The 72,089-nt window shown below is 33.5% G+C and overlaps 3 protein-coding genes and 1 pseudogene across 4 annotated transcripts; all 4 read right to left on the reverse strand.

The window, feature by feature from the left end:
• Positions 1–32,728: 32,728 nt before the first annotated feature.
• LOC120210950 lies at positions 32,729–38,021 on the reverse strand (annotated as a pseudogene).
• A 5,655-nt stretch (positions 38,022–43,676) lies between these two features.
• LOC120210954 (serine/threonine-protein kinase CTR1-like) lies at positions 43,677–44,182 on the reverse strand. The gene is made up of 3 exons (XM_039209593.1): positions 44,068–44,182; positions 43,896–43,980; positions 43,677–43,809 (listed from the first exon to the last, which is right to left on the reverse strand). The coding sequence occupies exons 1-3, from the start codon at positions 44,178–44,180 to the stop codon at positions 43,705–43,707; spliced, it is 303 nt and encodes a 100-aa protein (XP_039065524.1). The 5' UTR covers positions 44,181–44,182; the 3' UTR covers positions 43,677–43,704.
• Positions 44,183–44,510: 328 nt separating this feature from the next.
• LOC120210952 (serine/threonine-protein kinase EDR1-like) lies at positions 44,511–45,391 on the reverse strand. Its single transcript, XM_039209591.1, has 3 exons — positions 44,938–45,391; positions 44,766–44,806; positions 44,511–44,606 (listed from the first exon to the last, which is right to left on the reverse strand). Exons 1-3 carry the CDS (start codon positions 45,377–45,379, stop codon positions 44,526–44,528), a joined length of 564 nt encoding a protein of 187 aa, XP_039065522.1. The 5' UTR covers positions 45,380–45,391; the 3' UTR covers positions 44,511–44,525.
• A 120-nt stretch (positions 45,392–45,511) lies between these two features.
• On the reverse strand, positions 45,512–53,398 carry LOC120210953 (serine/threonine-protein kinase CTR1-like). 2 transcript variants are annotated; one of them, XR_005524545.1, is made up of 6 exons: positions 53,207–53,398; positions 52,780–53,078; positions 52,535–52,679; positions 46,404–46,501; positions 45,845–45,958; positions 45,512–45,638 (listed from the first exon to the last, which is right to left on the reverse strand). XR_005524545.1 is itself a non-coding variant. In XM_039209592.1 (3 exons), the coding sequence occupies exons 2-3, from the start codon at positions 53,016–53,018 to the stop codon at positions 52,520–52,522; spliced, it is 399 nt and encodes a 132-aa protein (XP_039065523.1). In that variant the 5' UTR covers positions 53,019–53,078; positions 53,207–53,395; the 3' UTR covers positions 52,414–52,519. The 2 variants fall into 2 exon arrangements, 1 of the variants encoding a protein (XP_039065523.1); XM_039209592.1 differs by lacking the exons at positions 45,512–45,638; positions 45,845–45,958; positions 46,404–46,501 and having other exon boundaries at positions 52,414–52,679; positions 53,207–53,395.
• Between the last annotated feature and the right edge of the window lie 18,691 nt (positions 53,399–72,089).

The following is a 72,089-nucleotide window of genomic DNA, read 5'->3' on the forward strand; positions in this document are numbered from 1 at the left end:
CATAGAAATAGGTTCGGTACCCAGGTAAACCTCAATATTGAATTCTACTTCACGGTCTGGAGGTAAACCCGGTAATTCTTTCAAAAAAACCTATGGAAACTCCTTAACTGTTTGAATATCATTTAATCTCGTTTCTGGTACTCAAGTGTCTATCATGTTAGCTAGGAAATCTATACACCCTTTTGACATCATTTTCCTTACAATCATGGCTGATATCACATTGGACGGTGATTACACTTTTTCGAAAATCACTACTAGTTTGGAGCATTCCACATCCTCCAAAAATAATCGTTTCTTGCGACAATCAACCCATCCATGATGTGGTGACAACCAATCCATTACCAAAATGATTTCAAACTCATCGAAAGGCAACTCAATTATGTTTTCCGGAAAAACAATCCTTTAAATATGTATCGAGCATTTCATACATACCCTAGTTACTCTCACACTGTGGCCCAAAGGGTTTACCGCTATCATCTCACTAACAATTGGTTCTAAAGGAATTCCTCTAGCTCTAACCAACTTTGTACTAATGTATGAGTGTGTAGAACCAGGGTCAACTAAAACAAATATAGGTTCATCAAAAAAATGAAATGTACCTGTTAAGATCTCTGGCTCATCCCGATCCTCATTGGTCTTAATATTGTAAATTCTGGTGACTCTTTGAGTCTCTTGTCGCAGCATTGATTGAGATTGTCCTCTGGATCTACCTTTTCCTCTGCTTCTATTAGAAGCTGCCATAGCTCTCTCAGATTGCTATGAATTGTCCCCAGATTTTTTAGGACAATTTCGGGCAAAGTGATCAGTCTCACCACACTGGAAACAAGCTCCACTGAGAAATCTGCATACTCCACGGTACAATTTACCACATGTATGACATGGAGTTCTCTCTCCAAAAGTTATACCCGAGCTAGCAGCAAAAGACTGGCATTGTTTAGTTTTCTATGAAGCTACAGCAGAACCATCTCTATTAGTATATCTGGAACTCGAGCCCTTGTCTCTCTTAGTATGATGGGGAATTGAAGGTGTTCCAACTCTTTTCCCCGTCTGAATACTCTGTTCAGCTACTAGAGTATGCTCTTGAGCTTTTTTAATAGCCTTGGCTCAGTTTATGACTTCTTGCAAGCTAGGCAAATTCAAAGCCAACATCATCTCTTTCAACTTTGGCCTCAAACCTTTAATGAACCAATCACGTCGAGCCTTGTCATTGGGAACTACCTCAGTAGCAAAACAGTTTAGCTTATTTTACTTACCTCATACTCATGTACTGCTCGATAACCTTGTTTCAAATTAAGAAACTTTAGCAGCATCGCTTATCTAAACTGCTCACCCACATACTTGTTCTTGCATTCCTCCTGGAAGAACTGCCAGGTCACTTTTTCTGGTGGTGCATACATCGTAGTATTTGACCACCACACTCGAGCTAATCCCCGAAGTAAAGATACAACCCCACCCAGCTTTTCATATTTCGATCAGTGAAGACTTTCAAGAATTACTATAACATCATTTAGCCATTAGTCAGCCTCTATATGACCTTCATCCTCTTCTCCCTGGAACTCAAGAGCTCCTAAGCTTTTCATATTATCTATTGTGCAATATTTCAAGGAGTATAATTACTTTTGTAACACCAAAAACCCGTATAATTATACCAATACAGATTATAGATGTCACATGAATTTCTCAAAACATTTCCCAATTCCAAAAGTGATTTACAAATTTAATTTATTAACATGGTAATTGATAATATAAAAATATTATCTCAAGTACAAATGCCAAAATCAAAACGACATGGTATAAATAAAATCATTTTTATCAATAACTATTGCCCACAATTCTCAATCCATGAGAAACACAATATAGGAGTCAAATATTACACAATAGTGCTGAGGTCGGGCTTTTCCCACCTGACATATACTATGTGTCTTTATTTGACACTCTAGTACTACTTAAACCTATAGCTGCTAGACTCTATGGCATGCCATTAATACCACTGAACCTCAATAACATACTTGGGAATCTAGTCATGAATTAAATGATCCATGGAAACGTATAACCATATAATAAACATTAGGGTAATTCATACCCAAGATAACATCCATGTCAAAATCTCATGTTGATAAAACCACGTAGACTTATCACTGGTCTTCCTGATGATGTATAAAATATATGTGTACATGATGTATAAAGCATCTATGTACAATGTTATGTATGTAATACACTCACCTTGACACTTAATATCTATCAAAAGATATGCTTCACTATTCCACACTAGATCCTTTTATATTTGATTTGCTTCAATCACAAAGCTCAATCACAATATGTACAAAATCACAAATTGATATCAATACATTTGTTAGTATTGTACTAACATAAACACATTTCCAAAACAAAATCCATAATATACTTGAAACTTATTTTCTACCAAAATACTTAACACTTAATAATTCTTTTAATATTGGCACCAACTTTTCCAATTTACACAAAATGATCCTTCACCATTTTTAATACTTAACACTTAATTTTTAATACCAAATTTCCATAACTGAAGTTATTAACATCCAAGTGCTTTTACAAAGACAAAAATACCTTTAATACCCCAACTATACAAATATCGCACTTAAATCACCGAACTTTTCAAACTTCCAAAATGGTCATATTTCACATCTTAACACTCATTTCAATCCAAAACAATAAATTACAGTATAGTACATCAACTATTAAATAATTACACAACCATTCATAACTTTTCCAAATTTATCGAATTGGTCCCCCAACTTTTCAAAAATTATATAATGGTCCCCAAATTTTTCTAACACTTGTAACATACTTCCTACATCATTTCCTACCCTTATATAATTTTTCCATAATTTTTATCACTCAAATACATCATGGTCAAATGCTTTAACCTTTAAAACTAGGTTTTCATGATTTTTCTCGATTTTGATTCGATTCAAGCATGAAATCAACTTCCAATCAGGCTTACAACATCTATGCAATCAAAACCCTAATCAACTCTCATTAAAACACAAAGTTCTATAATTTCTTCTTTTGGCCAAAAATCATAGAATAATTTATAGGAAGTTTGAACATGTTTTAATCATCAATCAAGCTTGAAAATAAATCTACAACCTCTAAAACATCAAGATTCATCATCTAATTCAAGAACCCTAGTGTGAACACAAACCCTAAGATTTGGGATATTTTGAAATCAAGCAAGTTGAGCAAGCATAATTGGTACCAAAAGATACCATTTTTCAAATAGATCACTTTTCTATTTCACGGCATAACTTGAAATCCAAAGAAATTTGCTCAAAAATGGAAAATAATTTTTTCTCTTACATTGGATAGCTCACGGCAAACTTGGAGAAGATGATAACAAATTAGCATGGATTTTAGATAACTTCATGCTAATTTACCTTTAATTTAAATTTTAATGAATATTAAATTCATTAAATTGGGAAAAGACCAATTTACCCTTAATGAAACTTCATATTTACTATCCAACCAAGACACCTCAACCTTATCATATCCTTAAAGTCAAAGATGAACAAACAAAATCTTACTTTACCGATTTGCCCTTGCCTTTTTCTAAAAATTACAATCTTTCCACTTTAATTCAACAGTCCATATTAAACAAGGAATTAAATCCTAAAATTGAAATATTTATATTATTTTCCAACATTTTAAAATGTGGAAATAATATTTTTAGGTCTAAATTATCATCTTTCATATTTTCCTAAATTTTCTATTCGATCTGATTTACCGAATCTTTTCTCAAACTTCATCACTTTATAACTTTTAATACAAAATCCATATAAAAATTTTGATTCCCACATAAACATTATTCTTGATATAAACTATTTATTTATGAGGCCAAAATGAAACTTTTTAAAATTACCATTTTTGGTCCCTAAACTTTTCCAATATTTATACTTTGGTCCCTAAACTTTCAAATTTTGTATTTTGGTTACTATCTAAAATTTGGGGTATTACAACTTTAATTATATCTTTTAATTAAATTCAGTATTAATGTGTATTTAACATTCCTTGCATATATATATATATATATATTAACTACACATTTTATTTATGTACAATCAAATTGTACATATGTAACACATTTATGAATTGCTCTTTTCAACCTTTGGGTGTGACCCTATAGGTTCATGTAATATTAGTAGTAATAATTAGAACCAGGGTGTGACCCTATAGGTTCCTATAATATTAGTAGTAATAATTAGAACCATTGTAATATTACAAACAAAGAGTGACATCTAGTAATATATTATTGTTACCAAAGTTACAAGAAATCATGATTCGACATGGCATATTCATGAATAACTCTTTTAATGTATTATATTATTTTGTCCTTTATATCTAGAATAGGCATAAATCTTTGAATAATCACACTTGTATAGCCCATCTATTATTTTTTTTGATATTTAGAGTAGACTATAATAAACGAATAATCTGTGATATCTCATATCAGTTTATTCGAGCATGACCATGCATTTCCAGTCTCACTCAATCAAGTTTCCTGTGATATATTTCCTATTATGTAGGAAGGACAAATCCTATCTTGATCATTCACAATCAACTACATATATCATGATATGTTCAATGTCAATCTTTATAATGGAACCAGTTACGGACCATGCTTAACTCTATCAAAACATACAACAATATAAGTTGAGATAGTAATGATCTTAAGTTTAAGAATCATACAATTAGTTGTCACCATGAGCAATACCGTGACCATTACATAATAATCCAAGGCATATGCTAATGGTGGGTCAATCTAATACATCGTTCTCTAACAATATATTCATGTATCAATTCTGACATCTTTATGTCAATGACAACTCATTGTCATCAATTAATAAAATGTTAGTCTTAAGCGTATTATTATTTTCCATGCCCATAATAATACTTGACTAAGGGTCTTTTAATAAAAATCATATTTTTATATGGACACTATTACCTTTTAGTTTATTTAATGCATAAAAAATATAAAAAAAGAAAATAATGGTAATGCCTTTATTCAATAAATGCGGTAATTAATCTATGACAATATAATCAACATATGATTGGTCTTTGGGCATACTCTAACAAGAATATCTTCCAACCTAACTTCAGAGGTTTGGGTGTCGATCAAATTTGCTAGAAAAGCTTAGCAGCCTTTTCCCATCAATTTTGTTGTGGAGGAGGAGGCGGAAAAAGGGGGAGGTGTTGTTACTGGCTGATATTGAGCTAAAATAGCCTCAAGATCTTATAGAAATGTCCTTTGATCTGGAGCTGGCACTCCCTCATGTGCTGGTGCTCCCTGCTACTCAAACTATCCATGAGGCACATGCTCATCCTCATTACTGCCTCTATTGGTTCCCTCAGGAACCTCCAGTTCGATAGCTCGCCTAGAGCCTTCTGAATCCAACATCTAAACAACACACATTATGTTAGTAAGGAGCAGCGTCATAAATAAAATCATCAAACTATAACATATCAGCAGTTTTGACATTCTAGTGGCATGTACATATTTCCAACATAACATTAGCTCGGTTTAGGCTGAGAATTGGCTAAACTCCGAAACCAATAAATGTAACACTCATAACTCATATATTCAAAATACGACTTAAAGATGTTACATCAACTTTTAAATTATTTCATTGATCGTGTAAAATCATAAAATAATATTTAATCTTTGTAAACAAATATGATTTTAGGTAAAAATTAGGCAATTTAGTCATGTTTCATAAATTATATAAAAATGCCTAATCACTGCTTCATTTTTAAAGCCATTTAAAATATAATTATATATATATATAAATATATATATTATTTATTCATAAATACAGATATGACTAGTCTAGTCAAAATAAAATGGTCCTGGTTTACTAATACATACCATTTAATTCAAATCCGAATAAGCAACTAGTAACATAAATATACATGTCACTACTAGTCAAAAGTAACATCAAAGATGCCTTACTGATACTGATGATATAGATGATCTCCAAAAAGATGCTCGGGAGGCTCCTCATTGCACGTCCTTATCTCGATTAGAACATACGCATGAAAATCATCACGCGCTAATTATAACATAGTGAGGCAGTAATAAGCTAAGGTGAGATAAAACAAAAAAAATATTATAATTATGTTAAAACATTAAACTTTCAAACTAACTTATTCAAGCCCATTACTTCATCGTAACCTGAAAATCAATTTATTTCATGACCTTATAAAAATCATGAAAAATAATATCAGTTGATCATATCATATTTCCTGCAAACTTGACATATTCATAACTTTTATTTTTCGTTTTCATATCTCAATGTATATCTAAGAGAATATAAGGTACATGAGTAGAACATATGGTGCTTACTAGGTACTGGATGGTGCCAATCATAAATCATTGTTAGATGCGCTCCAAGTGCAATTCATAACATATGGACCAACGGTGCTAATCATAATATACACGAATTTACCATAACTGAACTTGAATGTACTCAACTTAATGGCATGCCAAATGAACCTACGACTCTCAATGCAACATAGAATGGGCTTTTAAATCATAATATAATTATTTAATAATAAACATTTTAAAATCATAAACATTTAAAATTCATCATCATTAAAAATTCGTACTTAGTAGTTCATACCCTAAATTATTCATAAAACTTGACAAAAATATTATGGAAATAACTCACAATTAAAATTATAAATCATACTATAAAATAATATGAGGTTTACTTATTACAAGTCGTCCTCGATCAGAATAATTAAATGAATAAATTGCACTCACCTTTGCCTAACTATTGAACCTTTATATAATACTCTTCACTCGTGTACTTTCTCTATTCCTTTCGGGTCATTCGGATCACTAGATTTATCATAGTCTGAAAACATTATAATAATAACAAAAATATTCAACTATATATTAGTATCGTACTAACATAATCTAAACTTAATATATAAAATATATATTAAAAAATAAAATCGATACTCAATTGATATAAAAGTAAATCGTACTTCCATCATAACTTCAAACTTCTCACAAAACTCATTCAATTCCATAAATATTTATTTTCATCATCAACCCTTCAACTTTTGCCAATTGCACAATCAAGCCATTAATTATGAATTCTTTCTGGAATTCACCTTAACTTTTACATTAAATTCATAACGATTCTTCATCATTATGACCATTGCACATTAATTACTAAAGTTTCCATCACCTTAATAAAATACTCAAATCAATACTTTAACATTCAAAAACTTGCAATTTCATCCTAAACTTTCTTAGACTTTTTGAATTCAACCACCCACCTTTATAAACTTGCAATTTGATCCCAAATCAATATTTAAACTAAAAAATCAGCATACTAATAAAAAAATTTCAGCATTATAATTTCTTGTTCAAAATAATACCAACACATTTTCAAACTCACAAACAAGTCTCTAAATTTTAGGACTTTTCGAATTCCACCAATAAAATTTACCAAACTTATAATTTGGTTCCAACCCACTTTCTAACTTGAAAATTCCAGATTTTAAATATGAAAATTCAACATTGAACACCCCAAATATCACATTCATGCTATAATATCCCACAATTCACAAAAATTGTAAATTAGCCTTTTTTCTATTTCAAGTTTCCAAATTGATCCAAATCAATCTTCAAATCACATAGAACACATCTAATAACAATTATAGATCATAGGAAAAATATTCAATATTTTTCCCATTATGTTCGAACCTATCCAAGTACATAGGGCTTGATTTCCATTCAATTTCAAGTATGAATTCAACTTTCTTACATTAAATTCAATCTATTCTAACCATCACAACTTCAAATTAAATCAAAATTCATCAATTCTCTATAAACCCTAAGTTGGCCGAACCTAATATAAGCATCTACACATGATTTCAATCATCACACATGCTTTAGAATTAATCTCCAAAATTAAAAACATAATAATCTTTCATCAATCCTTAAAAATACATACAATCTCATGAAATAGCATGTTCGCTATGTAATATTTATATCAAATGATAGAGAATTCCATGTAGATCAATTCTCTATTTCACAACTTAATCCAAAAATAAATCATGTGGCTTTAAAAATAAAACAAAATTTCTTACCTTGTAACAATGGTGCTTTCGACCTAAGCTTGTTGAAGAGCTAAAAATATGTTTATTTTCTTGATTATTTTAGTATTTATCATCCTTAAACATGGCATAATAATATAGTTGAATTTAAAATTTAATTAATAAGAAATCTCAAAATTGCCATTAATGAAACTTCATATTTAATATCTCATTCCAATATCTTCCATTAAAATGTTCCTTAGTTAAAGATGAACCAATTTTTCTTTGACTTTCTACTTGGCCATGAAATTTTTAAAAATTGCATTTTAGTCATAAAATTTCTACTATTCAGCCAAATCTGAAAAATTACACTAATCTATGCTCAATTTCTCTAATCTAAAATATGAAAAATAATATTTCCAACTCTTATCTATCATCATTCAAATTTTTGTAAAATTATGGTTTGATCCGATTATCTGATTTTTATACCGAACTTTATCGCTTTATAGCTTTTAACACAAATGTCGTATCGAAAATATGATTCCCACAAAAATTCTTGTTTTACGCCAAACTATTCATTTACAGGCTAAAATATATAAATTTTCAAAATTATATTAATTTTCAAAATTATATTTTTGTTCCTTAAACTTTTACAAAGTTTATACTTTAGTCATCAAATATTCAAAGCTTACATTTTAGTCACTTGTTAGAATTTGGGGTATTACAATGATAGTTTACTTGGGTTAAAAAGAAGGTTTGTTGATGGTTTAGTTTAGTCAGAGTAGGAAATCTGAAGGCCTTTGGGGCCTTGCATGTCGTTTTAGAACTCATTTAGGTTTAGATCTAAAAATATTAAGAAAAACATAAGGGTTTTGTCTTAGTTTAGAGCTCGTTTGGGTTTGTTCGATCGTCAGAGCTTGAGAAAGTGAAAGGTCAAAGAACGTTTATGGAATGTTTTGGCTATGTTTGGGTTGTTAAGCTCTGATTTAGGTGTATATAGGAAGATTTGAAAGTTTTAACTATATTAGGGATTGGTTGAGGTCGTCAGGCCACCGTAGGCGATAATCGGAGCTTGGTTGTTGGGGTTCTCAACCTTGAGTGAAAAGGAGGGCATTTGGGAGAGTTTGAGAAAAAGTAAAGAAGCCTATTTTTAGATTAAGGTTGCAAATGACCCAAAATAAAAAAAAAAATTGATCTTTATAGCTCACCCCGACCTGTTTTGGAACCGTGTAGGGTTCGTATGTTTTCACTTAGGGTTTATTCGTGCTTAGGTCCTTGTACCTTTAGCGCTTATTTGTGTTTGATCACTAAATTCATACTACACTTTAATCTATTCAAAGGCGAAGAACCAATTTCATAATTTGACAATTTTATGTTATTATTTAATTTATTTGAAAAATGAAAAAATTACTTAAGAACCCTTCGACTTACGTGTGTTATTGCATTCTCTTCCTTAAGTGTATTGTTTTCTTAGTTTTTATTTCAGCATTATCTTTTACCTAGTTTCATTTTAGCTCTTTCAGTTTGTTCGATTAAATGACTATTTTGATTCAAATTAATGTTATTTTATTTTATTTTATTTTATTTAGTTTAGGCTTGTTAGTACCGTTGGTTATATAATTCCCTTTTAGTATCGAGTAATACTCAAATTTAGGGTTTAGATTTTAGTTGTATATTTTAGTAAAATCCTTATTTTTAAATCTAGTATTTAGATGTAGCTTTTTCACATTCTAATCCTCTAATTTAGGGAAATTCAATTTGGTCCTCGCATTAAATGCTCAAGGGTTCTTATCTATTATTCAATTCAAAAGTTGGTTAAAATCGATTAGGGTTAATATTAGAGCATCCATTTTCATGTTTGGCCCTTTAAGTTATCTAAATTTCATAATTGACACTTTAAGATAGAGAATTCCTTAATTAATTCACTTAGGATAATTAGGTTTAATAATAAATTGTTTGATTACATTTGATTTTAAAATAAAGTCAATGTTAATTTATTAAGTGATTGAGGTTGTATCCTCATTGCTTAGGGTGACCATTATTAGTCCCTGAAGTAAATTAACATCCTTTTCAAAACCCTGCATCTCATTTTTAAACGATGAAGGCAATGTTCATTTATTGGAATCGATAATGGCTTTTGCTTGTGCATGGGGGTAGTTGTTATTGATCTTGGTAAATCAACATCTTTTTTAAATTTCGCATACATAGTGGATTTTAAATTAAATAAAATTTTGAACTCAAAAAATTCCAATTTTAAAATATAGGTTAACCGACTATGTACCAATTTTGGGCGTTTTGGGGTCAATTGACTATGTATCAGTATTAGTGGCATGTTTATTATTTGTTTTATTGACTCTGATATGTCAAATATATATATATATATATATATATATATATATATATATATATATATATATATATATATATATATATAATCTGGTTTGTAGTATATAATTATACTGACTTAGTATGAATATCACTAGGTATATTTAGTATTTTGAATGAATAGTATTGTATTAAATTATGTTTATATATTAGTTGTCTGAATTTTCAATTAGGTAGTTTTTGGGCAGTTTTGTTTATGACATGAAATAGTATTGCACTGCCTAGTTGTTTCTTGAAATCGGACTTAAATTAGATGTCAAAATATTATTTTTTTATTTTTAACTAGTTTTGTTATAAATTTTAAATTTTAAAATTTTAAAAGAAACAAAATTTTATCGATTTTCAAATATGAAGTGTTTTTAAATGGTTAATGTGACATCACTAACTCGTATTCGGATACGTATATATGATAGGGGTGTTACAATATCTAAAAGAGAACAAATAGCTATAGTCATAAGATTAGTTGATGGAGAAAGAATTGTATGAGAATAATTTTTATAGTTAGTACATGTCAAAGATACAACGTCAAAGACTCTGAAAGAATCTATTTCTACAGTTTTATCCAACCATGAATTGAGTATTGGAAATATTAGAGGCCAAGGATATGATGGAGCGAGCAATATTAGAGGTGAATTAAATTGTTTACAAGCTCTATTCAAGAAAGATTGTCATATGCCTATTATGTGCATTGTCAAGTACATCAATTTCAGTTGGATCTCATTACTGTTGTAAGACAAGTATATAAAGTTTATGAATTTTAAAAGAATTGATTTTTATTGTGAATGTTGTTAGTTCTTCTTTTAAGTGCCATGAAGAACTACAAGATAGCCAAATTGTTGAATTGAAACATTAAATTAAAATTTAAGAGATCGAGACTGGAACAGAGCTAAACCAAATTGGTACTTTACAACGTCCCGGAGATACTAGATGGAGTTCTCATTACAAGTTAATTTGTAGTGTCTTAAGGATGTTCAATACAACCCTTTTGATCCTTGAGAAATAACTATCGATCGTCAAGTCTTATATTCTCAGCGTGGAGATGCTAATTTTGCTCTTAAAAAGTTGTTGGTTTTTGATTTTGTATTCATTTTACATATGATGCGAGAACTTATGGGATACGCATATGCACTTTGTCAAGCTTTGCAATATAAGTCGCAAGATATTTTAAATGTGATGGATTTAGTTGCTGCCACGAAATCTTTAATTCAGAAAGTTAGATATTATGGTTGGGAAGGTCTTTTATAGAAAATGGTTGTCCCTTGTTCCCATATGTAATGGGGTAATGGGAAGGTAAGATAGTAGGCTGCCCCCAGCACCAGGTTGAGAACAACTTACGTAGAAGACTTCCGAATTATGAAATGCCCTCTGTGGGACTCGATCCCACGACCTAAGGTTAAGAACCTTGTGCTCTACCAACTGAGTTGGATAGTCATCTCTAAATGGCTGTCCCTTGTTCCCATATGTAATGGGGTAAGGGGGAGGTAAGATAGTAGGCTGCCCCCAACACCAGGTTGAGAGCAGCTTCCGTAGAAGAAAGGTCTTTTATAGAAAGTACTCTAATTTTGCAATAATCATGATACTTTGGTCCCTAATATGAATGGTATTTATTTTTATGTAATTCGATCTCCATGCAATAAAGATATCATTTCAGTGGAGCATCATTATAAATTGGATGCGTTTACAACTACTATGTATCGGCAATTGCAAGAACTAAACAATCGGTTTAGTCAGCAAACAACAGAGTTACTTATTTTAAGTGCTTCTTTGAATCTTACAAGTGGATATAAGAATTTTAATGTAGAAAACATTTGACGTCTTGCATAGAAGTATTATCCCGAGGAGTTTTTTGAACATGATAAAAATCATTTGGTGTATGAATTTGAACTATTTTTTCATGATGTTTCTAATCATTCAGAGATGAAGAATTTGAGCACCATAACTCAATTATGTCAGAGTTTGTCAAAAAAGGGGAAATCTTTCTATGATCCCTTATTGATTGATTAATTCGATTTATTTTGACTCTTCCTATCAACACAACAACTACTGAAAGAGCCTTTTCAACAATGAAAATTGTTAAAAGACTAGTCTACGGAATAAGATGAAATATGATTTTCTTTCAGGTTACTTATTTGTATACATTGAAAAAGAAATTGCTGAAAATTTTAGTATTGCCTCAATCATAGATAATTTTAGTTCTATGAAAAGAATTAGAGTTCATCTTAAATGATGAAGATATTATATTTTTGGACGATGTGTTTTTACATATATTTAAAGTTTTTTTAAACATGCAATTATATTAATTTTAAATGCTATTATATTTTTAAATTCAAAATTTATATATATAAATCATCTTAGATAAATTTTTTATTTTTATCTATATTAACCCAGTCAATAATGTTTTTCTGAATTCATCACTACAGAACATAAAACACAAAGGTTTGTCACAAGCCTCTATTTTATCTTCATTTGAAGCAAATATCATGAATACACTCATTGGTATAAATATTATCATTTTCACATATATCACATATACATATTTACACTAGTATAAATATAAAAATTCTCACATATTTCACATACACATACTTACATCAATATAAATATAAATATAAATATTTTCGCAAATTTTACATAATTACACCAATATAAATATAATTTTTTACATATTTCACATAACTCATATTTATATCGAAAATGTTATGAAAAAATTCACAAATTTGAACAAAAATCCATGAATCATATCATATAAAATTAAATATTAACTTACCACAATTCAATATTTTATAACTTATTACGGATAATCTTGAGAACATTTATTATAAATAAACATTCTAAAATTTTTATGATAATCATGATACATTTATTTATTTAACTATAACTCTTATCTCGCTTCTCCTCAAAATTTTAGTCTCCAAATTATCTCATTTCTCCTACTTTCAAGATGATTAAATAGGTGAACTGTAACCACCAAGCTCTTGTGGTCACTTTTTCTTTTTATATTCTTTCTTGAATCTTCACTCAATACCCTTAACTTTCTCTCTTTCTTTCTTTTCTTCCTTTCATGGGAAAGATGAACATTTTTCTTCTCCTCTTTCCTTTTTTTCACTGTATTAAAGAAGAAATTTAAAATATTTTTCACTTTTTCTACCCTCTTCTAACCAATAAAAATCTAAAACAAATGATAATATAATTTTTATTTCACACTTTACAAGTATATGACCTTACTTTACCTTTTTATTTTATTTTAAAAATAATTTTATCTTTTGATTCCTTTACTTTTTCATGTCACCATTTTTTATCCATTACTAATGAAAATTTTAACCATTAGTTACATTTAAATTAAATTTTAAATACAAAATTTTAACTTTTGAACATTTCTTAATTTAGTCCTTAAACTTTTTAAAATTTAAAATTCGACCCCTGTGAATCTAAAACTTATGAAATCATAACTAACAATCATATATGGACTAAAATCTTCAAAAATCTATTGTTTTTTTTTTACAACTTTTAAGAAAGAAGATAATGCAATAAATAAAATATTAAACCAAATTTCCTCCTCATTAAGTTAAAGGTTATAAACACGTGGTTTTAATTGTGTTACTGTATAATGTTTCTACAACTTAAGGAAGACAAATATTATACCTTCTGAAAGAGTTATGTTCTCTCAAACGATCTAATAACTAATAATCTAAATAGTTCGATAAACCTAATTGTGAAATCGGTAAATTAGCATGCTTATGCTAAGAGCAATTTAATCCCCCCCCCCCAAACCCAACGAACATGACCACAAGTATTATGACTTTCAGTTCATATAAAAAAAATAACCACAAATCCTACACCATGTTTTGCAATATTAATAGTAGTAAACAACCACTCTACCTAGAGGTGGGTATACGGGCTACCCGCCCGTTTAGCCCGCGGGTTTTGACGGTGCGGGCTTAAACGGAGCGGGTTAAAAAGCCCGTATTCATAAACGGTTTTGAATTTTAAGGCCCGCGGCCCGTCCATTTAACCCGCGGGCTAAACAGGTTTACCCGCGGCCCGTTTAATCAAAATAATTTTAAATGTTTTAAATGCAATAAAAAATAATGTTTTAACTTACTACACCTTTAAAAATGATCGAGCAACTTGGAAAGGAAGGTAGCACCATCAAAATAATAAATAATATTTAATTTTTATTTTAAATATCCGGAAATGATTATAAAATAATATTTTTTTTTAAATTTTTTAATCATTAATACATATATATATATATATAATGATATAATTACTTAAACTCAAATTAAAAAAACAATATTCACTTATATCACCAAATTGAAATACAAATAAAACAATAACCACATTACACTTTTATAAAACACGATTATTCAAGGCTATAATATGAAGACACAGAAGTGTCTGAATTCTGAAAGCAGAAATTCAAACATAAAAAATTCAACAAAGTCAAACATTATACAAATCTAACAAGAAAGTTGTCAAGTGGTCCTAATAATTGTATTTTATGGATACTTTAGAGAAAGACTAAAACATAATATGAAAATATATAAAGTACTTACTGTAGACACTAAATTTTTACCCGAGCAGCCCCCTCCATCCAGCAGCCCCTCCACACATCATTTCCAGCAGCTTCCAGCGAGCAGCCCCTCCACGCATCAGTTGCAGTAGCTTCCAGCACTGCCAGGTGATCCAACGCCCTGCTGCCACGCTGAAGCCTCCAGAAGCCAGCTGCCTTGTCCACGTTGCTACCCTATGGTGAGTCACCACCATAGTTCGGTGACTCACCGAGGGCCATTCCTTTAATTGGTCCGAAGAAGACACCGACGAGGCCTATAAATGGCCATCTCTTGCAGAGAAGAAAAGGGGAGGGAAAAAAAGAGGAGACACAGAGCAAGAACGAGAGAAGACAGCAAAAAAAAAAGATAGAAAAGCATCTAAACCAATGATCCCAGACAACATCAAAACGAATAACAAAAGGAGAAGAAGTCGAGAGCCTTACCACCAGCTTTAGAATCTTCAAAAGCCGTCGGAGATCCAGATTTAACCGAAGGTAATCACTTCGGTTTATTTAGATCTAGGGTAAAATAGAGGTTTTTAGAAAAAAAAAAGAATGCTAGATTCGGGTTAAAGGTTTAAAAGCGAATCGTTTGGGTTAATTTGTAATTTCCGGCCACCGGAGACGGTGGCCGGCGATGGCGGCCGGTCGGAGACTGGTTTCCACCCGATGAAGGAATTTAGAGATGGAACAGAGAAAATTCTCATCTCTCTCAAATAGAGAGAGAATGAGAAATGAACAAGAATGGCCTTAAGGCCGATTGGAATAGGGTTTAAATACCCTCACCAAAACGACGTAGTTTTGGTGAGGGCTTCTAGGTAATTTCATGTATGGTTAAATATGCCTCGTAATGTCTGTAATTTTGTAAATTTACATTTTAGTCACTTAAATCAAACTTTGAACCTTTTAATTCAGACTCTTAATTTTATTTTATTATATTATAGTCCCTACTATATTAATTAAATATTTAGGATAATACCAGATTTAGTCCTTTTAATTTTAAATATTTATATTTTAATTACCAGTTAATAATTAAAGCTAAATTATACTATATGTACCTATATTATATAATATTTCAAGTTATGTCTATTAACTTTAATATTTTTATTATTTAATCATTAAAAGCATATTTCTGTTTATTTTAGTTTGACATCTATATTTTATTTTATTTTATTTCCTTTTAGTCATTTATATATATATTTTAGAGTAAAAAATGATAAAGATGGTATATATTTTTTTCTTCTGACAAGTAATGATCATATTAACCTAATTGTAGCATGATTTTGTTATATAATTTATCAATATGATTAATTTTATGTTTAGGTGGTGTTAATAATTTGTTTGATAAATTTATATAATATGTATGTAGGGTATATAATTAAATTAATACTATTTGCACGTGATATTTATATTAAATCACCATGATCCCATTTTCTTTAATTTAACAAAATCTTCAAGAAAGATACCTATGTCTAGGTGTATCAATAAATTGATTTTTTTTAGAATTTAGTATTTAAATTTTATTATATTAGTACAAGTATACTATATTTTTAATTTCTCTTATTTTAATCATTATTTATTTACAATATTATTTTATCATTACTTTTATATTTTAATTATTGATTTAATTATTATTTTATTATTATTTTTATCTTATTCATATAAGTATCTATATATATATTTGTTTAAATAATAATATTTATTTATTTTTAATATCAAAGAAAATGGCAGTCTTAAAGCAATTAGATATCCTATTCTATTATTTTAAATAAATAAATAACTTACTTATAAAAATCAGAAAACACATATTGTTGTGAAAGATTTGAAAAAATTATTATTTTTAATATTTAAATATTAAGAAAGGACAGTCTTAAAGCAACTGGATGTCCATTTTCTGATATTTTAAATAATATATTACTTTTATAAATTATATTTATTTTAATAAATGCTTTAATATTTATCTATTTTTTTTAATATTAAGAAAAGAGCTGTCTTAAAGCACCTAGAAGCACTTTTCTGATATTTCTAAATAAATAAATATCTTATTTATAATTTAAATTAATATATTTTCATAAAATTATAAATTTGAAATAATAATCTTATAAATATATCTTTGGATTTTTAAATTTCCAATAATAGAGACAAATTATAATTAATGGGTACCAATTTTGGGCGTTATAGGGGTGCTAATCCTTCCCTAAACGTAACCGACCACGAATCCATTTTATTAAAAAATTTTGGTTATACGCATATCAGTTTATCTTTTAAATTATGTTTTATTAAAAACTATTTTAAAAGATTGTTTTTAGGTATTTGATCTACCTAATCCAAAAAGGTCAATGGCGACTCCCAAAATATTTTTTAAATCAAAATCATTTATCTTTTCTTTTTATTGTTCCCGCCAAGAAAAATTTCGTACCCGGGAAAAAGCCGGTTACGACAGCTTGGCGACTCCGCTAGGGACTGGTCAAGCTTTTAAAATCAATTATAAGTTGTCTCTATTAATTAGAAATTTAAAATTCATATATTTTATTAAAAAAATTATATATTTATTATTTTCATAATATTTATATTATTTTATTAATGTTTCATTTTATTTTTCAAGTATTTTATTTCATTATTTACCTGTCAGAGGTTTGAACATTTATCCTCGCACACAACATATGCATTGCATAAACATAATCTCTATAACTGAGATTTGTCCCTTTTAAGTGGGAGTGAAAGCGACGTCTTCGTGAGAATTTATTCTCCGTGTCAGACCTAGAAAGTAGCTTTCGGGGTTCATATGCTCTATGTCTTCGTGAGAATTTATTCTCCGTGTCAGGCATAAAGAAATGTGTCCCCTCGAATTGAACTCGATCTGCTTAAGTCTGTAGTGGACTAGGATTGAGGGTTGGCAGCCCAAGGGGGCATCAACAAGGACAATTCGAGTACCTTTACTCCTTGAACTGAAACTTTGCATATAATAAACCCTAGAAATTCACCTGATCTAAGACAGTACTGAACCTCTGTTCATAGGTGTACACAAAGGAGAAATAAGTTCTAACTTTTTGTCTTTTGATTTATTTAATTTTTTCCTTTTTTTGAATAAATGCTTGCGAACTAGAAATCATGCGGTTAGGTTAATTTTTCCAAACAAAGCATGAAACTAGAAAGCATGAGGTTAGGATTTATACCTTGATAGATATAAATTTTTTCTTTCCATTAGTTGGTACTAACTATTCTATTTTTTCTTATTTTTTTTTCATGCATATTACATTACTCTAAACTTGTTTATATTGATTTCTTTTGTTTGCATTGCACGATCATGGCATAATCAAAAGGTGTTGACTTGAAAGACTGTTCATCATATTGGAAAGAAATTGTAAATGGAAAAAAAGTTTTATGATTAAACAAAATACGATGCGGCCAAGAAAAGGCATCCTGAGGGAACTCCGAGGATAGATGAGAGCTATGCACCCAAAGATCGTATGCCCATTGAAGAGCAAAAGGAGATACGACAAATAAGAGAGCAGATGTCCAAAATGATGGAAAGAATATCTGTTTTGACCAAAGGAAAAGAGATTCATGCACTAAAAGATATAGAGATCAATGAACATAATCTTGCAATTTCATATATGCAAGGGACTTCTGATCCTAATCAATTGGAGAAGTTACAGACAATCATCATTCGTATTCACAAGTCATCTGGAGATACCAAAGAAATGATGACAACTGTAAAAGCTCCCAGAGAAGAGAAGAAATCATGTAACCTGAAATCATCGAAGTTTAGTCTGCTCCCGGCATCTAAAACTCAGGTTCAATCCAAGACAAAAGGCGGTTCTCATGTTGATGCTATACCTATATCATATAAAGAGTTGTATGAAAAGTTACTTGAAGCACGAGAAGTGGCTCCATATTACATAAAATCATTCCAACCTCCGTATCCAAATTGGTATGACATTAACGTTCATTGTGAATATCATGCCGGAGCTCAAGGACATACCATCGAGAATTGTCTTGCCTTCAAACGTTGAGTCCAAAGTCTTTTGGATCATGGAACCTTACAATTTATGGTAAATGATCGACCTAGTTTAGTAACCAAAGGTCCTGCTAGATTAATACCAAAAGTCTTCAAAGGTAAGAGTATCAATAGGGGCGCCCAGAAAGAAGAAGATTTACTGAGGTTCGAGGGTCAAATACGTCATTTAAAGATGGAAAACAATAAATTGAGCACCAAAATGGAAACCATGCAGGAAGATTTCCAGAAGATCAATCAAGCTTTTCGAAATGCTGGCATAGGAAACACCCCATAAGAGTGGATAACAGGGGTCACCAAACTGAAAAAGAGTTGCAACATACATGAAGATCTTGTCCAAAAACTTTTTGAACACAAATGTTCTCTCACAAGGGAAAATGAGCAACTCCGAGAATTGACATAGGAGATGAAAGAACACCAGAATGTCATGGAAGAAGCTGCAGTCTAGACAAGCAATATGGCCCATAAGCTTATAAACTAACTTGGTTTTAGAGAAGAAAATGGGAAAGTTATTCCCTATATGTAAAGTTTTGTTGAAGTTAGGACTGAAAGTTGTCCCCTACATGTAAAAGTTTTGTTTAATCCACAGAAACTTTAGTGTTCAATGAAATCTGTTCTAAGATGATCACTCTTGAGTAACACCTTTTCATACATGCATTTGCATTTTTGTATTTTTTACGTTTGTATTTACATTTACATCATGCATTAAAACATATTTAAATGTTTATTTATTTTCAATATCAAAGAAAAGGGCAGTCTTAATATAACTGGATGTTCTATTATGGTATTTTAAATAATTTACATTTTTGCATTTACATTTTTTATTTGTTAAAGTATTGGTATATACATTAATTATAAAAACATAAATAATTCATGAAGGGTTCTGTAACAGTAAAATCGAGACTATTCATTCATACTGTATCATCATCATGAAAACAATAGAGCAATCTTATGAGGGACTACAAGATCAGGGGCCAGAATAATTGACAGGGTTACCTTAGGATATAAGGAAAGAAGTATCAGATTCAGTACCAGATGGATCAAATCAAATTATTCAGGGAATGGAATCTGATAAAGAAGAGATAAATGCTAAAGAGAAATCGTGCTATCGGATTGAAGAGTCGAGAAAAATAATATACCCTAGGTCATCCCACTCAAACCCAAAGAATAGCCTCATTAATTATTCATAATATGAGGAGAGAGTTAAGAGGGCGGAGAAAGCAATCAGAAACATGAAAGATGTTAGTGCCCACCACAAAGAATTAGAAGCACGAGAGCTCAGCTTGGTTCCAGATTTGGTTATTCCCCATGATTTCAAAATGCCTGATTTTGAGAAATATTATGGCATCAGTTGTCCCTTAATCCATTTGAGAATATTTTGCAGAAAAATGGAAGGATATTTAAGTTCTGATGATCTGTTAATTCACTCTTTCCATGATAGCCTTGTTGGCCCAGCAGTACTCTGGTACAATCAGTTGACACAAGAACAGATCAAGAGATGGGTTGATTTAGCTGAGGCATTTTTGGAAAAATATCGGTATGTTAAAGGCCTAGCTCCAACACGTATGAATCTTCGAAGAATAAAGAAGAAAGCCAATGAAAGATTTCAAGAATATGCCTTAAGATGGACAGGAGTGGCAGCACAAGTTCAACCTCCTATGTTAGAAGAAGAGATATCACGTATGTTTCGTGATTCCCTTCCAGCGCCTTTGTTCGAGTTAATACAGGCAAATCCTACGAAAGAATTCGAGAATCTTGTGACAAGTGGAGATTTAATTGAGAATGTAATCAGTGAAGAGAACTCAAAAGTCACATCCAAGAGCCCGACGGATCAAAAAGCGAAAGCTGATGATGTAAATGAGTGTTGTATCCAGAGTTCCCGTAATTGCAAAAGAAAAAGAGCAAGTAATTATTCAGATTGACCAAAGAAAGTCACACGATCAAGAAAAACTTTGGAAGTGTTTCAAACTTCCATTTTAGACTTATACCCTAATTTGGTTCAAGGTCAGTACATCACACCAAAACCAATGAAAATGTCACCAAACCCTTCTGCTCATAGCTATGATCAAAGTACTGTTTGTGATTTCCACTTGGGAGTATTTGGACATTCCACGGGTAATTGTAGGTAACTGTTAAAAGAAATAGAGATGCTTGTTGACAAAAGAGTCTTGACAAAAGAAATGATCGAGAAATGGGGGGCAAATAAGGATGAAAACCTTGATCCGATTACACAACCAACATTATAGAAGTAATGTGGCATGATAAATAAACAAGTGGAAGTTGTTATCTACCATTGTAGTACTTTCTATTTTCAGCATCTTGTTTGAACTTGTTTTTTGTTCCTTTCTCCGCTTTTTGTGCAATAAATAAATTTGTTTTGCTTTTATGGTTATGAGCAAGGAATCAAGTTTTAATCTTGAGATTATTGAATATCAAGTAGATTAAATATTCTTTTAAATTTTCAAGAGTTATAGATCTTTGGCAAGTGGTAAAATTATATCTTCCATATCTCATTCAACGCCAATTACTCGACCCTTACCAAAACCAAATCCTGACACTACATTTATCTGAGACTCTGAAGTAATGTCTCCACCTATTTTTGAGACACCAACTCTAGATGTTTACTTTTTCGGGTAGAGTTGATCGATTCATTATACTACCTTCCACCATATACTTGACTTTAAAAGTCACACATTTGTCCTTCCAAACACAAAACCATCATAAACCAAAAGACCTCAAAAGAACCAAACTTTCAATTATCCGTGAATCTTACTACAAGAAGAGACGAGATGAGGCATCATGGACCAACTCATTGAAGATAATTTCGAGTGATTAGGGCATACTCAAGAAGAAGGAAAAAGTAATTAATTGAAATAAATATATCATGCATTAATTATATTTTTTTATTGTAAGTAAAGTTAATCTTGAATATTCATCCCCCTGGAGATACCTCTTTTTACAAGGACTTCTATGTATGAGATGACTAAACTTTGCGCACAGATCAACCACGCCAACTCAGTGTCATATCACCCAAATATGAATGGGGCATTTGCAGGAGCAAATAAGAACCTTAAGAGGATCATTACAAAGACCACTAAAGCTTACAAAGATTGGTACGAGAAGCTAACTTTTGCCTTATATGCATATTGAATTACTGTGCGAACATTTACTGGGGCAACACCTTATTGTTTAGTCTATGAGATGGAAGCAGTATTACCAATTAAAGTTGAGATCCCATCATTTTGTATCCTAAAGGAGGACAAATTGGAGAAGACTGAATGTATCCAAGCTCGATTTGATCAATTAAATCTTATTGATGAGAATCAATTGAAAGCTATTTACCATGAGCAAATGCATTAGAAACGGATGATGAAAGATCACATCCTAGAGAGTTCCAAGAGGGTGATCTAGATGTGATCTAGTGTTTAAAAAGATCTTGTCTATACATAAAGATTTTCGTGAGAAATGGATGTCTAATTGGGACGGGTCAAATATTGTAAAAAATAGGCCTTTTCTGGAGAAGCATTGATTTTGGCAGAAATGAATGGGAAAGTTCTAAGAAACCAAATAAACTCAGATTCTATCAAGAAATATTATACTTGAAAAAAACAAAAGGAAAAAAGAAGAAAAAAAGGAAAAAAGGAAAAAATTGAACCAAGATGGGTGACTCATGGAGCCTCAAGTTACAAAGTTGATCAAGTACAATTAGTTCAAAGATTCATATTCGGCAAGAAGAACAAAAAAATGTTGAAGATATGAGAAAATGGGAATGGACCCAAAAAATAAAATTGGTAGTCTAGAGGGATCCAGATGATAGAAAAATCCCCAGCAAAGCAGATCCAAGTCAAGCAAAACAAGATTGAAGGCATCCAATTAAGAGAGAATATCTTCAGAATTCATTCTGCCTCTCAAGATTGATTTTTATTTGCAAAAATTAGTTTTTAAAAATCCTTAATGCATGATATGAAAAATGATAAAAGGGGGGTTCAAGATGTAAATTTTTAAATAACATCTTAGAACCAAAGGAGGATTCGAGTTGAAAACCTGAAAAGGCGGCTCGAATATTGAATGGTGCAACAACGACATAATAGACGATCTTAAGCTCTTAATGAAGCACCACACATCCCAAAGACGTTCCTGATATTCTGGAATCAAGAAGTATCTCTACGAGATGAGCATAACAACCATTTCTTCAAGTTAATGGAAGCCCAAAGAGACATATATGTTGAATTAACCTGAGAGACCTTACTTTACCAGAACTAACCTACACCTCAAATCAGTCAATAATTTTGACACTTGCCATAGGACTATGATTTTTGAATGATTTAAAAGTGTAGTTGATTTATTTGATATTCATTAAACTTATTGTTTATGATTTGATTATATTGTGAACCTGAAAGGGGCAATACTTTACAAAATTCTTTCATTCTTCAATAAAGAAAGGAGAAAAAACATTTTCAAACAGGACAGTCTCAAATGAGGAAGGTCCTTGAAGCAATTGTTGCTTATTCTACCTCTGTTGTAGAAAAAGAATGAACGAGGCCAGAATAATGAAGCACTTCACATTTTTGAAGGCAAGTGGTCCAAGAAGCTAGAAAGTCTGGAGAATTGAACTTGTGACACTCTCATATGACATTATTAGCAGCTCATCAAGAAATATTATCGTTTATCTCATGCTGAGGTCGATAAGCATCACCAGATAAATTATTTTCCCCAGCCATCAATTCATGTTTTCTAGAAGATTACATCATAGAGCCATGAACAAGTCACTACCTGTACTCTGGTTATACCGTGATACTGGCTCAAGTCTTGATACATCATTGCTACTTCTTCTAGGTCGATCATTTTCTTTGTCAATATGATATCCATTATGTCCTTCATAAGATTGTTGAATTTGAATTTTAGAACTTATGGCACAAAATAAGACATTGGAAAAGAATCTACCCTTATAGGCCTTTTATATAGGGTAACATTGGTTACAGGATTCCAAAAGTTAAAGATAATCAGTTTTACCGTCAATTAAACTTTTCCATGGTTCAGTAAGAGTATGATATATCTTGGAGTAGCAAAAGAGACAGTCGTTGTAGCAGTCATTGCAAGTAAATGCACCAACAAAAATCTTCTAGTTCATCCTGATGATGTTTATTTCTTCCAGTAAGGTTGTTATGATGGATGCCACTGACAATAAGGTCGAATTCGACAAATCTACTCATCAATTGCTTCAACCGATCATCATTCAGTTCTTGCACATCTCTTTTCAAAGATATGCTAAGACAGTATAAGGCGACCTCTGCATCACTGATCCCAGAAGAAAAAAAAGACAGGACATTGATATCACCGGAGAACATGTCTCTAGCAACTCCTCATGTATGGTTTTTAGGGAAACCTAGAAGCATTTCCACCTCATCAGGTTCAAGTGGAACAATTTTATTCCTTCCAACCCATACCAGATTCCATTTTCAGCACTTATCAAGAACATACTTCTGGACACTCGAAGGTGGCTCATCGTCATAAGCTTCAAGAGCCTTACAGATCCTTTATGTCAATTTGGCACTTCCTGTACATGTTTGTAAACAGTTCAACTTTGTTCTTAGATCCCAGGAAGGCACCATTTCTTTGTCAATGGAAAAATATCATGTATGGTGCGTGGAGTAAGCAAAATAAGAAGAATTTGTTCTCTAGTGGCAGGTTATGAATATAGCCCCGTTTCCGGGTAGCAGTACAAAAATGCTTCAAATCTACAAATTCTGGCTCTACATCGAATAAGTATTGTGATATTCCAGTCCAAACACCAACTGGAGCAAGTGCCACGTTCTCATAGTAGAAATAAGGAGACCCAATAGCATCTTCTGGAAGTGTTCTTTGAGTTATCTGATCTGGTTTGATATAAACCCCAAAACTAATCATTGGATTTGGAATATGAACGACATGATCTTCTTCATTAAGAAGCTTCTTTTCAAGCTTCCTCTATTTCTTCCTTTTCCAAAAAAAATCATAGCCCAAGTTTCGTCTTTTCTTGTAATTGGTGTCACTGCATAATGGCTTCCTATCTTCTATCGGAAGAAGTGCGTCAGCAGCTTTAGCCATTTGAGCAGCACATATAAAATCTATCAACTCTGCAATTGATGAATCCGGACCTCATCTCTCCATGACTATTGAGGCCTCAGCCTCTGAGTACCCCATTTTTGTCAAGTATAACAGTTTATTCCCCTCATCAGAATTAGAATTCAGGATTTCCTCGGTATCAGAAGAACTATCAATATCTGTGAAATCATCCTGAAAGATCGCCTCATAATCAGATGAGTAGTTATCAGAATCAACATGTTGCATGGATGCGGACTTTTCAAGAGGCTTCACTGAAAACAAGGTTCACTATGTCGGTCTGGAATGAATTACTAAGCAATTTATACCACTTTGTCTGACTAGGTTCCTTCAGTTCCAAAAAAATGGGCAATTCATTCATAAGAGGCACATATCTCAGACATTTTCGTCAGAATGATTGATTACTTCTTAAACAACATGAAAAGAATTCCTCAGGTTATATGACAAATATTGTTTAGTGACACCAGAATGAAAAAACAGATTTGGGGCATGAATAAAGCCACAAGTACCCACCATAATACATTGTCAAAATTGGACCTCGTGAGGATCATGATATTAAAATCAAACAAACATTAAAAGTAAGCCTTACAGTTTTGAAGGCCCAATTCAGACAGATCCATGCAGGATATCTTGATAGCCCATTTCAACCAGAAAGAGAATGGTGGGGCATTTTGAAAGCTCATAGTAATACAAATATTTATTCATCAAGAAGTAATGTTGAGCACACTTTTAACATCTGTATTAACAAATGTTGGGGAATTTTAAAGGTTACTTTAGACAGATTCATATGGAGCATTTTAAAGGCTCAGATTAACAAGCAACAAATGTTGGGGCATGCTGAAAGCCCCTTTAAATCAAAATCAGAAATGTTGATGTATTTTGAATGTTTGTATTAGCCAATGTTAGGGCATACTTAAAACCCATATCATCTTGCAGAAAGATCATTGACTTGAGCAAGTATTTCCAATGAAACATAAAGATATTAAGAATGAAAATAGTGAAACATTGACAGCAGAGCTGACTATACATAATTGCTTCATTCATAAGGCAGTTGCATTAGGGTCCTGTTGTTAAACAAATATCTACTCAGCAAGTGTGGTTTCAAATACCCAATCTTCTTAAACCATGTGTCACATGACAGTGTGTTCTTTATTAAACTACATCACGGTTGTATAGATAAAGATGGTCCCCAGGCATACCATTCGATCTAGGGTTCAGTTCCTCAAAATCTCGACTTTGAATTTTGTATTCCGTGTGTCGGTGATGATTGGAAATATTTCTTTGAGATTCTTGGAAATTAGTTTCAACCATACTGTTAAGGTTACGAAGCTGTTTTACACATCAGTTCTTGTTTGAATTTTATCTTTATTCCCGTTGTTACTGGGGTTATCATTGCCAGCTAGGCTGAACTGAGTTTTCATCCATTTGGTTTTATCATGTGCGTTTCATCCCCAATGACAAGAATTCCATGGATATCGTTCTATACATGGCTCCTATAGCTTATGTGTTTCTACTTCCTACAATGCTCGCTATGGAAGAAAATGTGATCAATATCACCTTTTCCCAAGACAATATCAAGATCAGTTGGTATCTCTTATTCAATACGACACTAGCATATTTTGTGAATTTGACTAACTTTTTGGTCATAACAGCATCTCGCTTATATTCCCACTGAGTTTTGTTCTCAAGTGGTCTTGTGATATCATATAAAAGCTTTGAACACTGTGCAAAGAGCTTCCTTGACCATAAATTTGTGCAGAAGCCACAGGAAAAGATGAATGTGTTATATTAAATGTTTTATGAACATCTGGGCAGAAACCGCATGAGAATGATGAACGTGTTGTCAAATGTTTTACGAGCCTCTAAGCATAAGCCACAGGAAATGATGAATGCATTGTCAAGTGTTTTACGAACCAGTAATTATGGTGCTGAACCAATGTTGCTATCATATGGTGTTTTCATTTGTTGATCCAATATGAAGTTTGTATTCTTCAACCACAAGGTTAGAAGTGAGAAATGATGAAGATTTCTTTCCACAGAAGGGAAGCTGAAAATTTTAACAACAAGAAACTAGTGGAGCCAACTAAGGTTGAACAACATGTTGTTGTTAAGTATCTCGATATGATATGGTCCAAGTTGCCTTATTTGAGATTTGATTAAATGTGTAGACATGAAAGGAATTAGGATAAATCGTCTTTGTGATGTGTTTCAAGAGTCACATCAGAACATATATTGCTCTCCTAATTAATCTCTGATGAATTGGGCATATCTACATCTACACTCTTCAAAGATGATAGATTCTCTCTTCAAAGATGATAGATTCTCTTTTCAAAGATGAAAGCTTTATCAAATTTTTACACAAGTCCAAGCAAAGAAAGTTGGTTTTATCCAAGATAAAATGGGGCATCAAAGTCATAGTTTTGACTACGGAAAGAGTTCCATAAATGAAGCATTTTTTCTGAGATTTTCATGAAGCAAAGAAAACACGAGGATATAAGTTGATCAAATGGTTCTTCAGAAATACAAGCTTGATAGCATAGGTTGCTACACTAATATCCAAAGGTAACCCTGGCAATAAATAATGAAGTGAAGGAAGACCAAGTTCACCACTTTGAAGTCAAATGAAGATTGCACAAACATTCATGTATTCATAAGAACATCATTTGCATAACAGAAAATGCATTACATTGCTACATTTAATTGCATTCAAACATAAGGTTTTGTAGATTTTTCATATGAAAAAGAAGATTCATGGTGAAAAATACCTTACAAGAAGAAGGTATTCAAAACCGCAAATGCAGGAATCACTCAAACATCTGAAGAATAGATGGATGTTATCCACAAGAATGAACATTATCTTTATTTTGGGGCATGTTACCCAATCAACAAATTATTTCAATGAGAAAACGCTTTCCAAAGTTTCTCATTTAATCTTTTCTAAAATGAAATTGTTGAAAAGTAAAAAAATGATTTCTATAGTTTTTTACTTAGTAAACTATTTCCAACATCCGTAAGCCCTGCAGTGCAGGATGTTTTCAAAAAGCCTTCGGGAGCTTTTTGATGTTTTCAAAACCCTCAAGGTCATCTGTAAGACCTACAGTGCATGATGTTTTCAAAAAGCCTTCGGGAGCTTTTTGATCTTAAAGCCTCAGGGTCATCTGTAAGACCTACAGTGCATGATGTTCTCAAAAAGCCTTCATAAGCTTTTTGATCTTAAAGCCTCAGGGTCATCTGTAAGCCCTACAGTGCAAGATGATAAGACCTCAGGGCCATTCATAAGACCTCTGGGCAGAATGTTTTCAATATTTCCAGAAGAGTTCATAATGAGAAGAACTCATCTGAAGAGGAAGGAAAAAGTTCATAATGAGAAGAACTTGTTCAACCTTTTGCTCAAATTCATCACCCGATGGATCAACGTTGCCAGAGAAAGTTCATAATGAGAAGAATTTATCTGAAGAGGAAGAAGAAGTTCATAATGAGAAGAGCTTGTTCAACCTTTTGCATGAATCTATCACAAAAGGAGATAGATCAACACCAACTTTTCCAGAGAAAGTTCATAATGAGAAGAACTTATCTGAAGAGGAAGAGGAAGTTCATAATGAGAAGAACTTGTTCAACCTTTTGCTTGACTCCATTTCAAAAAAGAGATAGAGCAGCAGAGCTATTTCCAGGTGAAGTTCATAATGAGAAGAACTCATCTGAAGAAGAAGAAAAAGTTCATAATGAGAAGAACTTGTTCAACCTTGCATTGATTTATCTCCGATGGAATTGAATGAAAGAAGAACCTCATTTGAGGATCAATATTTTCAGAGGAAGTTCATAATGAGAAGAACTCATCTGAAGAGGAAGAAGAAGTTCATAATAAGAAGAATTTGTTCAACCTTACCTTAATTCATCACGTATGGAGTTGAATCAACAAATCCCTCTTTTGAAGATCAGTATTTCCAGAAGGAGTTCATAATAAGAAGAACTCATCTGAAAAAGAAGAAGAAGTTCAAAATGAGAAGATTTTTTTCAACTTTTTGCTAGATTTCATCATGGAAGAAGATAAATTGTCATCCCCAGTGGAAGAATGGAAGAGTTCATAATGAGAAGAACTAATCCAAACAAATAAGAACTTGTTCAACATTTCCATCTTAATCAAGAGAAGTCAAATGAACAAAAATTTATTGTCTTTTCGTCTTTGCCCTATTCTTGTTAACACAAGAATGAGCAAAGAGGGACAGCTGTAGACACTAAATTTTTACCCGAGCGGCCCCCTCCATCCAGCAGCCCCTCCACACATCATTTCCAGCAGCTTCCAGCGAGCAGCCCCTCCACGCATCAGTTGCAGCAGCTTCCAACACTGCCAGGTGATCCAACGCCCTGCTGTCACGCTGAAGCCAGCTGCCTTGTCCACGTTGCTACCCTATGGTGAGTCACCACCATAGTTCGGTGACTCACCGAGGGCCATTCCTTTAACTGGTCTAAAGAAGACACCGACGAGGCCTATAAATTGCCATCTCCTGCAGAGAAGAAAAGGTGAGGGAAAAAAAGAGGAGACACAGAGCAAGAACGAGAGAATACAGCCAAAAAAAAAGAGATAGAAAAGCATCTAAACCAACGATCCCATACAACATCAAAACGAAGAACAAAAGGAGAAGAAGTCGAGAACCTTACCACCAGCTTTAGAATCTTCAAAAGCCGCCGGAGATCCAGATTTAACCGAAGGTAATCACTTCGGTTTATTTAGATCTAGGGTAAAATAGAGGTTTTTAGAAAAAAAAGAATGCTAGATTCGGGTTAAAGGTTTAAAAGCGAATCGTTTGGGTTAATTTGTAATTTCCGGTGGCCGGCGATGGCAGCCGGTCGGAGACCGGTTTTCACCCGGTGAAGGAATTTAGAGAGGGAACAGAGAAAATTCTCATCTCTCTCAAATAGAGAGAGAATGAGAAAAGAGAAATAAACAAGAATGGCCTTAAGGTCGATTGGAATAGGGTTTAAATACCCTCACCAAAACGACGTAGTTTTGGTAAGGGCTTCTAGGTAATTTCACGTATGGTTAAATATGCCACGTAATGTCTGTAATTTTTTAAATTTACATTTTAGTCACTTAAATCAAACTTTGAACCTTTTAATTCAGACTCTTAATTTTATTTTATTATATTATAGTCCCTACTATATTTATTAAATATTTAGGATAATACCTGATTTAGTCCTTTTAATTTTAAATATTTATATTTTAATTACCAGTTAATAATTAAAGCTAAATTATACTATATGTACCTATATTATATAATATTTCAAGTTATGTCTATTAACTTTAATATTTTTATAATTTAATCATTAAAAGCATATTTCTGTTTATTTTAGTTTGACATATATATTTTATTTTATTTCCTTTTAGTCATTTATATATATATTTTAGAGTAAAAAATGATAAAGATGGTATATATTTTTTTCTTCTGACAAGTAATGATCATATTAACCTAATTGTAACATGATTTTGTTATATAATTTATCAATATGATTAATTTTATGTTTAGGTAGTGTTAATAATTCGTTTGATAAATTTATATAATATGTATGTAGGGTATATAATTAAATTAATACTATTTGCACGTGATATTTATATTAAATCACCATGATCCCATTTTCTTTAATTTAACAAAATCTTCAAGAAAGATACGTATGTCTAGGTGTATCAATAAATTGATTTTTTTTTAGAATTTAGTATTTAAATTTTATTATATTAGTACATGTATACTATATTTTTAATTTCTCTTATTTTAATCATTATTTATTAACAATATTATTTTATCATTACTTTTATATTTAATTATTGCTTTAATTATTATTTTATTATTATTTTTATCTTATTCATAGTATCTATATATATTTGTTTAAATAATAATATTTATTATTTTTAATATCAAAGAAAATGGCAGTCTTAAAGCAATTAGATATCCTATTATATATTTTAAATAAATAATATCTTACTTATAAAAATCAGAAAACACATATTGTTGTGAAAGATTTGAAAAAATTATTATTTTTAATATTTAAATATTAAGAAAGGGCAGTCTTAAAGCAACTGGATGTCCATTTTCTGATATTTTAAATAATATATTACTTTTATAAATTATATCTATTTTAATAAATGCTTTAATATTTATCTATTTTTTTAATATTAAGAAAAGAGTTGTCTTAAAGCACCTAGAAACACTTTTCTGATATTTCTAAATAAATAAATATCTTATTTATATTTAAATTAATATATTTTCATAAAATTATAAATTTGAAATAATAATCTTATAAATATATCTTTGAATTTTAAATTTCCAATAATAGAGACAAATTATAATTAATGGGTACCAATTTTGGGCGTTATAGGGGTGCTAATCCTTCCCTAAACGTAACCGACCACGAATCCTTTTTATTAAAAAATTTTGGCTATACGCATATCAGTTTATCTTTTAAATTATGTTTTATTAAAAACTATTTTAAAAGATTGTTTCTAGGTATTTGATCTACCTAATCCAAAAAGGTCAATGGGGACTCTCAAAATATTTTTTAAATCAAAATCATTTATTTATTCGTTTTATTGTTCCCGCCAAGAAAAATTTTGTACTAGGGCAAAAACTGGTTACGACACTTACAGTATAAGAGTAAATTTGAAAGATACAGTTATACTAAAATTGATAAAATATAAGTCATTAATTTGTTAAAATATATTTATTTTGTAAAAGTCTTTAAAAGTTGAAAAATATGTTTTCAATTTTTTATTTTACTTTTCTTTTTTATTTTTAATCCAAATATTACGTGTCATGTGATATATTATTAGAATATCACGTGACTTTTTATAATTAAAGAACAAAATGGATAACATACTTCATGAAAAAAATAAAGGTCAAAATTAAATAAAAAAAATCTTTAAATACCAAAATGATAATGATGTATATTTAAATGAAAAAAATATCAAACAGCGGTAAAATTAGACTACCGCCCTAATAAATTTAAGAACTACAATAGTTATAACATCATATTTATAGGTAATTTATTTTCTTTTTCTATAAAATTCTTTAAGTTTATTTTATCTAAAATTTTATGAATTTTAAATTAAGCGGGCTTTAACGGGTTTCGCGGGTAACCCGCGGTTATACCCATTAAACCCGCGGGTTTAACGGTCCGGGCTAAAAAGCCCGTAATTTAAAATATCTTCAATTTTTTAGGCCCGAAGCCCGCACGGATCGCGGGTTAAATGGGTAACCCGCGGGCCCTAGCCCGTATACCCAGCTCTAACTCTACCTATTATCATCAACAAAATTTCTAAATATTTAATATTCAAATTAATTAAAGATAACTTGATTCAAATTAATCTGATAAAAAGAAAAACTAAACTGAAAGATTCTGAGTCGATAAGAATTAACGTTGGAGTTCAGCATTGGGCGGAACAAAAAGTTTAAAACAAACGATGCACCAAACAGTAATCAGTTTTTTCAATCACAGATTACCACGAGTTTTGAATCCCACAGCACGCACACTTAATCCCTCTAACTTACCACATTAATTTTGAATCCAACAACTATCCACAAAGGATGAGACGTAAAAATGATAATAATAATAATAATGGTGTACTGATAATAATAATGTCAGCTTAAAAAAAAACACAGCTGAACATTACAAACTATATGAAAGGTAACGGGGGACGGTTTATCGACTAATTATTTGGGGCACCACCATGAACTACTGGCACCTCATCATCTTTCTTCTCCTAGCTGACCGAATGAGACCTACTTCCACTCTGAGGATTGCCAAATTCCTCCAATACTGTCGACATTTCTTCTTCGATTGGAAGTGTCAGTTTTGAGCCCTCCAGTGCAACACCAAGAACGATGTTCTCTTCCAAGGAAGGTGGCCTAGCCATCAATGGCATCAGAATCGACTTCTCGACATCCTGCTGTGCCTGTGAAACGCTCGCTGGGATTTCAGATTCTTCATTTGCAGACTGTGGATCAGTGATCATCACACTTCCCGAGCTTGCTGGCTTCCGAGTTTCACTCTTGCCCTCACTGAATTGCTTCTTGGAGTTTACTTCAACCGAGTTCCCACTTTCGGCCTCGGACAATGAGGCTTTTGAACCTGAACTGGAGTTATTGGTTGATGATGCCACAACCCTGTCTTCTTTGGAGTCCAATGTTGATCCCAAGTTAGTATTTCCCTTTAAGTCGGATGTGAGGGTTGCTTCCTCCATGGATTTTTTCCCTTCATTTACACGTGTTGAAGCTTTGACTTTGTCATCACCATTAATTTTATAACTGGGTTCAATGAGGAGAAGTGGACGGTTGGTAGCTGCTCGAGAACGTCTGAAAATGGTATCAGCGAAAGGTACATCTTCTATTTCAGCCTCGCCATACATCTTCTGAACTGTGCGGATAGGGGTGGCAAGCCGAGCACGATGATGGCTAATAACTCTGAGAAGATCCAACAGTATAGCTTCCTGATGCAATACTATCATTATCAGGTACAAACAGAATGTAACCTTTACACATGTATGCGTGCATGTCATGAATGTAAATATGCATAAATTCACCAATAATTTATGCTAATTTTGTTGGCGGCGTCAATATAATCTTCCAAGGATCTTATATTATTATCCAAGCCAAGATTGTCTGGTTCTTGGGCAATTTATAAATTACCGTGCTAACAAACTGATTCCTATATACTGAAAACCAGAATTGAAGAGAGCAAAACATTGTTTTTTACATCTACAGATTCTAAATCGCCATTTCATTATTATATCTGGTTAAAAACTTCAAACAGAAGCAATTGTCATAAAGAAATAGAACAGCCACAAAATTCTACTGTGAAACTTGCATGTGTTGGTAGATTATTTATATAAATGCATGAGACAAAATAAACTAATAGGCTAAGATGGGCAGCCAATGCACCTAAATTAAGTAGAAACTCCTGATGCGAACGTAATAAAACAGCTCAAGGAAAATTTAAGGGCCATAATTACCTATCAGAAACTTCTATGAACAAATTCTGATGTAGCAATTTCAACAAAATGCAATCAGAAAGCCCCGGGGGGGGGGGACAAAACAAAACAAAACAAAAACTTAATATTAAATTAACTTTTTATGGGGAAAATTACCAACGGTGAAAAAAATCTCACCATAAGAGTCTGGTTTTCTGGATTGATACTTTCCAAAAATACTCTTCTATGCAATTTTTGCTGCTCTACTTGAGGATTTTTGGCTAAAACCTTCCGCATGTCAGCCACTACATTCTGTACAGAGAAAAGGCGCAAAGTTCTAGCATTAGCTCTTGAAAGAAGACAAGCTGGTCCTGACAAGACAAGTTAACAGAAAGAAAGACCGCAATCTTACATTGATTTTATTAACATCAAAATGACTAATGGCGAAGTAATTCTTGATGCGCCAATGAGTCTTCTGGCTAATGTTCCTCACAACATTCACAGTGAACGACTGTCCCTGAAACTTCATAGCCGTCTATATTAGTTGAATCCCTGAAACTTCATAGCCGTCTATATTAGTTTGAATCCATTCATTGACAACAAAAGGCCTTGTTGCGTGGATCATTACACTTGAAAGAAAATTTGTAAATATCTGAATGCATTAAAAATTCAGAAGCAAAAGGAAGAAAAATCAAGAAAGGATCATGAAAACTTGAAATTAAGAACTTGACAAGTATCAATAAGGATATTATTGAATGTTCTATGGGCAAGAATCGACACACTAATTGCATACTAAACAGGCAATGCCAGAGTTGAGAAATCATGCATCTAAGGATTATAAAAGTTTTTAGAACAGTTGGAATAAGAGTAGAACACTAACTTCAAATTTCAGGCTAATATTGATCTACTATCGATACTTAATTACATTGTACCTATGATTACCTATTACATGGGACAGTGATAAGGTTTTGCAACAAAAAATAAGCACATCAATTTCTTTCATGCATTACAGGCAACCCATTTACCTCACGACCAGCAAGGGTGATCAATACTGTACCAAGTCCTCCAGCAGTTACCCACTTCTGGGTGGAAAAACCTAGCAACTCCATGAACAATGATACAGCAGCAACCCATGCTGCAGTATAAACAGCTTTTCCAGCAAAGTCAAAGCCCATCTGTGAATAGAACAAAACACTGTTTTCAGGTTTGCCCATTGCAATCTTTGTAAGTGCCTTCAAGATATCTAAATCATTATTCCACAAAATCCACATAAGTTAAAAAATATTTGATCCAGAAAAATGCTAAACCGTTTCCTATCATTTGCCATAGGGTAGAGACGGCAGAAATATTGATCAGGTTGTCCTAAGTTGTTCGAATTAAGATACAACATTACCGCCACAGTGCAATTTGATAAATGATGCAGATGCTACTCAAAGATTTTAGAAAGCAGAACAATGAGAAAGTGACAAAACATACATTTCTTGCATCATTGGAATCATTCATCTCCATGAAGAATTTTTGCGTTTGTTGGATCAAACTGCAAGAAAAACGCATGGTTTCACATTAGTTCAAGCTCCTACAATTATGCTAAAGACAGAATAAATAGGCAATCAACAAGTTATCTTCATAGCATGATTTTCCCTTGCACAATAAACACAGAATAAATAAGAAATCAAAAAGATATCTTAATAACATGCACAACTATGATGAAATGTTAAAACTTAATAGGCATGCACTCTTTAGATTAACATACCAATCCCTGAAAACATAGAAATTAAAAACTACACACGATACCTCCTCTACTTTCCTCTAAATAGCCCATCCCAACCAAAAAGGAAAATGAAGAAAAATAATCCAATTGTTTTCAGTTGGTTGTGTAGGTTGAGTGTTTTTATGGGTAGAGGTTTTGTTTTGTGGGGAAGGTTGTAATTAAGGTGGTTTTTACCCAGGATGTACTTTCTCTTTTAGTAATAAAATTTGGGCACTCTTTTCCTCCTTCCAATGGCCGTTAAGGTACCTATGTAGCTTGACGGTTAAGAAGGGGGTTTAATGAGGCCCTTTTCCTATAAAAAAAAGAAAAAGAAAAATAATCCAATTTAACCAGTAAAGGAAAGAAAAGTATACATAATTAGCCAGTTGTTAAAAACTTACAACTGAAGGAAGTCCACTGAACTCACCTTGACAAACAATAAGAAAAAGCAAGAACAGTAGATAACGATCGCACAAAATGTAGAAGTCGTTGCTTAACAGCCTGGCTTGCTTCTGAGGCTAAAACTACTGGATCAAATGCTCTGAAAGAAACCACAGTATCATCAGACCAAGCAAATTGGCTGCAAAAAATATGAAGATTCATCTTTATCCTTTATGGGGCACCTGCAGAGGAGTGACACTCCAGTACAGAGCAGCACAGGTCGAAGATAATAGGTCATAATATGATATGTTCTACTTTTATTCCAACTGTTATTGCTCCTCTGCAGAAAATAGCAAGGCAGTGAATCATAAAGAAATTCCGCAGACAGAGAATACAAAAGCATGTAGAATAGTGTTCAGTGCTTACATGGAAAAGCATAACCCTGCCTAACCGCATAAGTGGCCCAAGGCCCCATGCAGAAAAAGCTATAATTGCAACTGTCGGGATCATCTGAGGTATAACTTGACTGGAGTGTAAATCACCAAGTGCCCTGATATATCCAAATAAAAAAAAATGAGTATATTATATGTTAAAGAGAAAAAAGAAAAGATGCATGAAGATGCCCAAGAAGATACCACAGAACTAGGCCCCCTAATAGAACTTTAACCTGACCCCTAACTACACCCAAGAAAGAAGGTAATTGAATATAAAACTAAATAGCTGTCTCCAACGGGGAGGATAAATATACCATAACTAGTATTAAAAATGATATCGAGACTTCTGAAATAAATAAAAAAAATTGACTGAATGCTTCTCAGAACACTAAGAGAAAAGTTTTCCAATGTGGAAGGCTGCAAATCAGAAATCTGTGCATAAAAAAAATTAATACTTTCCAATGTGGTACAAATTTCACCATCTAAATAATTTAGTGAGTGATTCATTAAAAGATAAAAGTGATTCATAAATGACTCCAGGATTGAAAATCCAAGTATTTTCTTTCGGTATTTAGACAGAACAAGGAAAAGAAACTAAAAGGAATACAGAAAGTAAGACACACAAATCTAGATTACCTAGTCAAAGCCACACTAGCAGATTTTATTATAGGAATCTCATTTCCCCCATTAGGAATTGGAACAGATCGGCAGATAATGACATCAGACCTGTATACAGGACTTATGGGCCTACAAACACTGCTCAAAAGATGAAGACTCCAAGTATCCTGTCGCTGGATAAGAAACAGAAGAAGTTTTCATGTCTCCAGACTTTGTAAAAGTGGTATCACATGCATGCAAATGCATATCACATACATTCTAAGTCTCTAACCAATTCTCATGTTTTCTGAACTAGCAGTAAATGAACAAAACAGCAAAAAAAATGTAGTTGTTTAAAAGCCAAACAAAAGCAAAGCTACATATAAATAGCAAACAAAAGCTTCTGCATTCATCAAGGAATACGAAAATCATACCATAGCATGCGAGGAAAGATTGATACGAATTAAATGTAGCCGACCTTTTCCTATGAAACCCTGTTGACATTCACATATTCAGTTCCAAATACTTGGAGAAGAAAAGATGGAATATAGAAATGGAAGAACAGAAAGATATAGATATCTCATACAAGGTTCTGGCGACCGCATCCATGACTATCATGAACTCTCAGTCCATTAGACAATTGCATAGTAGCAACATGCGCCATCCTTTGAGACGAGAGTCAAATTCCTTTTAGGAAGATAATATCACCTTATACAATCCCTACTTTCAACTAACTTTATAACTTAAGCTCAAATTAGCAACAAATTCCCCAAACAACTAATGCCTGCATATAGAAAATAAAAGTAGTAATTAGCAATTCAGTTACAAGAAAGAACTTAACTAAGGATTTGAATAAGTGAAACTAAAATGTGTAATCAGAGCATAATTGATTGGAAGCGCAAATTAAAATCCCTAGATCGTAAAATTCCTAAATATGAAAATGAAATTCACACAAAACCAGAAATTAGACATTTCTTCATAACGATTACCCGAATACAAACGATGAAACAACAATAAATCTCTATAAATAACATAAAAAAGTTCAAAAAGAAAGGATAAAAACAATGTCCTTCAAATTTTTTACCATAAAGAAAAAAGGAGGAAAGTAAAACAAAATAAATGGGTATAACTGATAGACAAATAAATAAATAAGATCCATTACCTCGAGACGAAATAGGATAAAATAATTTCCAGAGAGCTGTTTTTTTTTATTATTATTATTATTAAGTTATGGATAATGGAGAAAGGTGCTTTTAAAAGGGAGAGGTGTTGAACAGAAGGAAGCGACTGCTACAGTGGAGCTAACGTGCACAAGAGCGAGTTGATTTTTCTAGAGCCGACGTGGACGTGGTCCAATCAGAGAAGAAGTTAAGCTCGTTAGTGAAATGATATTTTAACCTTATGCGGCGATTTGCGGTTGCTAATACTGAGTACGAGGTGCGCACACTTTTATCCATTGGAAACAATTAATTTATTTAATAAAAATAAAATATTTTATTCAAAAACATTAAAAATATCAAAAAAATAATTTTAATTTTACATATCAAGTTATTTTTAATTTTACATATCAAGTAGCTTGAATTGATAAAATTATTTATAAATTTATCTAATATTTTATTTTAATTAATTATCATCATTAAATTGAATATATATATATATATATATTATGCTCTTTTTTGCATAAAGTTTTATTCTAGTAACTATTGATTTGTTTTATTTATGTAATATAAGAATTATTACTTAATATATAATTATTAAAATTCTTTTACTTTACAATAATTTAGTACACGTATTAGTTGCAGTCTAGAAAAATATCTCGTTTATGTGTAGCTTTCTTTGAACATCTAGCATTTTACCTTTTCAAATTCTGATGTGGATGATTTTGTTGTGGTCATCCTTATTTCGTCCTACCTGTGGATGAATTTACTCATTTTACATGTGTTTGCTTTTTTTCCAAAATAAAAGTGACGTTCAATCCCATTTTCCTGAATTTTTAAAGCAAATTTAAATCAATGAAATGTAAAAGTTCGAACCAAATTATAACTTTTTCTTATAATTTATAAACCATTACTTCAATTTTTTTAAAAAAAAATAAAAATCTAAAAATATGTTATTTTGCAATATTTTGTAAAAAAATTGATTTCCATATTATTTTTCAGAGTATAAAAATTATATAAATTAAAAATAAAAATTATTTATAATATATAACAAATATATATGTCACAGCCGTCTTTCGGGTGGGTCCGGAATTAGGCTTCAATTTAAATAAAACACGTTAGAGTCGTCACCGATCATTTAAAAAATATTTAGGTTGATCGGACACCATCTTACCTGATCTGCGTTTTACCAAAACTATGTTGGATTCAGGAGTCGGTTACAGTCAAGGAATGATTAGCACCCTTGAACTGCCCTTTCGGTACCATTTTAATTTGTCGGTTGTCTTAATTACAAAAATTAAAATTAAAATTTAAAGACTCAATTTGAATTACTTACATTTGATCGATTGAAATTACCTCTAAAATATTGAAAACGTTAGATTATAAAATAAAAGAAATATCAAATAAAAATTAAATTTAAAAAACATAAATCAAAGAAGGAAATATTAAATTTTAAAAAATGTTATATAAAAATGTTAAAAGAAAAAATAAAATAAATGAAGAAAATATTAAATTTAAAAAAAGAAAAAGCATAAAATATTAAATAAAATATTAAAAGAGAAAATAAAAATAAAATAAAACAAAACAAAACAAAATAATAATAAATAAAAGAGAAATATAATATAATAATAAATAATAGTAGTAAAGATAAAAAAGAGGTTTTGAAAAGTTGTTTTTAAAATAAAAGATAAGAATTAAATAAAAGAAAAATAATTAAATAAATGATCTAAAGAGATTGACATAAAGAGAAACTTATAGTGAAAGCATCCTCAGACTTCAGCTTTGCCTCAAATTCTTCGGATCATCGAAACAGAACTTTACTTCAAAATTCAAGACAGCTTACAAGGACAATTCTTCGTTGTCGACTTGGATTATGTTATTTCAACAATAACTGGTTCAAATCTCAGTTTCATCTTAGCAAACAATTTTGCTAAGTGTGTTCTCGGAAAGTCGAATATGCTTCAATAAGCAAATGCTTCTTCAAACGTTAACCATAACAACATCCAGACCAATGTCAAAATCGTTTTGATTTGAAAAGTAAGCTCAGAAAATAGAGAGAAAATTCCGAAGCGATTTAGGTGTCTTACAATTCTCACGTTTGGAATTGAGCTTTCACTTCAGCCTTCAACTTAAAAGAAAATTAGCTAAGCATGACCAAAGTTATATTTAGCATAATTGTTGAAAACAAAATTTAAAACAAAATAAAGAAGTGTGCGAAAAATAGAGAGAAAGCTAGAGAGAAAAATGAGATTTTATTCTCAGATGTGAGAGATCTCATATGTGTCTCTAGGCTGACCCTGATATGGTATTTAAAGCCTTAAAATTCCTAAAAACAAGCTAAGATAATTCCTAAAATAATATCTTTTAACCTAATTAAAACACTTAAAATTATTGAAACTAAAATACCTAAAACAAATATAAAATAAAATTATATTTGAAATAATATCCTAAATCCTAATTGAAATACTAACATCTATTTAAACTAGAACACAAAGATAAAATATAATATTAATATATATACTAAATAAGTCACGAACGAAAATGGTTGTCTACAGCTGTCCCACTTTGTCCTTTTTCGTGTAACGAAGAATAGGATAAAGATAAAAGGACACAAATTTTCGTTCACTAGTTGGGGATGACTTATCTGTCGCGAAGTTGGGTCAGTCTTGAAATGATATCCTTCTTCGTGAAATTGAAATCGTAGTTAGGAATTTGAATCGGAATGTGGCTTCTTGTTACCAAATCGTAGTCAACCTTGGTCTTCTTCTCGGTTTAAAGACCTCGGTTTGAAAATTCAACTGGAAAGTAGTTCCTCGATGTTACCATGTGGTTGATATGCCTTAGAACTGAATGAAATCGAACTCGAAAGTTTTTGTTGACAGATAGCCCTTCTCGCCTTGAGCTATGTTGTAAATTCGGTTACGATATAGTTCATTGTTACTAAATCGCACCCAACCCAGGTTTTCTTTTTGACTTAAAGACCTCAGTTTAAGCTTCAACCGAAAAGTAGTTCCTCACTACTACTATGCGGTTGATATGTCATCGAGTTGAATGGAATCGAACTCGAAAGTTTTTGTTGACAGATAGCTCTTCTCGCCTTGAGTTATGTTGTGAACGATTCCTCTAAGTAAAGGATGGCTCCCATTCGCGGGTCTAAGCCGGTCATAATTCTTTAGATGACTCCCCTTCACGGGAAAGCCATGTGGTATATTCCTCAGGTGGTTCCCCTTCGCGAGTCTAAACCAAGTGAGATGATCTTTGGATGACTCCCCTTAATAGGAAAGCCATGTGGTATATACCTCAGGTGGTTCCCCTTCACGGGTGTTAACCAAGTGAGATGATCTTTGGATGACTCCCCTTCACGGGAAACCCATGTGGTATATTCCTCAGGTGGTTCCCCTTCTCGGGTCTGAACCAAGTGAGATGATCTTTGGATGACTCCCTTTCACTGGAAAGCCATGTGTTATATTCCTCAGGTGGTTCTCCTTCGCGGGTCTGAACCAAGTGAGATGATCTTTGGATGACTCCCCTTCACGGGAAAACCATGTGGTATATTCCTTAGGTGGTTCTCCTTTGCGGGTCTGAACCAAGTGATATGATCTTTGGATGACTCCCCTTCACGGGAAAGCCATGTGAGGTAGTCTTTCAGCCGGATATCATCGGTCGTGGAGTTGAAATATGGATTGAAAACTTTTACTAGAAGCTATCCACTCAACGTTGAGTTAAGCTAAACTGAATTTGTTTTGAATCGACTCTCGAACACGTCTGAATTGTCTCTCGAACCCAATTTAAGGATGATTCTAAGATCCATCGATCTTTCTATAGGTCAAGTTGGTTGAGGTGTAGCTCATCGCCGCTGAGTTTAACAACCACCATCGATCTTTTTTGAAGGTGTTTTTGAATTGAGTATGTTTCGTCGTAAAATTGAAACTTGACTCTAAAGCTTCAATATTTGGTTATCTCTGCTTCACCAGTTTCATTCATTACACCTTTGGGCTTCATTAAAAACATCTTATCTTTGCGTAATTGTTCGCTCAATCCAGTGAACTTGTATTCCTGATTGAATGGACTAACTTTGATCATGAGATTCTTAAGTACTCTTTTGGCCTTGAATTTCTGATACTGATCTTGGATTCTTCACTATGTTTAAATCCGGCGTATAAAATTTTATTTCTAGTCTTGGTTTGGGCAATGCCTTTCAGTTATCTCAAGTAGAGTGCACAAGTCTCGATCGACTTCCGAATATCTTCTAGAAACTTTCACATCAAACCGTGTCATGCCCAGAGTTTGCCAATGTCTCCAACCGTGACCAAATAATAATAAAAATTGTAGAATGCCTTCCTTTTAGTGCAATTTCCAGAATCTGACGTCCTGCACATAAAATGAATTAAAACGAACAAATAAGCCACAAAAACCAATGATTAAGGAGTAATTTAAAAGCAAAATGTTAACTAAATTAAGCACTTATCCAATTCCCCCTCACTTATTCAATGCTTGTCCTCAAGCATTCCTTAATTACATATCAAAATCATAAGTTGTCATCTTCAATTTCAATTTATTCCTCAAACTTCCAATCAAACTAAGTTTATGACATTTGCCGAATTAAGTTACAATCAAGCAAAGACACAACTAAGAAAATTTAAAGTAAGCAAGACATCTCAATTAATTGCCAATTTCAATGAAACATGACTCAATACCTCACAAAGATTCACACATATCCACTCAAAGTGTTTGGGGTGAATTAAATCGCTCAAACCGAAACTAACCAAAACATTACCATAGGCTTGGAATCCAATCAAGTCTCCACAATGAAAAATGAACATAATACAATAATCAAGGGGTCTTTAAACAAGGTGTAATAGGCCTTAGGTTAGGGTAGGGAAAAGGCCAAAAAGAAAGGTTTAAAATACCGAAACAAGAGATCAAAATAATTAAGAATAATCCATGAATTGACTTGAAGCGCAATGAAACAAGCAAAAAGAATAGATGAAAGACAATTGAAACGATCAATTTTTCATTCCCTTTTTTTTATTGTTCGAAACAATGAACAGTTTGTTCCTTTTTTCTATTTTTTTTAAAAAGCGATTTTGTTTCGTGGAACAAGAGTGATAGAAGATCTCAAGTCTCCGTAAGGGTGTGAAAAGAGAGGAAAATAAAAAGAAAGGCTTCGGATTTAATTATGAGGTATAAAACAAAGAAAGAGAAATAGACTCAATGCGGTTCACTAGTAGATATTGTTAATTTGAAAAACAAAACAGAGATATTGCAAAATGTGGTATTATTATCATACCTTTACTGTCCAATTCTTATCAACCAACAGATTTGGTGATTTAAGGTCCCAGTGAACTATGGGAGGATTAAGGCAATGAAGATAGTTGATCCCCTTGGCCTGTTTCCAACATAAACTGTGAATGTTGTGCTAACAGCTGCTGCTGGTATCAATAGATAATTGTGCAAGAAGAAAATTGTACGCACCACATCCAATGCCATATGTAATCTCCGCCTCTGATCAAGTGTTTCTCCAGCAGTAGGCCTATGAATGAAACGATATAAACTACCCCTGTTTGACAGAAACCAGGTACTAGCCATGTGTTATATTTACAAATAGATATTGGTTCATTACCTTAATATCAGGATAGTTGATTACCTCGGCAGATACTCCGTCACAATTGACAGATGAGGCCGTTTCATAACAGCACCCATGAAAAGTACCACATTTGGATGTCGAACACGTTTCATTATAGCAACCTTAAAAATCATCAGAACATTAGGTATAGTTATAAAATGACTATATCCATCTCACTAAAGGACATGAAAATAGGAGTATTTCTAAGAATTAGCAACATGCCACATGCTCCTTTACATTAATTCATTGCAAGGAAAGAGAATTTGAAGCACAAACACAAGTAAGAACTAGAGGATTGCTTTTACCATGAAGCACAAAAATAGAGCATACAAGGAAAGAACCCCAAAATAAAATAATAAAATTCATAAAATTTATGGTAGGATCATGGATGAGGATCATGCTTTAAGAAAATGGCACTAGTTCAAAAAAAATATGTAATTCTAACACAACATGGAAAATAAAATTGATTATTTTAGGTTTTATCCGTACAAACCTCTCAGAAACTGCTTCAACTGATCATCATGAAGATCTTGGTCAGTCAAGACTTTAACGGCAACATCCTGCATTAGAACAGCAGTTGTTTATTGTCATAAGGCTACAAGAACACTGAATTCTATACCAGATTCCTTAACTAAGGGAAAAGGATTAATATCAGAATTATCCATTATCTATTAAATAAAGACCAACAATTTTCAGTTGCAAGAAGAATTAATACTAACCAATCCATGCCACTCAGCACGATGAACTGTTCCGAATGAGCCTGCAAAAAGATATATGAAGCAAAAAGGTTGGTACTAGCAATCTGGTAATCTTCTGAGAAGGCCAATTTTTAAAATGCTTCGAGAAGGAAATAAATATAATTTATAAGCAAATAAGAACTAAGAGGAGTACCAGCACCAACACGCTCCTTAATATGCAATTCGTCCCATGATATCTCAAGCCAATCAATGGCAAGAGAAGGTTCAAGATGTAGATATCTCGGGACAGAAATAGTGGAGAATATGCCCTGGTTATCAAGTACAGCCCCAATCTCCTCCAGATCTGACTGACAAGGCATGTTATCTTTCAACTGTTTTTCACTGTTTACATCTGTACTTCCAGATACACCAATTTCTTTTCTAAGAGTTTGTTCTTTGGCAAGTTTATCTTCATGGAGTCTAGAATTCATTGTTGAACCTTCTGCAGTTTCAACAGGCATCTCCTTTACGAAACAATCTCGACCACTTGCTGTATTTAATGACGGATTTTGGTTTTCACGCAAACCATTTTCCTTCAACTGCTTAGTTTTCTCAATGCCACCTGCAGGATATTGATCTCCACCATTTGATTTCATTTTCAAAAGTTTGATTTATTTGCAGAATGTGTGTCCAAAACATAACGTACCAGAATGTAGAGGATTCTCAAAATGAGAACTTGAACTCCTTGAGTTTATTATTTGACAATAAGATGCGTAATCCATGTAAGGTTGCTGGAACTCTTTTAGACGGTAAAGTTGAAATGGTGAAGGCATTAAAGAATGGAATCCTCCATTGATAGATGAATCTGGACCAAGGATATTTCCTGGCTCCCTGACAAGATCAACTACATATTCCCTGTTAGAAAATGTATTAGCAACAAACACACAATAGGAAGATAGAATTTGAAGAAAGTTCATTTAGAGAAGAATGAAATTCCATCACAAAAATGAAAGTTCTGTGTTCTTTTTTATATCTTGACATTATAATATAATGGAGTGCTGAGAACTATAAATTGGGATGATATGAACTTTAAATTCTATCACTAAAAGTGAGTAGCTTACCTAAATGACTTTATCATCTTCAATTTTTACAAGGCAAGAAGAACGATGATCTGCTGCACAATTTTTGCATCCTCTAGCAATTCTACATGGCAAGCCTATGTAGTCTGCCAATTTCTGCATATGTAAAACACTATGTTAGTCAAGGAACCCAAACCATAGCCATCTGTTGCAAGATCATCATGTAGTATATTACAGCTACATTGAAGGGCATCCGGGCTGTAAGTAAACATACATTTCACACATCAACAAAGTCAAACGCTCATTCTTCATCTGATATCCTGGTCTAGAAGCATAAAGTGATAATGCAAACAAAGCCATGCAGTGCAACATTCAATCAAGAATATGCTAACATATTCTTTTAAATATTTTAAATTCTGAATAAAAAGAAAAGATCTAGAAGATTTATACGTCCATTACATAAACACCTGGTTTCAGAAAACAAAAATTTATTATTCAGACATTGAGATAAGAAAAATTTCAGGGGCCTCCCATGAGGACCTCGTAAGAACCAAATATTTCACAGAAACATTATGAATTCACCATGGCAGGCTAGAGATACCTCACTGAATGATCATGGAAAAGGGAGTATCCATAATGGACTGGTTATAGTTCTGGGTGTCACTGACGCTCCTAATTCAGTTGCAATATCAATGCTCCCTGTTAAAGACATTCATATATGGTTTACAAAATTCTTGTACTTCAGGAAAACTTAGTCCTTGGTACTATAAACTAATAAAATATAGTATTCCAATAAAATAATACCTTTTGAAACACTTGAGGTCAAAAAGAGAAAAAGAAAAATTTTCCAATCCAGATCTTCACACAATACAGTGCATACACGCATAAGCAAAATACCTTTCGTTCCAGAATAACTTTTTTTTATATATACAAGAAAGGGAGGCCTCATTAGAAACCCCCTTCATATACATTGAAATACCAGAAGGTATCAACATGAACATAGGAAGGAGGAGAAAAGTGCCTCAATTTTATTAAAACTCCAACAAAAGGTACAACAGATACAAAGTCCTAACCAGTCCAAAACAATAAAGCCTAAAAAACACATCACAACCCGAAACAAAGTATACAATAGAACCATTTAGCCTATTCCTAACGTTGCTAATTCCTCCCCCTCCCAGTTGGCACATTCCTAACTTCAGGCCAAAGAAGAGAGAATAATAGGAACAAACATATAGGATAAATGAGATCACATATAAAGAAGCCTTCTTAAACTAGGGTCTAGAATCACTCAAAGACAACTAACACCAACTCTCTAGTCTATTCTCAAACTTCCCCAAAGGTCAACTAGGCTACAATCTGCCTTCGTGTTGTGCATCCCAACACTCAGCAGCAGTTACTTCTACCTCAACTGAACTGTTGAAAAATAATAAAAGCACATGGGCTGCTAAAGGTCAAGCAGTCGGTTGCTTGGAAAATTGAGGCTGTTGGTTTTTTATTATTATTTTGTAATAGGGATAATTATAAAATCGAGTCATTGAACTTTAGGGTATTTACAAGATTAGCCCTTAAGTTTCAACTATAAATACCCTAGCTCATTTAGCTTCAAAATCATCTAAAAATCATTTCTTCATTCCAATACTAGAGAGATTTCTTGTGAGTAGTGAGTATTTTGTAAACACCTGTAAATTTTCTCTCTTAGTAAAAGATCTGCAGCAGTCCGGGGACGTAAGCACAATTGGCTGAACTCCGTTATCAATTTTTCGGGTATTATTTTTCCGCTTTTATTTTGCATTCTCACTAATCTGGTTATAGGGAAATTACTTGTACTGGGTTTATTTCCTAACAACTGGTATCAGAGCTTTTGGTTGTGAATTTTGTCAATTTTTGCGAGGTTACTATTCATTATTATTAACGTGAATAGTGAATTTTGTGAATAGTAAAAATTTTATCTGCGATACGAATTTATCGACGGAGGTGTTCTAATACACGGTGGTTTGCAAGAATTATCAGTAACGATCCAAAGAAGCCAGATTCGAGTGGGAGCGATGGTTGCAGACGAAGGGAAGGTGAAAATTGAAAAGTTCGATGGTACGGACTTTGGCTTTTAGAAGATGCAGATTGAAGATTTTTTGTACCAGAAAAATCTATATCAACCTCTCTCAGGAAAACAACCAGAGGGCATGAAGAAAGAAGACTGGACTCTTCTCGACAGACAAGCCCACAAAGTTATCCGACTGACGTTGTCCCGCAATGTTGCTTTCAACATAGCAAAGGAAAAGACCACGACGGGTCTTATGGAAGCTCTCTCCAGTATGTATGAGAAGCCATCAGCCTCAAACAAAGTGCACTTGATGAGGCGATTATTCAATTTGCGGATGACGGAAGGGGCATCGATGGCACAACACCTAAATGAACTCAACACAATTACAACTCAGTTGAGTTCAATGGAAATTGAATTCGATGATGAAGTTCGAGCTTTAATTCTCTTATCATCTCTACTAGACAGTTGGAATGCTACTGTTACAGCAGTTAGCAGCTCGTCAGAAAATAGTAAATTGAAATTCGATGATGTTCGGGATCTGGTATTGAGCGAAGAAATTCGACGGAGAGAATCGGGTGAAGCATAAACCTCCTCAGCCTTGCACACGGAGTCCAGAGGGAGAACTTCAGAAAGAAATTCAAATCATGGCAAATCGAAATCCAGACGGGGAAAATCCAGAACTGGAAAGAAAGATTTTACCTGTTATAATTGTGGCAAGAAGGGTCACTTTAAAAGAGATTGCCGAGCACTGAAGAAAAATACCGGCGCACAGGAATCTGCCAACGTGACAGAAGAGACAGATGATGCCATGATTCTAAGCGTAAACAGTCTGATTGAATCATGGATCTGGGATTCAGGGGCATCTTTCCACTCTACCCCATGCCGAGAAATCATGGAAAATTATGTCAGTGGTGATTTTGGGAAGGTTCATCTAGCTGATGATGAAACCTTGAAGATCGTCGGAAAAGGAGACATCCGATTAAAGTTGCCAAACCAGACCACCTGGACGCTGAAAGGAGTGAGACATATTCCTGGCCTTAAAAGAAATCTGATTTCTGTTGGACAGCTTGATGGAGAAGGATATAGTACAACCTTTTCAGGCTGTGAATGGAAGATTATCAAAGGAGCACTCGTCATTGCTCGTGATAAGAAAACTGGTTCTCTCTATATAACCTCAAATTTAGAGAATATCATTGCAGTAGCAGATGCTGATGGAAAATCAAACCTATGGCACCAAAGGCTTGGCTATGTGAGCGAGAAAGGGATGAAGACGCTTTTGTCAAAAGGGAAGCTGTCGGATCTAAAAAATGTAGATGTCGGACTATGCAAGGATTGCATCTTTGGCAAACAAAAGAAAGTCAGCTTTGCAAATATTGGCAAGACACCCAAGGCAGAAAAGTTAGAGTTGGTTCATACTGATGTATGGGGACCATCTCCAGTTACATCTCTTGCAGGCTCACTATATTATGTCACATTCATCGATGATTCTACAAGGAAGGTGTGGGTTTATTTTCTGAAGAAGAAATCAAACGTCTTTGATACCTTCAGAAAATGGAAGACCATGGTGGAAAATGAGACTGGCCTGAAAGTCAAGCGGTTGAGGTCTGATAATGGAGGAGAGTACAAAAATAACAGATTCAAAGATTTCTGTGCAAGCAATGGGATCAAGATGGAGACAACAGTTCCCATGACACCACAGCAAAATGGCGTAGCAGAGCGCATGAACAGAACTCTGAATGAACATGCCAGAAGAATGAGGATACATGTCGGATTGCCCAAAATTCTATGGGCCGAAGCTATCAACACTTCTTCTTACCTGATCAACCGTGGGCCCTCAGTTCCCTTGGATGGTGGAATACCAGAGGAAGCTTGGAGCAAGAAAGAAATAAATCTTTCACACTTAAGAGTGTTTGGTTGTATTTCTTATGTACACATAGATTCTGCTGAAAGAAGTAAACTTGATGCTAAGTCCAACAAATGTGCCTTTGTTGGTTATAGCGGTGATGAGTTCGGTTACCGGTTTTGGGATTACGAAAATCAGAAGATCATCAGAAGCAGAGACGTCATTTTCAATGAGAATATGGTGTACAAAGACAAGTCAACCGTAGAATCAAGTAGCTCCAATACCGAAGCTGAAACAAAGGAATTTGCTGAGTTCGAGGAGATTTCTGGAAATGATGTTCAAATCAATTCTGAAGCAGTTCAAGAAGAACCACGCACACCAGAACTGAGACGCTCCTCCAGAATTCCTAAACCAACCCAGCGTTATTCGCCTTCTTTGCACTACTTGTTGCTGACTGACAATGGTGAACCAGAGTGCTATGATGAAGCAATGCAGGTGGAGGATTCAGTCAAGTGGGAGTCTTCCATGAAAGATGAGATGGACTCGCTTATGTCAAATCAGACGTGGGAATTATCTGAATTACCACCAGGCAAGAAAGCGCTCCACAACAAGTGGATTTACAGGATCAAAGAAGAGCACGATGGGAGAAAACGCTACAAAGCAAGATTGGTAGTCAAAGGTTTTCAACAAAAAGAAGTATTGACTACAATGAAATTTTCTCTCCAGTCGTGAAACTGTCTACAATCAGACTGGTGTTGAAAATTGTAGCTGCAGAAAATTTACATCTTGAGCAGTTAGATGTAATGACAGCTTTCCTTCATGGTGATTTGGAGGAAGAAATCTATATGAGGCATCCAGAAGGCTTCATAGAGGCAGGCAAGAAAAACCTGGTATGCAGGTTGAAGAAGAGCTTGTATGGTCTAAAACAAGCTCCTAGACAGTGGTACAAAAAGTTCGATAGTTTTATGGGTAGTAGTGGTTTTACCAGATGCCAAGAAGATCATTGTTGCTACATCAAGAGGTTCGACAATAGCTTCATTATTTTATTGTTGTACGTTGATAACATGCCCGTTGCAGGCTCAAACATGCAAGAGATCATAAACTTGAAGCAAAAATTATCGAAGCAGTTTGCAATGAAAGATATGGGCGCTGCAAAGCAGATTCTTGGGATGAGGATCAAGAGAGACACAAAGTCGGGGACTTTGATGTTATCACAGGCTGAGTACATCAACAAAGTACTCTCCAGGTTCAACATACAAGATGCTAAACCAGTAAGTACACCTTTAGGTGTTCATTTCAGACTCTCCAAAGACCAATCACCAAAGACGGAGGAAGAACGTGCACACATGGTGAAGGTGTCGTATGCCTCGGCAATTGGAAGTCTGATATATGTCATGGTTTGTACCAGACCAGATATTGCTCATGCAGTGGGAGCTGTTAGCAGGTACATGAATAATTCGGGCAAGGTACACTAGGAAGCAGTCAAATGGATCCTCAGATATCTTCGGGGCACCACAAACAAAGCTCTTTGTTTCAAAGGTGGAGATACGATACTGACAGGCTATGTAGATGCTGACTTAGCCGGAAATGTCGACATCAGAAGGAGCACTACAGGGTATGTCTATACTCTAGGAGGAACTGCAGTGAGTTGGGTTTCTCAACTACAGAAGATAGTTGCTCTCTCCACAACTGAAGCAGAATATGTTGCTGTTATAGAAGCCAGCAAGGAGATGGTTTGTCTCCAAAGTTTCTTGGAAGTGTTAGGCAAGAAACAAGAAAACAATGTCTTGTATTGCGACAGTCAAAGTGCTATCCATCTAGTGAAGAATCCATCTTTTCATTCCAGAATGAAGCACATACAATTGAGATATCATTTTATCCGGTCTCTTCTGGAAGATGGGATTTTAAAACTTGAAAAGATTAGTGGAGCTCAAAATCCGGCAGACATGTTGACAAAGACGGTGACTACGGACAAACTCAAGTTGTGTTCAACTTCAGTTGGCATGCTAGAATAACAAGACTAGAAATGCTGCTGCATTGATCGAGGTGTGAAGACAGATTAAAATCAGTCTTCAAGTGGGAGATTGTTGAAAAATAATAAAAGCATATGGGCTGCTAAAGGTTAAGCAGCCAGCTGCTTGGAAAATTGAGGCTGTTGGTTTTTTATTATAATTTTGTAGTAGGGATAATTACAAAATTGAGTCATTAAACTTTAGGGTATTTACAAGATTAGTCCTTAAGTTTCAACTATAAATACCCTAGCTCATTTAGCTTCAAAATCATCCAAAAATCATTTATTCATTCCAATACTAGAGAGCTTTCTTGTGAGTAGTGAGTGTTTTGTAAACACCTGTAAATTTTCTCTCTTAGTAAAAGATCTACAGCAGTCCGGAGACGTAAGCACAATTGGCTGAACTCCGTTATCAATTTTTCGGGTATTATTTTTCCGCTTTTATTTTGCATTCTCACTAATCTTGTTATAGGGAAATTACTTGTACTGGGTTTATTTCCTAACATGAACTACCTTTTCAAAACTTTTAGACAGAGTAGTAGTTGCCAACAACAAAACAAAGAATTATCTTTTCATCAATGCTGCAGGGGACAGAAAAATTGCAGTTTAACCCAAGATATAGAAAACCATCCACTTAACCAGTATAATAAATCCAATGTTCACTATTATCCATACAGAACAATGGTTTGATATAGGGAAAAAGAGACATTAATTCTCCTTCCAGCAAATCATTTGTCTAGTGTTTTCTTTGTATTGTCGTGGGTTGATCACAGGTGTAGCTGACTTTGTACATGAATATATGCAAGAACCAACAAAAAAAAGCTATTCTTTTGGCACCTTAAAGAGGATTGCACTATGCCTGCAAAGTCCCATGGATAGGCTGCCAATGGGGAGCACAATACACTTCTGAAAGCCCCTCAACCTCGTACTAACCAATTTCCAGCGTTTGTGAAGATCCCCTTGCTCCACTGGAAAAGTTCCCCTGGATATATAACAATTTAAACATAATGAAAAATAGATTAAAAAAACAGTGACAAGTATATGAACCATTAGGAAGAAAAAAAGCATAAGGAATAACCTACCCCATGTATGCAGCAACAAGTTTGCCAAGCTTCTTGACCAACACTAAGGTGTTTTCCGAAGCACAGTCTAACTCATGGGCTTTATCTTCAAGCTCTTTGAGACGTGTATCCCCATCTTTATCAACAAGAACAACTTCCATAGGTGTCTCGCTGGGTTCAATTTCATTAAGAGACATTAAAGATGGTAAGCGTCTTCCTTCTTCAAATTCATTACACATCACCCACAGATACGGATTCATCCCAATAATATTATAAAAACCATCTGATATCTTATCACTATACGATAAACACCCACTAACCTGCAAATTAAACATACAACAATCACATTCAATACAAAAACAAAATATTATTATTAGAAACTTAGGATCAAGTTCGAGATACGAGAAATAAAATGAAGTGAAGCGACAGTGATGAGAAAATTAGATACCCATAGACGATAAGAAACAGTTTCTGCATCGGCGACTACTGGTCCGCAATAATCTTGCAAAAGCAAAGGTTCAACTGAGGAGACTTGCTTGAGAAGAAAGTCTTCTCGCCAGCATAATTTGTAAATAATAACTCTCCTTTGACTTGAAAGCTAAGCTATCTTTACTCTCCTTCGGTTCCGGTTCCTTAACATCCCCCTTTTCCGGCGGTACAGCCGTGGGAGGTGAGTCCTTAGTCCATGTATCTTTAACCTCACTCGAGAAATTGACATCCAATGTCGTCCCAGAAAACAAGCTCCCTTCATAACTACTATCAGTCGAGAACCTCGGCAGTGATACCTTGCGATCAAAGTTCCGGTCAACACTATTGTCATTAATAACGGAAGTGGTTTCCGGAGGAGACACCGGAGCTGGCTCTGGATGTAATAACAACTCGCAATCTTCATCATGATGATCAGTGAAGGATGGTTTCACGAGACGTTATCTGTCAGTGGTAGCTTTTTTATTGATGAAGAGATCACGACAAGGAGCGAGCTGTTGCTTTTTGGCTTTAAGTTTTTTGTCCGTGAAATGATCCGATAGCGGCGAGTACTCAGTTTTATAGGCTGCAAAGTCTTTTGGAGCAGCCCTTGGGATCGACTTAGCTGAGTCATTTTCAACGGTCGAAGTGGTTGATGTTTCTTTATCGAGTTTTTTCTCGTGATCCAATAGCTTTTTCGAATCGAACCCACGATCGGGAAATTGCCTTGGGAAGAAGTAAGTTGTTCGATGATGCATTTTGTCACGGGATCACTAATTTCCTCTCTCTTTTCTCCCCTTTCTTCAATCCCAATCAAAAACTACCTCCTCGTGCCGTACAACTCTTGCAACAAAAGAAAAATCCAGATTCAAGCTCTGAGAAAATCAGCGAAACTGATGGAATCGAATAGAACATCAAGAGGCTAATATATCAAAAGAAGTACGTAAAGTTGGGTATAAAACTGAAAGGAAAGCTAAATTCTAAAGAGTGCAAACGGTTTGGGAAGCGAAAGAAGAAAGGGTTTTGTTTTTTTTTTCTTTGGGTGATTCCCAGCAGAGGAAAAGAGAAAGGGTGGGGAAAAATGAAGAGAGTAAAAATATAAGGATGGAGAAGGGGATAAATACGAGCGGAAGTAAAATAAGAAGCAAACTGGAGGGAGGCACGTGCAGAGTGACGTAAAATAAGAAGGGTGAGCACTTATTCCTAGAATAACGCAAGAATTAATGATAGTTTCATGATACGACATTTTTAAAGTTAAGTATTACTTCACTATTTAAAAAATTATTGTTAATTTTAAAATTATTAAGTTTGAGTTTATGAGATTATAATAGGATAATTGAGTATTTAATATTAAATAATTAAAAGTATTGAGATCATATATTATTTTGTAATTACCTTAGTTTAATCACTAAAAATAATTTATGTTCAAAGAACGATAAAAAAATAATCTAATTTAAAATTAAAAATCGATAGAGAATAAATATAATCGAAAATATTATAATAAATTCGGTTGAATGTAACATAAAATATTAACTTTAATATTTTTCATTTAATCGAAAATGTTATAAAAAATATACTCCTATCCCATTAAATTTATCAAACGTTGATTTTTTTGGTCAAATTCTTTTAACGTACTCTTCATTATTTAAAATTTATTGTTAATAAAATATGAACAAATTTATTTTAAATTTTTAAATCAAGTAATTTTTAAATATATATTTATAAAAAATAATTATTTAAAATAATTATGGTGAAGATTTAAAAGTTTTTAACTTTTTAAAAGTAAATAATAATAAATATATTTAATGAGACAGAAAGATTAATATTTTTGATTGTAGGAAACAAATATAACTAATTTTTTATAAAAAATTAATATTTTAAATAACCTTCAATTAAAAATATCACATTGTTATAATACTTTTCAGCCGTACTTTTATCAGTATTTGGACATCAAGGAGCCCAGGAATTTTTGTATTTTTTATATTAAAATAAAATTGCTTCTTTTTATACACACGGGCGGGGAATGCTAGCCAATTTGAAAGGATTATATCGTCAAAAAAAAAAAAAAAACTGTTCCTTGCATTTTTTGTTGATTAAATTATTGGTTTGTGTCGACTCTAATTATAGGAATGTCTCCGGTATCAATTTTTTTCTACCGAAAATGTTAATATTAGGTGCTACATAAAATATTTAACATTTTTGATAAAAAGATATGTAAAATATTATTTTTTCTTCGAAAATATTAATATTGAACACTACCTAAAATGTTTTTTTTCTACCGAAAATTAGGTAGTGAAATTAACATTTCCAGTAAAAAAAAATATAATGTTTTAGGTAACGTTTTACCTGAAAATGTTAAATAAATATTAACATTTTTGGTAGAACATTTCCTTAGTCGTATATTAAAATTACCATAAAGCAGAACTACCCTTAATTATGATGAATTTAAAATTTTAATTTAGTATAAACGAATAGAAAATGTATATAATTATTGACAAAAATATTAAATTAAAATTATAATGTTTTAAAATTAAATTTTGTTTGATTGACATTATCATTAACAAAATATAGAATTAAAAATGTTTAAATGTTATAAATATCTTTTAATTTGAAACCATCAAGGGGCCTTAATAGTAAAAGATGTACCTTGTAGATTTAGTCTTGTAGTAATCGTCCTTCGGGTTAACCCAGAATCGGGTTCCGATTTAATTTCATGTGATGGAGCTGTCATCGATCATTTTAAATTATGTTGATCGGTCACCTTAACTTACCTTTTATCTTATCTACGTTTTACCAGAAATTTATCGGATTCGAGAATCAATTACAATCAAAGAAGGATTAGCACCCTTATATTGCCCTTTCGTTACCAATTTGATTTCTCAGTTGTCTTAATTGCTAAAATTAAAGGTTGAATCAAAGTTTAAAAGTTCGACTCGAATTACTTACCTTTGATGAAGTTAAAATTGACCTAAAAAAGTCAAATTAATGTTAAATAAAATAAAATAAAACAAAATAAAAAGGTATTAAATTAAAAGAAAATAACCATTGAAGAAGGATTAAATTGGAAAGAATTTAAAATTGGGGGTTAAATTGATGTTAGTTGAAAGCTGTAAGGAAAAAATATGAAAGTTAGGGGGTCAATTAGCAAAATATAAGAAATATAAATGGGGATTAAATCAAATTAATTTAAAATTCAAGGGTAAATTCACAACAGGTGACCAAAATGAATTACGCATCAGAATTATAGGGACTACGAAAATAATTTAAAATTTTACTAATTACACTTCAACCTTCCCTATAAATAGCCCCAAAACCACAAAAAAATCATTTTCACTTATTTCCTAAAAAAACACTCTCATCTCTCTCAACTCTTTCCATTAAAAACCCCAACCGACCTATGACCGACCATTCACTAGCTAAGCAGCCATCGCCCGGACCACCATTGACTGTCGCTCTAACCACCACTAGCGATGGCCAGAAAACTACAAACCTCCCAAAATGTTCCCCTCTACACTCTAAAACCAAATATAGCCACTAAAACTCCAAAATCGACCCCAAAAGGCATAGATCTAAAAAAACCTCAGTTTTTTTACCTTTTCCGATGATGCCTTTTCAACTCACAGTGACTTTTCCCCTTCCGGTGAAGTTCCTCCGCGTCCTTGGTGTTCTCCCACAAAATAAAAATTTAAGCTTTGTCTTTCTTTACTTTCAATTTCAAAAGGTTTTAGCCTTTGGGATTTAAGATGTTTACTGTTTGTTGCTTTTTTGTGTTAATGGCTTTTGTGGCTTTGTTTTTTTTGTTGATATGTTGCTTTGTTGCTCGATTGGCTTTTTCTTGTCTTTATTTTCAATGATTCTCGAGGGTTTTTATAACCTCGTCGGTGATGGTTGTTACCGATTAAAACGGGATGGTTCAGTCCCTATTTTGTCAGGATTTTCTTGCACGCTCGGTTATGGCCAATTTTTTTGCCTTTTTCTCAACTTTGAATGCTTCATCGGTGCATGGTCGTTGTTCAGTCGGTGGGTGCCTTTCGATTTTCTCGATTCACCGTTGGATCATTTTGACCAGATCCAATGGTTGTCACTTATTTGCAGTGCCGGTGCTAGGGTTAAAACCCTAGCTGTCTTTGATCTGGACTGTTAATCCATCATCGATCTAACGGTCTAGAATTGTACGGTGCTCTTGGTTAATCAAGAAACCTTAATCCTCTGCTGGTCAGGCAGACGGGTTTGGGCTTTACACTAGGTTGGCCTGCTGATTTGGCTGGGCTGAATTTGGATCTTACCTTTGGCTTTGGACCCTTTGGAACCGGATTTGGACTTAATTGGACCTAACAAATATGATAAGTTAATAAAATAAATAAAATAATAAAAACAAAAAATAAAATACTAATTATAATATGTATATATTATATTTCAATGTTTTCAAAGAAACTATATATATTATATACGTTTTCAAAAACATTTAAAAAAAACATATATTATATGTTTTCAAAAATACATTTTCAAAAACTATATTATATATGTTTTCCAAAAACCATTTTTTTTAAAACCATATAGTATACGTTTTCAAAACCGTTTTAAAAAACTATATATTATACGTTTTCAAAACCATTTTAAAAACTATATGTTATATGTTTTCAAAAATACGTTTTAAAAAACTATATTATATATGTTTTCAAAAATACATTTTCAAAAACTATATATTATACATTTTCAAAACATATACTATATTTTCAAAAATTATATTTGAAATTATTATATATATTATGGTATACTATGTAATAAAGACCCCTGACAGAAATAAGTGTCTACAACTACCCCTCTTTGCCCATTTATCGTGTAACAAGAAATTGGGCAAAGATAAAGGGACAAAAATTTTTGTTCAAGACTTGCAAGAAAGGTTGTTGTCGATCTCTGAGTTTAAAATTTGAATGTTGCAGACTACTCTTTTATCAAAATCCTCCCTCGCGGAGTTGAAATTCGACTTAAAAATAGAAGATGGCTCCCTTTTGTTGAGTCGCATTACAAGTGACTCCTTCATCGTAAAGTTGAGTCGATCTTGAGATGTCTTTAAACATGATATCCTTCGTCACAAACTTGAAATCATGGTTGAACCCTTCATCATGAAGTTGAGTCAGTCGAGCATGATATCCTTTGATGTGATGTTGAAATCTAGCTCGATGCCTGGATTAGGTGGTAATTCCTCACCGTCATATCCTTCGTTGTGAAGTTGGAATTTGCCTAGATGACCTTAGTTGAGAGATAGTTCCTCGATGTTGTAGATGACTCATTCTCCATGAAGTTAGGTCTATCCCTTGGGCATGATATCCTTCGTTGTGAAGTTGAAATCGTGGGTAACTCCTTCGTCGTGAAGTTGAGTCCAGATTGAATATATTTGTTTTGAGCCTGATATCCTTCGTTGTGAAGTTGAGATCCAACTTTAATCATAAGTGTTCTTTTGAGTTCAATATCCTTCATTGTGAAGTTGAAAATTGACTCTAACAACAATATGCAAAATCATGCATATATGCGATGCAATGTTCTTATGTATGCCTAAAATGAGTTTTAATTTGATGTCCTCTTTGGTACTTTTGTTATTTTGATTGCTTCTGAACTTTAGTCAATGCCTTTTGATTCCTTGGTGAGTTTTGAGCTAGTACCCAACTTTATTTTCTTTCGAATAACTTTAGTCAATGCATATGCAAAATATGTCATTTTAGGATTTAAAGAGAAATCTCAATCTCTTGCTACTGGTCTTGATTGCTCTTGATTGTTGCCCAACTTTATTTTCTTGATTTTTAGTTCTGGATTCCATGACCCTCAATGAGTTTTAATTTGATGACCTCTTTGGTACTTTTGTTATTTTGATTGCTTCTAAACTTTAGTCAATGCCTTTTGATTCCTTGGCGAGTTTTGAGTTAGTACCCATTTCATTCTTTCGAGTATTGTGCAAGAACTTCTATCAGCTTCCAAATTCCTGTACCTTTTAAAAATCTTTGTACAGTAATACACAATGATCTTTTTCAAAGCGAATAAATTGCTTTTATTTAAATTCAATGCATGATGATAAGGAGTTGACTTTTCTCGGACAAATAGCCATATTTATTTATGTGGAAAAAAATGGCAAACATTACGTAAAGCGAAAAATATTTGAAAATACAAATAGGTGCCCTAGATTTCGATAATGCGAACGCCTTTGAACTAGCACCCCGTTAGATGACTTTGAGTATAGCCTTTATCTAGGGGATTTTGAAGATGTGACAACATTCGAAATAGTGTAGAAATCCTCCCAAATTACTAAGTCTTCTAAAGACTTGCATGTCGTGACGCTTTATTAACTTGATCCAGGACCTTTCTATGAGTGAATCTTTGATCAACCCAAGTCGCCCTTTCGGGTTTTCAACTTGGCTCCTCTCTTGGTTTCAAGATGCCCTTTGTGAGTTTTCTTCTTGGACCCACCTTTTGTTTTTTTTTTATTTAGAGCACATTTTCAGGTTCTCATTCTAAACCCCTTTTTTCAACTTAGAGTACACTTTATGGTTTTCGATAAAAGTGAAATATTTCTTGACTGCATCAGAATTTACAGGATTAGGTAGTTCCAGCCCGTCCATTTTGGTTAAGATTAGTGCTCCTGCAGAGAAGGCATTTTTCACGACATAAGACCTTTCCCAATTTGGCATCCACTTTTCTCTGAAGTCTTTTTGGATTAGCCATATCTTTTTAGTACGATATCTCCTTCATGGAATACTCTTGGATGCACCTTCTTGTCATGTGCTCAGATCATTTGTTTTTGGTATAGTCGACCATGATGAATAACCTTCAATCTCTTTTCTTCTATTAAGTTTAGTTGATTATATTGAGTTTGTGCCTATTCCACATCATCTAACTTTACTTCTGATAGAACACAGAGTGACGAGATCTTTACCTCTATGGGCAACACAACCTCCATTCTATAGGCTAATGGAAAGGGAGTTGTCCCGTCGAAGTTCACACCGAGTTCGATAGGAAAATAAGGAGAAAGATAACTTTTCGTGCCAGTGTTAGTATGTCTTAGTCATTTTCTCTACTATTTTCTTTATATTTTTGTTTACTGCCTCTACCGCTCTGTTCATCTTTGGTCGATAAGCAGTAGAGTTATGATGCTTTTTGTTGAATTGTTCCCATGTGGCATCCATCATCTTGTTGTTTAAATTGGTTGCATTATCGGTAATGATCCTTTCTGGTAAACTATACTGACATATGATCTCTTTTTTTAAGAATTTACAAATAGTGGACTGAGTGACACTAGCATGTGATGTAGCCTCCACCCATTTGGTAAAGTAGTCAATTGCCACAAGAATGAACCGATGACCGTTTGAAGCTTTTGGATGGATTTGTCCAATGACATCCATGCCCCACATAGAAAAGGGCCACAGAGCCGTCATCACATGAAATGGATGAGGTGGAACATTTATTTTATCCCCGTAGACTTGGAACTTATGCATTGTCTGGCATAGTTGATGGAATCATTCTCCAATGTGGACCAAAAGTATCCGCATCTCATAACTTGTCTTGTCATCATATGCCCATTTTCATGCGTTCCATACACTTCGTTATGTACCTCTTCTAAGATCATTTTTACCTCTTCTGTATCTACACATCTTAGCAAGATTTGATCATGATTTTTCTTGTATAAGACTTCTCCATCAATAACATATCAGACTTCCATTCTTATGATTGTTCTTTTGTTAGTCTCAGTAGCTTCGTTTGGATAGCTTTGATTTTTTGATATAATTGCAAAATGTCATGCTACCATGGTGTTTTATATTTTACTTCTTCGATTTGATAACAATGAGTCAGGTACTCGTATGATTACATATCGATTTGAATCATGTTAGGTAGATAAAGCTTCTTCCATTTGATTCTCTTCTCTTGGTACGTAATGGAAAATGACCTCATCAAATTCTTTAAGTCGATCCAGAATGAGCTTTCTGTATTCCACCAGTTTGGTATCTTTTGTTTCCCACTCTCCTCGGAGCTGATAGATCACTAAGGCAGAATATCCATACACCCTCAGAGTCTTTATGTTCTGTCTAATAGCAGCTCGAATTCCCAAAACACAAGCTTCATACTCTGCCATGTTGTTAGTGAAATCAAGTTCAATTTGCTAGTGAACGAATAATGATTTCCTTTTGGTGAGACCAAAATAGCCCCAATATCATGCCCCAATGCATTTGATGAACCATTGAAATGCATTTTCTAGGAGTTATATGTGGAAATACTTTCTTTTTCTAAAGATATGGCCATCAAGTCTTCATATGGGAAATCGAAGTCTAATGGTTTATATTTTTCAGAAGTTCTGTTTGCTAGAAAGTCAGATATGAAACTTCCCTTTATAGCCTTTTGGCTCATGTGTTCAATGTTAAATTTATATAATAGCATTTCCTATCGGGCTAACCTTCCAGAGAGAGCAGGCACATCCATCATGAATTTAAGTGGATCCAACTTGGAAATTAACCAAGTTGTATGTTATAACATGTATTGTATGAGTCTTTGTGTGACCCAGACTAGAGTGCAACAAACTTTTTCAATGGGTGGATATCTGGCTTCACAGTCTATGAACTTCTTACTCAAGTAGTAATTGGCTCTTTCTTTTCTCCCAGATTCATCCTGTTATCCCAGGAAACATCCCATCGAATTCTCAAATATGGAGAGATAAAGGAATAAAGGTTTTGCCTGGATGGGAGACATTAGAACAGGAATGTGAGACAAATACTCTTTTATATTTTCGAAAGTGATATGGCAATCCTCATCCCATGTTCCAGAATTATTATTTTGAAGAAGGCGAAAAATTGGATCACATTTTTCTGTTAACTGGGATATGAACCGAGCAATATAATTTAATCTACCCAAAAAACCTCAAACTTTTTTCTGTGTTCTTGGGGTGTAGATTCTGGATAGCTTTGATTTTATCCGGATCAACCTCAATGCCTCTTCTACTAACAATGAAGCCCAACAGCTTCCCAGATGTTACTCCGAAGGTGCACTTGTTTGGATTCAACTTTAATTGGAATTTTCTCAGTCTTTGGAAAAGTTTCCTTAGATTCTCGATGTGTTCATCTTCAGTTTCTTCTTTGACAATCATGTCATCAATTTAAACTTCGATTTCTTTATGCATCATATCGTGAAACTAGGTCACCATGGCTCTTTGGTATGTTGCCCCTGCATTCTTTAATCTGAAGGGCATTACCTTGTAACAAAACATCTCCCACATCGTGATGAATGTGGTCTTCTCCATGTCATCTGGATGCATCTTAATTTGGTTGTATCCTGAGAACCCGTCCATGAATGAGAAGAAAAAATTTCTGGCTATATTATCCATAAAAGTATCTAGGTGCGGCAAAGAAAAGTTATATTAAGGACTTATTTTATTGAGGTCTCAGTAGTCGACAAACATTTGTACCTTTTCATCATTCTTTGCTACCGACGGTATGTTAGCCACCCACTCGGGATATTTGGCCACTTAAAGAAAACCAACATAAAACTGCTTTTTGACTTCTTTTTTATTTTAAGGAGCATTTCTGGTCTCATCCTTCTTAGCTTCTGTTGTACGGGTTTGCATTCTGGCTTGATTGGAAGTTTGTGAACCACCATATCTGTGTCCAACTCAAGCATGTCTTGGTACGACCATGCAAATGCGTCTTTCTATTCCTGAAGCAAGTCTATCAAGCTTTGCTTTACTTCACTTCAGACGAAAGAGTTATGCCAATTTTAACTTCTTTCCTTTCTTCTTCAGTGCCCAAATTCAGATATTTGATTTTCTTCTCACGGGGAAATATTTGTTTGTCTTCTCTCTCCACTATTCTTAATAACTCAGAAGGTAATTTGTATTTTTCTTCATGGTCACATTCATAAATTTCCCCAAGACACTTGAACATCTCAAAATCCACCTTCGGGTCAGAATCGTTATTGTCCACATCATGAAGATCCAAAGACCTGAAAGGGAAAGGAGAAGAAAAATATGTATATACGTGAGAAAAATACCCCACATAGAATGAAGAAAGTAAATAAAATTATATAAGAAAGAAAGAAAATATGATAAAGAAAAAAGAAATGTTTGTCGGAAAGGAAAATTGCATCTTTTATTAAAATATAAATAAAACAATTCATTAACCCTTTCAAAAGACCACCTATTAACCCGGGTATAGGTAAATAGGGAATATTTGAGTATTACTCTGAAAAAGATTTAAAAACCAAAGGTAGTTCTTCAGCTGTCCAGTTGTAAAGCACGAACCCCGGCGGTAATGGACGGATTCCAGATCTATCAACATCCTCAGTGTCATTCGTTTTTATAGCATTAATGCTCAAGTCTTTTAGAGCTTCTTCTAAATTAGGTAAGGTCATCATTGTTTTTTTCTCAAAAGCATAACCACCAAACCTGAATGTACTGTGAAAGGGAGGAAAAGACATCGACTCCCCTTGAATTTATTTCCCAGTCAATCTTGCCCTTCTTTTTTCTTGGTGTTTTTAAATTTCCTTCCTTCTTTGTTGATGACTAGACTAAAATCCGAGCCCAAACTGATCTAGCTTGGTAACAGGAAAAAATGGGACTAATTCTTCCTTGCAGATATTTCCTAAACCCTCTCCTTATCTTTATACCTCTCCCCAAAATCTGTTTGATTTCCATCTTGGTGCATTCTGAGAGCATGGATTTGGAAATCTTACCCACTTCAGCCACAAATGTTGCATTAACAAACTCTAGAGAGCAGAATGAACACTCTAAAGCCTCCTCATTCACATCTATGTAAGGGGCATCAGTGGTCACACTCGCCACTATATCCTCTTCAGCATTAATGATTATGAGAGTTCCATTGATAACAAACTTGACTTTCTGGTGCAGTGTTGATAGTACTGCCCCAGCTTGATGGATCCATGGCCTTCCTAAAAGGCAGTTGTAAGAAGGCATAATGTCCATAACCAGGAACTCTATGTTATAAGTGGCGGGTCTATTAGTCAATGGTACCTCAATTTTGCTGAGCACTTCTCTTTTTGTCCCATCAAATGCTCGAACCACGCTCTGGCACGTTCTCATGTGGGAGGTATCCTTTGGTAGCCTTTTCAGAGTAACCAAAGGCATTAAATAAGGGCTGAGCCATTATCAATTAATACACTTAGCAAAGCATGCCCTTTGCAACTAGTGGTGATGTGTAATGTTTTAACTCGACCTCTTTCTCCAGACGAAATCTCATCATCAGAGAATGACATGAGATTATCAGCTTGGATGTTGTTAACCAGTCAATCCATCTTATTAATTGGTATGTCTTTTGGTACAAATGTCTGATTTAGGATATTCAGAAGTGCCTCTCTGTGTGCCTCCGAACTTAGCAGTAGTGCCAACTTTGAAATACGTGTTGCTAGGCTATGTAATTATTCAACAATGTTGTACTCACTGTATTTTAGAAATTTTAATAACTCCACAGCCTCTTCTTCTTTTATTGGCTCATTTACTGCTGGTATATCTCCTTTGAACGGTTCGAGTAGTCTATGGGTAAGTTAGACTGTTGGGAGTGGTATTTTCCAATAGTATGGCCCACTTCATTGACATATTCCTTCAAAGAGCTTACATGACATTCATACTTCCAAGGTACTTGTTTGCTGTCTTTATAAAGAAAAGGTCTTGGTGTCGTTATTACCACCTTTTCCTTTGAAGTGATTTTCAAAGGACGGCATGCGCCAAATCCTTTGTCAGATGAATCTCCAGTAGCACAAATATCAACTTCTAGAGTGTCCTTATATTCCTCATAAAATCATCTCTTTCCTGTCCATCATTAGCTAGATCAAGGCTTTAAATTCATAACATTCTTGCACCTCATGTCCTTCTTCATTGTGATAAAAAAAATGGTTACCACCTTCATATTCTGGTGTACTAGAATGTGGTGCAAAAAATTCTGCCCTTACCATCTGCCTCCATACCCAGGCCAGATGAGACTTTACTTCAAAAACACTTATTTTAACTCTCTTGCCCCTCTCTTCGATGATTGCATTAACCCCACTTTTTTTGTGGTTAGGTAGAGGGTTTGTGCAACGTTAGGTGATTTTGAGTTATTAAAATTAATTCAGTTCCTGTTGTGCATCCTTTGAACGATCCTCTTAAAGGTGAGGCAATTTTCAATAGCATGCCCGAGACATCACCATGATATCAGAATGTGCGTTTTCATCAAACCACTTGGGGTATGGGGGCTTTAGTGGTTCTACTGGGTATGGTGATACCATATGTGTGTCAAAAAGCTACTTTTAGAGTTCCTTATATATCATGGAAATCAGCTCGACATACCCATTTCCCCTCATTAGTTCCCTCGCATTTTGTCAAGAAGTACCTGATGGTTCGCCTGCAGTTGGTTTTAACTTGGAGATCGTAACACCTTTGTTGGTACTAAAGGTGTTGATGTTGTTGAGCTCTCATTCATTCTTTTTCATGGGAGGTCTATTGCTTGATTCACCTCCATCTATCTTTCTTTGTTTAATGGATGTCTCAATCATCTCTCCAGCCATAATCAGATAAGAGAAATTCCTAGATGTAATTGCAATCAGATGCCCGAAGAAATGAACCTTCAAAGTCTGTACGAAGAGCTTCAGTGTTTCTTTTTCATCTAAAGGAGGATGAACCCGCACAGCTAAATCCCTCAATCACTGGGCATACTGTCTGAAGCTTTCTGTCGAGACGTTTCTCTACCCCAGCGACAGAGAGTGCAAATAGTACACCCCAAACGGTGTAACTAGTCTCATAAAAGTAAGTGTTTATCCTTCTTGAATCAGATGAAACACCAAGTTGTAGAGTCGCCACCAATCTTTTTATTTGGTGAGAATGGTCACCAAAATGTCATATTATTTTAATAAAAATTCCTAAGAATAATATTAAAATAATACAACTTGGGTCTGCTTACCAAAAAATGAGTTCGGGAGTCGGTTACGTATGGGGAAGGATTAGCACCCCCATAACTCCCAAAATTAGTACCGATATTTATTAATTAGTGTCTTTACAATAAATAGTAAACTTGTTTTCTAGATTTAAATTTACAAATAATAAATGATTACTAAATAATATTATTAATCCTATTATAATAATATATTATAATTATATTATAAATTACATATAATAATTCTAAAAATACAAATAATAATTAATCATATAATAATAATTTATATTTAAAACATAAAATATTAAAATTAATTCTATTAATTCGAAATAACACTAAAGTTGTCTACTAATTATGTAATTTACCCTAAATCACTAATATAAGATCAAAATAAAATTTATTAAAATTTAAAGAACTAAATAGATATTTAACCTAAATATACATGTATGCGTGGCAATAATCAAAATGAAAATTAATAAAACTTGAATATTAAATTAAAATATACGAAAACAAACTTTCAATGACTAAATTCAATGCTTGCAAAATTACATGGACCCCGAGTAAAATTTACTTATACCCGTATTTACGCACAAGTCCCTCCAAAAAATGACGTCGTTCGGGGAGGGATATAAATAGGCCTTAAACCTCATTTTCCTCTCCTCTCTTCTCTCTCTAACCAAGAGATATCTCTCGGTTCTCTCTAGCTTCCTCGCTTAAGAAAGATCAGCTGCCAGCCGACGGTCATGCACTGCGGCCACCACCCACGGTGGCCAGAAAACATATAATACCCCCCAAAAATTCCTCTTTTCCCCTAAAGCCTAAACCAAACTCTGTTTTCCCTAAATAGCCTTCAATCAAAGTAGATCTAAGGTTTATACCTTCGATGGTTCGTCTTCTCCGGCGGCACGTGGAGGCGCGTAGGTGCTCCAATGATGGTAAGGCTTCGCTTCTTTCACTCTATTTTATTTCTAATTTTTTGTATACTGGATGCTTGCTGTGTTTGCCTTGGCTTGCTTGCACTTTGTTGGGTTCTTTTTTCTTTCTTTTTTTTTTCTTTGCAGGTGATGAACACCTTTTATAGGCTTGGTTGTGCATCCTTCGGATCGGTCACAAAGGTGTCCTTCGGTGAGTCATCGGACCTACGGTGGTAACTCACCCTAGGGTTGCAACGTGTGCGGTTGGTGTTCATCTTCTGGATCCTTCTGTTGGAGGCGACGGCGGCATGGCAGCGTTGGAGGCGGTGACCGAACATAGCCTTAGGGTTATGATACCCTAGGGTTTCATCTAGATGAGCTGTGGACCATTGGATTTCTCCAGATCCAACTGTGGAGATCTACTGGCGACAGTTGCTAGGGTGAAACCCTAGCTGATGGAAGATCTGGACCCTCCATTTCCACCCTGATCGAACGGTGGTGAGCAGCTAGCGGCACTAGAGAGGATGACCAGAAACCCTAGGGTTTTCGGGTCTGTTGGGTTTGACTGGTCTGGGCTTCCAAGTAAGCACTGGCCTAACTTGGGTTCTACTTGTAATCGGGCTCCCAAGTTATTTACATTTGGGCCTTGGTTTTGTAATATTTGTTAATAATATATTATATATAATAAATATGATGATAATAATAATAATATATAATTAATAATAAAAACAGACAAAAACTAGTGTTGACAGCTGCCCCTCTTTGCATATTTTTGTGTAAACAAGAATAAAGCAAAGATAAAAAGACAATAAGTTTTTGTCCAGTTGACTACAAATCTTGATAAAAATCTGTTTCACTACTCTTCCGTGGAGACTGGAATTAAAGAGTGTAAACATCCTACCCAAAGGTCTGATGAACGGCCCTAAGTATTTATCATCTTGCTAGAAAGACTGACAGATGACTCGAAAGATTTAAACATCATGCTCGAAGGACTTACAGATGACCCGAAGGATTTACAAATTTGTGATTAATAATTTACTAAGTAAGAGACTTTTTACTTTTAAAAAATTTGATTTTCTAGAACATTAAATGAGAAACTTTGAAAATCGTAATCTCGTTTTCATGCGAAAATCATATGTAAACATCCTACCCAAAAGTTTGACGGATGGCCCTAGAGACTTATCATCTGGCTCGAAAGACTGACAGATGACCCGAAGGATTTAAGCATCATGCTCGAAAGACTGGCAGATGACCCGAAGGATTTACAAATTCATGAGAAATATTTTACTGGGTAAGAAACTTCTTACTTTTCAAAAATTTCATTTTCTAGAACATTAAATTAAATGAGAAACTCTCTCATTTTTTTGAACAACTTGTTAGTTGAGCATACCCTAAAAATAATCTTTCTTTTATGGATTGCATCCATCTATTCTTTAGATATGATACCATCTATTTGTAAGGTATTTTGTCCCTGCATCTTCTTGTCAAAAATGAATTTATATAAATGTAATCAAATGTATCGATGTGATGTATGATCATTTATGCAAATAATGTTCTTTTGAATGTATGAATGCATCAATCTTTATCTGAATCGAAAGTTTGATCTTCTTCTTTTTCAAGGCTATCTTCAAACAGTATAGCAACTTATGCTATCAAGTTAGCATTTCTGAATAGCCATCTGATCAACTTGTATCTTTGTGCATTCTTTACATTAAAGTCTCAGAATAACTGTTTCATGTGACTTTTGTCATACTCAGAATTATGACCTGGTTACCCCCACTTTGTTCTTGATAACACCAGCTATCTCTATCTGAACTTGTGTAAAAATCTGATAAAGCTTTCTATCTTTGAAAAGAGAATCTATCATCTTTACAGAATGTTGATATAGCTATACTAAGCTTAGCAGAGATTAAATCAGGATATCAGACACGTCTGTTCTGATTTAACTCTTGAAACATATCACAAGAAGGATTTATCCTAATTCCTTTCATGTCTCCACATCTAATCATATCTTGAACAAGATTATTCAGACTATATCATGTTGAGATGCTTAATAACAACCCATCGTTCAATCTTAGTTGGTTCCACTAGTTTCTTGTTATTAAAGTTCCAACGTTTCTTTTGTGGAAAGGAGATCTTCATCATATCTCATTTCTAATCTTGGAATTGAAAAAGGCAACTTCATGTTAAGTCAACCACATGATCACAACATTGGTTTAGCACCGTAATTACTGGTTTGTAAAACATTCGATAACACATTCATCATTTCATGTGGTTTCTGCCTAGATTTCTTAACCAGGGAACTCTTTGCATGATGTTCAGAGCTTTTGTATGATGTCCCAATGATACTTCAGTAAAAATACAAGTGAGATCATATTTGGGAAAATTTGACAATATATTCATCCTTTCTTGTGGCTCTTGTGGGGATAATGTAATCACATAGTGGACAAAACAGTGATGTATGATCAACTTGATTGTCATTGTTTTACCATTTTCATTCTTCATACCTTTCTGCTTCAGTGGAAATATTTGCTCAAATCGATGATATTTCCATAGGATGATTAGGGTTTAACATGCCCTAGCATTTGCTTTTTATTGATGTGAGCCTTCAAAATGCTCCATTATTCTTCATACTGATGTGATTGTTCAAAATATCCTATATGAATCATTTTTATCTGAAATGGGCCTTCAAAATGCCCTACATAAATTGTGTCTGACTGAAATGGGCTTTCAGCATGCCCCAACATTCTAAGTTGTGAGGTTCACTCTTACTATCCATTTGATTAGAAACTCGTGATTCCCTCGTGATCCAACTTTGATAATGCCCCATCGTGGATACTCATGGCTTTATTCGTGCCCAAATCTCTTAATTTTGGATGCTCTCATTCAAATGTTGTCAAGTAACTTGAGAGATTCTCTTCATGTGGTCATAAACTTTGAGAAATGACCAATTCTTCTGACATAAATGTTTGAGATATGTATATCTTCCCAAGGAGGTAATCATCTTTCTCTTGACTATTTACCCCAAAAGGAATGTTATAAGTCCAATTCCCCAGTCTTTGGTTTCTCAGACCATTTGCTTTCAAGATTGTAAAATGTTTAATCATTTTGGCCTTGCTAATTCTTTTTCTCAAATAGGTAGAATATGCATAAAATTGACTCAGGATCCTTTCTCTTTTGGGACAATCCTGTTTGAAAATGTTCTTTCTCCTTTCTTATCAAAGAATGAAAGAATTTTGTAAAATACTACACCTTACAGGTTCGCAATAGAATCAGGTCATAAGCATGAATTCAAAGAATATCAAGAGAATCAACAACTTTTACTGTTTCAGAGTTATAGTTTTTTTTTGACAAGTATCAAGATTGAGAGGCTGGTTTTAGGTTAGATTTCCTATTTTCTATGGTAACATCTTAGTGAGGATGTCACTTCTCTCTCGCTCTTTTTGTGAACATTGTCACATGCCTTACTTCCTTGACTTGGTATCTTTAACTGGATACGTACAACATGACACAACTAGCATAACAATTACTAGACCTTCTAAAATACCTCAATTTCAATTCTCTGAAATCCTTGATTCTATCCAAAGTAGTGTGAAAACATCGATCTAATAACGAGATGCCTATGTGCACGTGGTAAAATAGACTATAACATGTATTATTTTACTTTTTTTTACAACAATTTCTTCTTTTGCCATTTTGGCTAGCTGAATTCAGCTTTATTGACATTAGCCATCATTGGGCTAATTCAAACTTATCCATAAAGCCAGGGTCATTAACCAATTGCTCTAGAGGGACAAATTTACTACATATATGACTCTTACTTTTTAGGAGAACCTGTTATAGTCCTTGTGTTTGGTGGAATTCAAAAAAAATCTCATAACCAAATATCAATTTACAAGCAACTTACTTTAGACTAGATTTGTCAAAGTTTCATCGTCGAACTTCCTCAATAGAAAAGTAATCTAGTCAGCTTTGCAATCTTACAAAAGATGCCCCACGTTGTATGCTTCTAAATATCAATACCAAACCTTTTGTCTAATTCCTTGCAATGGAGAAGGCTCTCTCATTTTTGTGGAAAGGGTAGTATTTGGGGGATGCATTTCATCTGAGGTAGGTTCAAGGTCCCTTTTTTCTGGTTTTCAATCTTGATATTTTTGTCAAAGATGTATAACTCTATTTGTAAAGAGTTTTAATCTAATGATACTCAAAGAACTGTAAGATTTCAAAATTGATTCCATGTTCACAACCTTAAAAGCAACAAAAATTTATTTATTACAAAAGGTAGAGAAAGGAACAAAAATATGTTCAAACAATATGCTACAAAATAAGATAAAGTTCCATGACTGATGAAATGATATCTTCTTTGATCAGGATGCCCCGTTACTCATCCAATGTGATGATAATTGACTTAATCATGCTTGTTCCACTAATTCTTGTGTCAATGTCCCATTGTCAATAAGTATCTCTATATTCTTTAATAGTGGTCTACAATTCCCTATAGAATGCCCATATACCCACAAATGGAAATCAAAAACACTATTCTGATCATAGCTATAGCAGAAGGGCTTGGTGTCACTTTCGTTGGCCTCGGTATGATGTATTGACCTTCAATAAAATGAGGGTATAGATCTGAGATAGAAGTTTGGAACACCTCCAAAGTATTTCCTGATCTTGGGATTTTCTTTGGTTGGTCCGAACCACTAATTACTCCTTTTCTTTTACGGTTGTGGGGACTTTAGATGTGACGTTCATTCACATCATCAGCTTTTGCTTTTTGATCAGGTGAGCTTTTGGATGTGACTTTTAAGTTTCATTCTCTTATTGCATTTTCAATTAATTCTCCACTTGTCACAAGATACTTAAATCCATCTTTTGAACTTGCAGCGTTAACTCATAGAAAGGAGCTGAAAGAGAATTATGAAACATGTATGATATTTCTTTTTCCATCATGGGAGGTTGAACTTGTGCTGCCATTTCTCTCCATCTTGAGGCATATTCTTTAAAATTTTCATTCGCTTTCATCCTTATTTCTTGAATATCCTTATGTTTGGGA

This window comes from Hibiscus syriacus, unplaced genomic scaffold (assembly GCF_006381635.1).
Source record: "Hibiscus syriacus cultivar Baekdansim isolate YM2019G1 unplaced genomic scaffold, ASM638163v2 tig00109945_pilon, whole genome shotgun sequence".
NCBI lineage: Eukaryota > Viridiplantae > Streptophyta > Magnoliopsida > Malvales > Malvaceae > Hibiscus > Hibiscus syriacus.

Bases quoted from the DNA above. Each gene is read 5' to 3' on its own strand.
- LOC120210954 (XM_039209593.1), bottom strand. From the start codon at position 44,180: ATGATTTTTAAGGTTGCTATAATGAAACGTGTTCGACATCCAAATGTG. The intron at 43,981-44,067 runs GTAATCAACTAT...TCTGTCAAACAG, and splicing joins GTGACGGAGTATCTGCCGAG to GGGTAGTTTATATCGTTTCA. The intron at 43,810-43,895 runs GTGCGTACAATT...TGTTGGAAACAG, and splicing joins TACATATGGCATTGGATGTG to GCCAAGGGGATCAACTATCT.
- LOC120210952 (XM_039209591.1), bottom strand. From the start codon at position 45,379: ATGAAATCAAATGGTGGAGATCAATATCCTGCAGGTGGCATTGAGAAA. The intron at 44,807-44,937 runs GTACTCCTCTTA...ATCTTTTTGCAG, and splicing joins TAAGGAGCGTGTTGGTGCTG to GCTCATTCGGAACAGTTCAT. The intron at 44,607-44,765 runs GTTAGTATTAAT...GTTCTAATGCAG, and splicing joins GTGCTGAGTGGCATGGATTG to GATGTTGCCGTTAAAGTCTT.
- LOC120210953 (XM_039209592.1), bottom strand. From the start codon at position 53,018: ATGAATCCGTATCTGTGGGTGATGTGTAATGAATTTGAAGAAGGAAGA. The intron at 52,680-52,779 runs GTAGGTTATTCC...TTATATATCCAG, and splicing joins CTTGTTGCTGCATACATGGG to GGGAACTTTTCCAGTGGAGC.